This window comes from Dermochelys coriacea, chromosome 6 (assembly GCF_009764565.3).
Source record: "Dermochelys coriacea isolate rDerCor1 chromosome 6, rDerCor1.pri.v4, whole genome shotgun sequence".
Lineage (NCBI taxonomy): Eukaryota > Metazoa > Chordata > Testudines > Dermochelyidae > Dermochelys > Dermochelys coriacea.
In genome coordinates this window covers 9,289,077-9,357,302 of record NC_050073.1, presented here as the reverse complement: position 1 = coordinate 9,357,302, position 68,226 = coordinate 9,289,077, and the positions used below count along the sequence as shown (strand labels likewise).

The following is a 68,226-nucleotide window of genomic DNA, read 5'->3' as shown; positions in this document are numbered from 1 at the left end:
GACCTTGAACAAGCCGTGCCTTGGTTTCCCCATCTGCAACACAGAGATAATGATCCTTTATTTCAGTTGTAAGCACATCAAGGCAGGGGCTGTCTCTCATTTTGTGTCTGTGCAGTGCCCGGCATGATGATGGAGCCCCAACCTCGGTGACTTTACGTCCGTGTGCAGTACCTGATGCGACAGGGTCCCAATCTCGGTTGATGCGCATACGTGCTACCGTCATACAAATAATACATTGACCTAGAAAAGCATTTTGTTTGTTCTGTAAAGAAAATTTGCATTGGACATCAAATTGTAGCCCACCCCTGACTTTAAAGAGCATCCAATTTAGAATTGGAGTTTGAGATGTTCGAAGTCAAGCCAGGAATAAGCCTCGTAAATTCTGAGAGCTTCCCTGGGAGATGGATGGCTAAAGACATTAGTCAGCTTTGGAAACCACAAGCTTGACTTCAAAACAAGCTCTTTTTTTTATCATCACAAACCCTGATGCCAAGGGCTAGGAAGAAATGGCTGTGATTCTATCACCTTTTAGGGTTATAAAGATTTCCCAAATTCCAACAGAGGGGATAATATTTAAACATTATAATTTAAGGCAGTGTTTCTCAGGGACAGGAGCGCACTCTATGGGGGAGCACAGAGAACTAACCAGGAGCACAGGGTGTGGGTGGGGCAGGAGGAGGGTTATGACAGACCTCAATTATTCCCCAGTGTCCCAAAATTCATTTAATAGAGAAGTCTCCAGCTGCTGTGGGTGGGAAGAAAGCCTCTAAAATGTGGCCCAAGGAAAAATGACACCTCAGCAACTGCCTGAGTTTGCACAGAGCCTGAGACAGTAGCTCCGAAAGCTGCGAACTGCCCCCAGTGTGACCGATGCAGCAGTGTTTACCTGAGTCCGCACAGAGCCTGAGACAATAGCCCTAAACTGTGTGACCCACCCCCAGCGTGACTGATGCAGCAGTGTTTGCCTGAATCTGCAGACAGTAACTCTGAGAGGCATGTCATGTCCCATTCATTTCATGAGTTGCTAACTCAGAGGACACTTTCAATGTTGACCCTTTTCTGGCAGCTTCCTGGACCAGGGGTGCTGCTTGCAGCATCTGGGTAACATTGATTTAAGGCGAGGAGAGTAATGACAAAAATGCTGCATGGCTACACTGACTTGTTTTCCACCCAAGGCCTGTCTGCCTACATCTTCCAGCCCCATTCTGGGCTCTCCCAGCGAATCCCTCATTAATACACTCCCTGGTCAGTCGAGGTCACTCTTCATGCCGGGGCTGCCTGGGCGAATCAGAGATGCTTTTACATTTAGCGGCCCAGTGGAGATGGGGGTGACGCAGCAATCCCAGAGCCAACGCACAGGTGTGTGGAGCGGAGAGGTGCCAGGTGATGGTTTGCACGCCCATCCCACAACTGCAATCTCCCCGTCATGGGTAGAGCTCTGAGGCGGAGGAAGAGATCTGCCAGTCCAGAGCTCAGGGCAGAATCGGGGACAGGGCTTGTCCCTAGCCTCTGTCCTACCCAGACATCTTCAGGCAGATGCAATCTGCACCTGTGTGCAGCTCTAGAGCTGTGATTATAGAGAGCCACCTAAAGACGAGCAAGGAACATAGGGACTGGACGCGACAGATCCCTATGGGCACGGGCCGATCCCCACCTAGGGCCAGCGCAAGGATGGTTGAACCCTAGGCGCCCCCCTGCGGCAGCTCCCCGCCGCGCCCCCCCCCCTCAGCCCGGGGAGCCGCGTGCCGCAACGCCCCGCCCCAGCCCACCCCGGCTCCGCCTCCCCCCCCGAGCAGGCCGCCGCTTCTCCCGCCTCCCAGGCTTGCGGCGCCAATCAGCTGTTCGGCGCTCAGGCCCGGAGGGAGGGAAGCGGAGCGGGGCGGTGCTCGGCGGAGGAGGCGGAGCCGAGGCGGGGAGCGGGTCCCCTGTGCGCCGCCCCCGCCCCCCCGTTACTTGCTGCGGGCGGCCCTCCCCACCGCCCCCTGCCCCCGCTCACCTCCGCTCCACCGCCTCCCCAGAGCGGGCTTTCGGCCGCCCCCAACCACTCGGCGCCCTGGGGACCGCCCAGTGGTTGCCCCGGCCCTGTCCCCCCACCTGGTGCCAGTCCGCAAGGCGCCGTTGAAATCCGTGCTGATCTCGGGGCCAACCGTGCAGCTGGCTCAGGGGAGGTGCACGGAGAGAACAGACCCCCCCCCCCCGAAACGGCCCCACCTGTCAGACTGTCCGCTCCAGCTGGGGATCGGCCCCAGGGGCCCCAGCGCAGCTGCGCGCCACATTCTCCACAGGGATCGGTGTGGCGATGCTGCGGGAGGGGCATCCCCCGGGGATGCAGCGGGGGACCTGGGAAGCTGCCGGGCCGCAAGTCCCCGGGCTCCCGGCTCCCGGCCTAGCCCTGCACCTGCTCCCGGCGGGGCCAGCACCGGCATGGCTCAGGAGCCCCGACCGCCGCCGCGGGCTGGCGCTGCCCGACACTGCGCCTGCCCTGCGCCCCTCCAGCCGGCCCCTCTCGCCCCGCGTGCCACAGGCTGGGCTGGGGAGGCGACCCGGGCCGTGCCGAGACCCCAGCCCAGTTCCCCGCTGCCCTCAGCCCCCCCCCCGGCTCCCCTCAGCCCCCAGCCCAGCAGCCGGGGCACCCCGACCCACGGACAAAGCGGCTCCGACCGGTGCCTCTCTCCGGGTGCGGTGCTCGGACACCCCAGGGCCGGGCCGGAGGCTCTGACCTACCCCCGGGCAGCAGCTGCTCCCGATCGGTGGTGTCTGGCTGGCAGCAGGAAAGAGGCGGCTGTGAATGTCCAGGGATTAAGGCAGGCGGGCTTTATATAGAAACCCAGCTGGGGCATGCCCAGTGCGGAGCACCCGGCTGGGGAGCGGGGAGCGAGTGTGCCGGGGGGCCGCGCCGGCTATTGCCACGGAGCGCGGGCTGTGAGTGCGGGGCTGGAGCGTGTGTCCCCAAGGAAGGAATGTGCGAGGGGGCAGAGTGTGAGTCTCCGGGAAGGAGTGTGCAAGGAAGGGGGCAGAGTGCGTTTCAGAGTGTGTGTGCAAGGGAGTGTGAGTCCCAGGGAGCGAGTGTGCAAGGGAGCACAATGTGAGTCTCTGGGTGTGTGCAAGGGGGAAGGAGTTTGAGTCTCTGGGAGTGAGTGTGCGAGGGGGCAGAGTGTGAGTCTCCGGGAAGGAGTGTGCAAGGAAGGGGGCAGAGTGCGTTTCAGAGTGTGTGTGTAAGGGAGTGTCAGACCCAGGGAAGGAGTGGGAAGGGGGGCCGAGTGTGAGTCCCAGGGAGCGAGTATGCAAGGGAGCACAGTGTGAGTCTCTGGGTGTGTGCAAGGGGGAAGGAGTTTGAGTCTTTGGGAGTGAGTGTGCGAGGGGGCAGAGTGTGAGTCTCCGGGAAGGAGTGTGCAAGGAAGGGGGCAGAGTGCGTTTCAGAGTGTGTGTGCAAGGGAGTGTCAGACCCAGGGAAGGAGTGGGAAGGGGGGCCGAGTGTGAGTCCCAGGGAGCGAGTATGCAAGGGAGCACAGTGTGAGTCTCTGGGTGTGTGCAAGGGGGAAGGAGTTTGAGTCTTTGGGAGTGAGTGTGCGAGGGGGCAGAGTGTGAGTCTCCGGGAAGGAGTGTGCAAGGAAGGGGGCAGAGTGCGTTTCAGAGTGTGTGTGCAAGGGAGCGTGAGTCCCAGGGAGCGAGTGTGCAAGGGAGCACAATGTGAGTCTCTGGGAGTGTGCAAGGGGGATGGAGTTTGAGTCTCTGGGAGTGAGTGTGTGAGGGGGCAGAGTGTGAGTCTCTGGGAAGGACTGTGCAAGGAAGGGGGCAGAGTGTGTTTTAGAGTGTGTGTGCAAGGGAGTGTGAGTCCCAGGGAAGGAGTGGGAAGGGGGGCCGAGGGTGAGTCCCAGGGAGCGAGTGTGCAAGGGAGCACAGTGTGAGTCTCTGGGAGTGTGCAAGGGGGATGGAGTTTATGTCTCTGGGAGTGAGTGTGCAAGGGGGCAGAGTGTGAGTCTCCGGGAAGGAGTGTGCAAGGAAGGGGGCAGAGTGCGTTTCAGAGTGTGTGTGCAAGGGAGTGTCAGACCCAGGGAAGGAGTGTGAAGGGGGGCCGAGTGTGAGTCCCAGGGAGCGAGTGTGCAAGGGAGCACAGTGTGAGTCTCTGGGAGTGTGCAAGGGGGATGGAGTTTGAGTCTCTGGGAGTGAGTGTGTGAGAGGGCAGAGTGTGAGTCTCTGGGAAGGACTGTGCAAGGAAGGGGGCAGAGTGTGTTTTAGAGTGTGTGTGCAAGGGAGTGTGAGTCCCAGGGAAGGAGTGGGAAGGGGGGCCGAGTGTGAGTCCCAGGGAGCGAGTATGCAAGGGAGCACAGTGTGAGTCTCTGGGAGTGTGCAAGGGGGAAGGAGTTTGAGTCTATGGGAGTGAGTGTGCGAGGGGGCAGAGTGTGAGTCTCCGGGAAGGAGTGTGCAAGGAAGGGGGCAGAGTGCGTTTCAGACTGTGTGTGCAAGGGAGTGAGTCCCAGGGAGCAAGTGTACAAGGGAGCACAATGTGAGTCTCTGGGAGTGTGCAAGGGGGATGGAGTTTGAGTCTCTAGGAGTGAGTGTGTGAGGGGGCAGAGTGTGAGTCTCTGGGAAGGACTGTGCAAGGAAGGGGGCAGAGTGTGTTTTAGAGTGTGTGTGCAAGGGAGTGTGAGTCCCAGGGAAGGAGTGGGAAGGGGGGCCGAGTGTGAGTCCCAGGGAGCGAGTGTGCAAGGGAGCACAGTGTGAGTCTCTGGGTGTGTGCAAGGGGGAAGGAGTTTGAGTCTCTGGGAGTGAGTGTGCGAGGGGGCAGAGTGTGAGTCTCCGGGAAGGAGTGTGCAAGGAAGGGGGCAGAGTGCGTTTCAGAGTGTGTGTGCAAGGGAGTGTCAGACCCAGGGAAGGAGTGTGAAGGGGGGCCGAGTGTGAGTCCCAGGGAGCGAGTGTGCAAGGGAGCACAGTGTGAGTCTCTGGGAGTGTGCAAGGGGGAAGGAGTTTGAGTCTCTGGGAGTGAGTGTGCAAGGGGGCAGAGTGTGAGTCTCTGGGAAGGAGTGTGCAAGGAAGGGGGCAGAGTGTGTTTCAGAGTGTGTGTGCAAGGGAGTGTGAGTCCCAGGTAGCGAGTGTGCAAGGGAGCACAGTGTGAGTCTCTGGGAGTGTGCAAGGGGGATGGAGTTTGAGTCTCTGGGAGTGAGCGTGCAAGGGGGCAGAGTGTGAGTCTCTGGGAATGCACGAGGGGGCAGAGTGAGTCCCAGGGAATGAGTGTGCAAGAGGGGCACAAGGCCAGCCCGGACCTGCCCATACCCATCATGCCCCCATCCCTGCCACCGCATCCTCGATAAACACAGGGCAGTCACTGCCCGAAAGCTTTACCACCACAGGGCAAGGTTTTGAGCAGTGCACCCCTCCAGAATATCAAATCCACTTCTGCTGAAACCACTGCAGGACTAAGGAATATCCAGTCCTGCTACCTTAACTCGGGGGCGGTGTTAGATACTTGCAACTCATGCAATTGTAGGTGGCCCTGAGGCAGCGAGGGGCCCCTGGAGACAAAGATGCTGCCCACTGGGCATCAGTTGCTCCATCCTGTTCAGTGCCATACAGGGCTCAAAATGTCACCCTCTGCACAGCATGACTTCACATGCACTGTCTGTGCAAGGTCACTGTTAGGCACCCCCCCCCGTTCAGCTTTGGAGGAGCCCCACGGGACAAACACCACCCTTGCCTTAACTCTGCCCTCTGTGAGTGTCCCCCTAACCCATCCCCCACAGACATGGCAAACTCTGCCCTTCAGCTGAGACAGGGTGCTGCCTGGATAGGCCACACGCAGAGAGCAGGAGAAACTGACAGACCATGTCCTCGCTAAGAAAAGAATCCCAGTTAGGCTGGGTTTAATAAGCACCAACTGGCTACCCCAGCTATCCCCAGCCACTGCACTGGCCATCCCAGAGCTGCCAGGTGGTCCCACTCCTTGATCTAAGGATTCCCTCTGGACCATCACCTGCTCTGAACCCTGGCATCTCTGCTTCAGAGCCCCCAGCAAGAAGAGACCATTGTGCTCCTTTCCTCGCACAGCCCCCGGAGCTCAGCCCAGAAATGAGTGGTGGGGCACATCCCTTCTCGAGTATCCAGCTGCTGCCCTTAGCACAGTGCAGGGCAGGTGAGCACAGTGCAGAGCAGCTGTGGTGCATGCAGACCAATGAAAGAATACAGTTCTGTGGGACACAGCACACCACACAGACTGGCACATCTCCTCACACAGTCCTCCTGGCCACACCACACTGACAGTCTATGTCCCCACTACCTCCAGCCACAGTGCTGAGGGGCAGAGTTAAGGATGTGGGGCAGAGCTGGGGTTTACCTTACCTGAATTTCCTGCTGTCAGAGGAATAAATGTAGGTGCAGTGGATGTTCTGCAAGGATAAGAGATGCTCCTTCCATTCCTGCTCTTATCCATCCATCCATCCACGGGGAGGAGGGCACACTCATAAAATGTGCAGCTGATACCAGGCTGGGAGGGGCTGCAAGTATTTTGGAGGGCAGGATTAGAATTCAAAACAACCTGGACAAATCGGAGAATCAACAAGATGAAACTCAAAAAACACAAGTACATCACTTAGGAAGGAAAAATCAGATGTACAGCTACAAAATGGGGAATAACTGGCTAGTCGGTGGTGCTGCTGAAAAGGATCTGAGGGTAACAGTGGATCACAGCTTGAATACGAGTCAAGAGAGTGGTGCAGTGCAAAAAAGGCTAATATTCTGTGGCATATTAAGAGGAATGTTGTATGTAGGAGACGGGAGGTAACTGTCCCCTCTATTCTGCTGTAGGACACTGCTGAGGCTGGAGTGCTATATCCAGTTCTGGGTGCCACACTTTGGAAAAGATGTGGACAAATTGGAGAGATGCCAGGGAGAGCAACAAACATGATAAAAGGTTTAGAAAACCTGACCTATCAGGAAAGGTTAAAAAAACTGGACATGTTTAGTGTTGAGGAAAGAAGACTGAAGGGGGACCTGACAACAGTCTTCAAATCTGTTAAGGATTGTTCTAAAGAGGATGGGGATCAATTGTTCTCCAGGTCCACTGAAGGTAGGACAAGAACTAATGGGCTTAATCTGTAGTAGGGGAGATTTAAGTTAGATATTAGGAAAAACTTTCCAACTATAAAGGTAGTTCAACTCTGGAACAGGTCACCAAAGGAGGCTGTGGAATCCTCATCACTGGAGGTTTTCAAGAACCGATGGCACAAACCCCTGTCAGGGATGGTCTAGGTTTACTTGGTCCTGCCCCAATGCAGGGGGCTGGACTTCATGAATTCTCGAGGTCCCTTCCAGCCCTACATTTCTGATTCAATTATCTCTAAAGCAGTTTGTTCCATCTACCCCTTAAGCAGGTCCTTGATTCCATCCCTCCTGTCCCTACTCTTTCTGCTTCCATGCATCCATCCCTGTACATGCACATCTGTCCAGCAGGGTGCCAGTCACCCTGGTATTAGGCAGGAGGGAGAAGTAGTTTGGAAAGTTGGCAGGTGAGATGCTTTGCTCAGGTTTCTGCTTTTAAGTGGCCTTCGTGCTCTCTGACCAGCAGGTGGTTTAGCTGAGTGACTGTGACGTTATTGACATGAACTGTGACCGTATAGATCATTGTTGCAACCAAGATCCTATAGTTGCACCAAATCTTGTACAAAGGAAGTCAAGAAGGTGTCCATGAAAAGGCTGTAATTTATGGGTTATGATTATGCTGTCTGTATCTGTGTATCATTTTTGTATTTGAATATTTGGCTTATCTAATTGTATCTCAATGTGTTTGATTCCAAGGGCTTGGCTACCCTTGCTGCCCCCACTATCTGCCATTTCTATAAAGAGGTGGACGCAATACTTGGGGGCAACCCCACCTCTACTCTGAAGACCACCACGGACACCTCAGAGGCTGTAGCAGCACAGAGTTCAACAAGGCAGGAGGAGGAAAGTGGGAGCAAGGGTGCTGAGGTGGAGGGGAACAGCCTGGCATCCCTAGATGCATGCAACCAAGAGCTGTTTTCAAACCATGAGGAAGATAGCCAGTTGCAGTGGTGGTGCTTGGGGAAGAACAAACAGCAGAGGAGGTGCCCAGTAAGTGGCTTTTATTTTGGGAAGGAAGTTATTTGGTGCGGGCTCTTGGGGCGAGGAGGGTTAGGGCTGCATGCATGCCTAGATGCGGAATAGGGCATTGATGTGCTCTCTCACATCGCGGTAATTGGCCTCAGTGATCTCTTCAAAGGTCTCATGCAGAAGCTGCTTCCTTGGCAAGCTACTGTGCTCCTTGTCCCAGTAAGGCTAACATGTCTGTGCCACTGTGGCGTGAGGGGCGGAGGGACCATTGCTGCACATAGGCAAGCTACATAAGGACCAGGGTGCAAGCCACATTGTAGTAGACGACCTTCCCTTGCTTCCCAGGTCACCCTCAGCAGCGAGATATCTTCTAGGATGAACTCATCCTGTGGAAAATATGGGGACAAGTGTTCAGTCACAGAACCCCAGAGGACAGTACAGCCATGAAGCAATCAGTCCCCCTTGACCCTGTGTTACGAAGTGTGGGGGAGTCAGGGCCCTGCACCCCCCTCTTCCTGCAATTCACTTTGTCTCTCAGCCAGCCAGTAAAATGGAAGGTTTATTGGGGGACAGGAACACAGAGCTTGTTGGTACAACCAGGACCCCTCAGACAGGTCCTTCTGGGGGACAGGGAGCTTAGACCCCAGCCTTGGGGTTCCCTCCGTTTCCCCAGTCCACTCCCAACTCAAAACCCCCTCCAGCCGACTCACCCAGCCTCCCCCTGGCTCCTTCTCCAGCCTTTGTCCAGCTTCCCAGGCAAAAGCTGACACCTTACGCCAATCTCCCCCCTCACCCCCCGGCTCAGGTTACATGCTCAGGTATCATCCATCCAGTGAAGCCACTCTGTGCTAGCCCATCCCCAATGCAGACAGTCCCAGTAAAACTCCCATGTGACATTCCCAGGTCAATCGGCCCCACTCCCTGCTCCGTCACACCCTGTGCTTACTCACCATTTTGGGACTCCTGTGCTTTATGTGCACTCACTTTGGGATGGGTAAATTCTGCTATTGTGTACACTGTACTTGTCTTTAAGTACAGGTGAATCATTGCTCAGTCTGGTGTGAACAACGCTACCTCTGTTAAGTGTTGCATTTTGGCTTTACAGATGCAACCTTGAGATCCCAGCCATCCTTGTTATCAATGGCCGAAAGACTCCAGGAAGCATCCACGAAGAACCGAATGAAATTAAATGAAATGAAAATCAAGTCGTCCCCCCCCGAGCCCCTGTCCCAAACTCTTTCCCTTGTACCCCCATGTCACCGCCAAGCCACTTTCCACAACATCCGGGTTCTTATCGCCACCAGCTGCCTCCAACACCTGTAGCTTCACCACCCAGCCTATGCTGGGCCCCTCTAATAGCCCTGGTCTCTGGCTGTTCAAATTCAGCCTCCAGGTGTTGAAATTCCGAGGTCCATGCCTGAGTGAAGCTTTCATCCTTCCCTTCACAAATGTTATGGAGGATACAGCACGCAGATATAACCCTGGGGATGCTGTCATTGGTCAGGTCCAGCTTCCCATACAGACACCGCTAGCGGCCCTTTAAATGGCCAAAAGCACATTCAACGCTCCTTGCCGCTCTCCAGGCTCCTGTGTAGGATTTCATGAGCCACAGCATTAAAGGGTTAGCGAGGTCTCCAAGGATCACAATGGGCATTTCGACTTCCTCTACGGTGATCTTCAGGCCTGTGTTCCAAAAAATGCATGTGTCGTGCACCTTTCCGGACCAGCCTGCGTTAATGTCCATGAAATGCCCACAGTGATCCACAAGCACCTGGAGAATCATAGAGAAATAACCCTTCCGATTTATATACTCAGAGGCTAGGTGGTCTGGTGCCAGAATTGGAATATGCGTCCCATCTATCACCCCTCCGCAGTTAGGGAAATCCATTTGTGCAAAGTCGGCCACAATGTCACGCACTTTGCCCAGAGTCAAGGTTCTTCTGAGCAGGATGGAATTAACTTCCATCAACACAATTCCAGTGGTTGACTTTCCCACTCCAAACTGGTTAACAATCGATCGGTAGCTGTCTGGAGTTGCTAGCTTCCAGATTGCAATAGCCAACAACTTCTCCACAGGCAGGGCAGCTCTCAATCTTGTGTCCTTGCACCACAGGTTGGGGGCTAGCTCAGCACACAGTCCCATGCAAGTGGCTTTCCTCATATGAAAGTTCTGCATCCACTGCTCGTCATCCCAGACTTGCATGACGATGTGATCCCACCACTCAGTGCTTGTTTCCCGAGCCCAAAAGCAGTGTTCCACTGTGGTGAGCATGTCCGTGAATGCCACAAGCAATCTCAAGTGAGTCGACATCATCGTTGGACTCCTCACTGTCAGTTTGTAGCTTAAGGAGTAACTCAACTGCAACTCATGACGTGCTGGCAAGACCCATCAGCATATCCCTCACAAGTTCAGGATCCATCTCACAGACTGAAAGGGAAGACAGAGCGCGCAGTACAAAAACCGTTAAAAGATTGTGCCAAATGTGGACGGAAGCAAAGGGATTGCTGGGATGCGAAGCGATGCATCATGGGACATTGGGACAGGACCCAGATTGCCCCACACCCCCTGCCCCCTTCCCACAAGCCACAGCACCAGAATGGGAAGAGGTGCTCTGTGGGGTAGCTGCCCATAATGCACCGCTCCCAATGCCACCGCAAATGGCAGCGCTTTCCCTGCTGGGGTCTCTGAGGGCTGGTTTAACTCACAGCACTCTACATCTGCAAGTGTAGACATGCCCTAAGTAGCACCAGTGAAGCATTTGGCCAGTTTATTGAGAAGGGACTCTTCAGATTAAGTGCCCAATCAAGAATCACTTAACTGACAATGGACTTTGGGAGACTCCAATCCACATATGAGAAGCCTTCCTGGGAACCTTCAAGGTAACATGTGAGCAATGGCTGCTCTACCTGTAAAGAACTGAGTCATGCATGGACATGTGACTTGCCCATGGGACTCCAAACTTCATCTTGCTGTTGTGATTTTCCACAGTTAGAACAAAGGGGTGTCCTTCCACATGGCAGAGAATATAAAAGGCCCTGGAAACCCCTCCATTTTGTCTTCAGTCCTGCTTCTTACCTCTGGAGGATCTTTGCTACAGTGAAGCTCTGAACAAAGGACTGAATGACCCATCCAAGCTGTGGATGTACTCCAGGGACTTGATTTGAGCCTGCTGTTTATTCCATCACTGCTACAAGCCTAAACCAAGAACTTTGCCATTACTGTATGTAATTAATTCCATTTAACCAATTTTAGCTCTCATCTATATTTCTCTTTTTATGAATAAACCTTTAGATTTTAGATTCTAAAGGCTTGGCAACAGTGTGATTTGGGGGTAAGATCTAACTTGTATATTGAAGTGGGTCTGGGACTTTGTCCTTTGGGATCAGGAGAACCTTTTTTCTTTTACTGGGGTATTGGTTTTCATAACCATTCATCCCCATATGGAGTGGTGCTGGTGGTGATACTGGGAAACTGGAGTATCTGAGGGTATTGCTTGTATGATTTCTGGTTAGCCAGTGGGGTAAAATCAAAGTCCTCTCTGTTTGGCTGGTTTGGTGTACCTTAATAGTAAAGGAACTCCAGCTTTGGGCTGTAACTTCCCTGCTCTAAGCAATTTGTCCTGAATTGATACTCTCAGAGTGTCCTGCCAGAGAGGCCATGTCGTTACAGTGACACTCTACCCTAGGCAGCAATTCTGCTGTGGGGCTGTGCTCCAACAGGGCTCGGGCCCCTGGGGCTGCAGGAGAAGTGTTGCTGTTGCATTTCCTGCCTTCTGAGAATGTGTACTGCAAGGAGGAATGCTGTAGCATGTTTAGTAAGTGACAAGGGGCAGGGCGCAGCTGGGAGTGCAGGAAATGGAGATGAGGCAGCAGCTGGAGGTCCCTGCAGTGGAGGGTCAGGTGCTCTGCAGACCCCATCCTCTTAAGTGGGGGCCCAGCTTGGTTTAGCTGAGTCAGGGCAGGCCTCAGGAGGGATTAGTCACCCCAAAAGAACTCATCTCTGCCCTCTCCAGGCACTCAGGCCCTGCCATGTGAGCAGAGCAAGAATCCCCACCAGGATTATAGGGCCTATGACACACAGCAGGGAAGGGGCAGGCCCAGACCCCTGCCTCCTGAGCTTTGGGAACATCCCAAGCTGCAGCTGAACTTCACAGTTGGCCCAGACCCCTGTAATGAATCAAGCCCTGGATCCAGACAGCTGGGATTGCAGGGCCACTGACTCCAGTCCCAGGCGCGGCTGTCAGGGCCCAGCCAGACTCAAGCAGCCAAGGTGTGAATGGCAATGGAACCAAACCTGCCTATGCCAAGGACGTTTGCACCAATGTGTGGAAGGGTGCACTCACCCCCAGCGCCCCCTCAAGGCTGGGCATGGCATAGACACACTTTCCCATCTAGCACCCCCCGCCGCTGATCACTCTAGCCAGCCTGCCTTCTCTCAGCCCTCTGGCCAGGTCACTTGTTGTCCTCCCCAACCTTTCCTAGGCTAACAGAGAGCTCAATGTCCCAGCCCCACCTCTGGGCCCCAAGGTCCTTCCACCCCCTCATCGCAGGACTTTGTCCCCTTCCCAGAGGGGGCTCTGGGACTGCCCCCACTAGCTGGTTGGGCCCACCCTCTACACCAGGTACCAGCCCCTGGGCCACTTCCCCTCCTTAACTATCAGCAGGCCTCTCCACATTCATCCCTCTCTCAGGGCTGGGACTCGCAGGGCTCCCCCCTGAACCCCCAACCCCCCTAGGCCTCTTCTTCAACCCTGCCAAACACAGTAAACCCCCCTTTTGCTCCCCAGTTCCTTTATTCATAGCAACCCCCAGCTGGGCTTCACCTTTAATTGGGCCTGACCCATGCTCCAGGTGCAGCCGGGTGGATTAATTGGCCTCTCAGGCCCCATTGATCCTCTTCCTCCTCAAGCTGTGTCCCTAAATCAGCCTTGTTACATAAAGCCCTTGTGAGTTTCCTTCCTGCACACTGGGGTTTATCCTGCTGCCCACCAGAAGAGAACCAAAGAGAGAAAAAAGCCAACTCCAGCAGTGGTGCCAGCTCATGGGATTTTATCACCATATTTGGGGGTTTCCCACTTTCCCCTGATTGCAGGAGAACCCTCCCCCAGTCAGGTTTAAATGAGCGAGGTTTGCAGGCCACATGGTTGGGGAGATGAGTATGGGGAACATGAACCCCTAGATCCTGCTGTTGATTAGGTTTTAAAATCTCCTGGTTTTTAAGATAATCTTGTAATTTTTCACAGCCCGACTCATAGTGTTCGAGCCATGGGGCTTGGTCAGGGGGCTCCCGGTCAACAGCATGTATCCTTTGTCCATATCCAAACTCCTTGACTTCCAGCCCCCTTGTGCTAACCACTAGACTCCCTCTCCTCCCAGAGCAGGGATAAAATGCAGGCGTCCTGATTCCTAGCCCCCCCCACCCCCCTGCTCTAACCACTAAATCCTACTCCCCTTCTAGGGCAGGTTATTGCTAAATGGGTAGCCAATTGCTTGACTATTGCTGTTCAATATTAAAAACATGCAAAAGTCCAGCAAGCCCAGCTCAGCCAATGGCTTGCTGAAGACAGTGCAGTATGGTACAGGTGTGAGAGAGTTAATAGGTCACCACCCGTTCCAGGAAGCGGGTCTTGCACCCTGCTCCATTCACCTGACCCGGAAAGGTGCTCCCAAAAGAGACTTTCAGATTGGCTCGGGTTGGAGGATGGCTGGGTACAAACTGAAAGTGCTTTCTATGGCACCAAAGAGCCAGTCCAAGAGCTGCTTAACTTGTTGGTTTGCATCTTTCCTTATCTCTTGCTTTCTCTTGGTACCAGAGGCCAGGAAGGCACCTCCCAAGCTTGTACCGGGTAGCACATCCATACGTCTTTCTTCTGACAGGCTCCATGCCTGCCCGTGCCAAGTGCTGAGCTGTGCTGGGTATCGGGGGACGTGTAGCTTGACATGAGTGAACAGATATGCACAACATTGTGGGAAGAGCTAATACAGTTGGTTAATATAAGTGTCCATATGCTGGGTATAATATGCTGTGCATGACATCTGATATATATGTACTGGCTCATATGGGCATAGAACTCAGCTCACAGCCCCCACTGTTCGAAACCACTAGACCCCATTCCCCTCTCAGAGCGGAGAATAGAACCCAGGAGTCCTGGCTCCCAGCAGCCTGCTGCTGTAACCATTAGACCCCACTCTACCCCCACAGCTAGGAATAGAACCCCAAAGTCCTGGGCCTCCCCCACCAACCATTAGACTTCCCTCCCCTCCCAGACCCAGGGATAGAAGCCAGACATCCTGGCCCGCCGTCCTGTGCTGTTCTCCTGGTGAGTTACTCCTGTCCCAGGGCTACCCCTAGACCACCCTGCCCAGTGCCCATATTGCCCATGACTGCCAGGCTTGTGAAGGTAGACATGTTCCTGGGGCTGTCGGGGTTTCTCACTCGGGCGGTGGAGATGACCGTTCAGAACCAGGTCACAGGAGGCCTGCACAATCCTCACAGGTCAGAGAATTGGCATTGCGTCCTCCCACACTGCTGCCCTGGCCCAGGCTCAAGAGCACCAAGGCAGAGCACGCTGTAACTCAGGTGGCCCTGCATGTCAGTGACTAACGGAATCCGAGCAGGGGATCCTGGCATGAGAGGTCCCCAGGATTCCAAAACCATACACAGCACAGCCAAGCTCCAAAGAACCACAGGAAGGGAGTGCGGTCTAATGGCTAGAACAGGGGGCCTGGGAGCCAGGACTCCTGGGCTCTGTTCCCAACTCTGGATTGGGGGGGTATAGTGCTTAGAGCAGAGGAGGGAGGCTGGGAGTCAGGACATCTGAATTCTGAGGTGCAGTGATCCCTCTGTGACCCTGGACAAATCACCTCCTTTGCCTCAGTTTCTCACCTGCACTGTGGGTGGGGCTGTTAGACTCAGTGCTCACATGCCCTGCCCTGACAGAACTTCACCACAGCAGCTGGGAGAGCACCTCAAAGCTCCATTCCCCAACCACTAAGCTAAGGAAGACACTCCATCAGCTCATAGCAGTGCAGGGCCTATGACACACAATCCTGCAGCACAGAGCATGTTCAGTACAACTTCCCTCCCCCCTCCATTTTGTATGCCTTTCTGCATCTGTCTTGTCTATTTTGATGGTGAGCTCTTTGAGGCAAGGACTGTATCTCCCTCAGTGCCTGTGCAGTGCCAAGCACAACGGCACCCTGAACTCTGCTGGTGCTTCTAGATGCTTCTGTCATAGGAATAAGAACAAGAGTGACTAGAACAGAGAAAAGGCTGAGAGCTTAGCAGGGATCGTCAGCACTAGCAGAGCCCGATGCAGAGTCGTGAGTCACAGAGGGGCGACAGACTGGGAGCAACATTCAAATGGAGCAGAGATTCTAGTGATGATGTATGGGGTAACTGGAGTCAATGGGCTGGATCTCCAGCTGATATAAAGGGCCAGAGCTCCATTAGCATCAATGCTGGTGCAAACAAGGCTGGACCTGATGCATCTCTCTGATTTCTCCTCCAAAGGGAATATCAGTCCCCAATACTGGCAAACTGCTTGGGCCCAGGGGCAGCCCCAGCAAGGTTTCCAGCTGGGCCAGGACTAGTTAAACCTCCCCTAGCCACAGCAGCATGAGTGGGTGGAAAGCAGAGCAATCTACCCTGCACGTGATTCTCTGTAGAAAGAGGCCAGGGCCTCAGTCCATATGGATGGGCATTTCACAGTGAAAGTCCCCCTGGGGCCACATAGAGCCTTATATATTCATAGATACTAAGGTCAGAAGGGACCATTATGATCATCTAGTCCAACCTCCTGCACAACGCAGGCCACAGAATCTCATCCACCCACTCCTGCGAAAAACCTCTCAGCTATGTCTGAGCTATTGAAGTCCTCAAATAGTAGTTTAAAGACTTCAAGGAGCAGAGAATCCTCCAGCAAGTGACCCATGCTACAGAGGAAGGGGAAAAACCTCCAGGGCCTCTTCCAATCTGCCCTGGAGAAAAATTCCTTCCCGACCCCAAATATGGCGATCAGCTAAACCCTGAGCATATGGGCAAGATTCACCAGCCAGATACCCAGGAAAGAATTTTCTGTAGTAACTCAGATCCCACCCCATCCACCCAGATCCCACCCCACCCCTTAGACTATGAGCATCAAGACTTAGCTTCTGCAGCAGCTGGGGGATGAACAGTGAGAGAGCAAATGACCAAGACAGAGAGCATCTCCACCTATGGCTGGAGAAACCCTAAGCAGAAATAAAAGAGGATTATTAGGTGTTTTACGATAGTACCAGAGCCCCAGCTAAGACTGGCACTAGTGCTGCCCAGACATTCTGTGCCCCAGGAGAGTAAGGCACCTAAATACCTTTGAGGATCTGGGCCTTAGAGTCTAAATGGGCAAAGGAAAGATTGTTATTCCCCAGGGAACTGAGAGAGAAGTGACTTGCCCAAGGTCCCACAGGACGTCAGCGGCAGAGCCAGGAACCAAAACCAGGCGTTGGGTGGACAAGTGGACCCAAGTTTTGTCCTTAGAATTTCCATAGCTTTTAACACTTTTTTTTCAGAGGGATGGGGGGCACTTGCCCTATTTTGTGCTTTGCAGGTCACCCGTAAGAGGGGTGGTGTGTGGATTGTTCTGTCTGGGTCAGTTTGGCTCTAGCAGCTGGGAGCCAGCCCTGCCCTCATCCCACTATTGCTGGGTGCTAAGGGCTGCTTATTTGTGAATTCACTGTGGCTCTGGGGAGCTGGATTTCTTAAGATAATTAGCACCTTGCATCTTCCAGGCTCTGCACAAACATTAACATCACAAGACCCCAGGGCTACAGGTAACCATCCCTGAATTGTAAATGGGAAAACTGAGGCACAGGATCTTGCTGAGGGCTACACAGCAAGGCAATGACATAGTCAGGAGTAGAACCTGGGAGTCCTGGCTCCTATTTGTCTTCTGCCTCCCCCACCTCTAACCACTAGACCCCACTCCCCTCCTAGAGTTGGCCTAGAACCCAGGAGTCCTGACCCTCCCATCCTACTTGGCCTGTTAGTATTACACTGTTCAGGTGGGTCTCTGAGGGAATACAAAGTTGGTCTTTTGGAGACTTTAAGGTGCTATTTGTCTGCCCCAAAACATGATCCTGGGGTCACTGAATAGACAGGTCTTGGGGGGATGGACAGCTAGATAGCGTATGGCCCAGTCTCTAGGGAAGAACAAACAGCCCCGGGGATTGGCCCATGTCTCACTGAAGCCAAAGGGGCTGTGCTGAAAGACCAGCCCCAGCCAGACATCTGATAGGGCAGGAAGGGCTAAGAGGGCTCTGGAGCCTTTGTCACCTCACTGCTCTGTGAACCCACCCAGGAGCAGCTGCAGCTGAGAGCCTTCATCACTTGATAGCCCCTGAGGGGAAGCAGCTGTCCCTAGCCCTTGCTGAGGCTTGGACAACGGGCTTCTCCCAGCATCTCCCAGGTGACCTTCACCAAGGGAATCAGAGTCACCCTGCACCACAGGTGGAGAAACTGGGCAGAGAGAGGGGAAATGGGAAGGCCCAAGGCCATTCACAGGCAGTGGGCAGAACTGAACCCAGCTCACCAGCATCCTACACTAGGACCATAGCCCAAAGGCCACCTTTGCCTGTGAGGCAGCTGCAGTGCCCTCTGGTAGTAGAGGGGGGCCAGGGGCCAGGCTGGGGCTGCCATATATACTTAGGGACTGAGGCCCCTAAGAGTCTCTCCAGCTGCCAGGCTCCAGCTTCCATCTGGATCAGGGGCTGCCTGCTACCCAGCAGGGGTCCCCACCGGGTCAGGGTTCAGGCAAGCTGGCAGGGGCACGTGGGTGGGGAAGCCATTCAGAGCTGCTCTACAAATAGAGGCCCTAGAGCTCATCAGTCTGCCCCAGGCAGGGGTGCCCAGGCGGGTAGCTCCATACATAGTGGGTGAGGCTAGGGCAGCAGGACCTCCTTGGCACTTCGAAGCTCACTAATCCTGCTACGTGATGCGGCCAAGATGCCAGCAGCTAGCCAAGGGGGCGGGGACGCTCACTCCCTGTCACCAGCCAAAGGGGACTTGCTCAGCTGCTCAGTAACTGGCTCCTCCCCAGCCCTCAAGGGCCAGATGGGAGCTATTCACCCAGCCCTGCAAAGGGGCTGGTGGTCAGGCCACAAGTGAAGGCCCCCCTTTCATTGGCTCTGTTCCACCTCCACTACCAGCCCCCTGCTCTATCCACTAGACACCATGCCCCTCCCAAAGCCCGGAGCAGAACCCAGGAGTCCTGGCTCCCAGCCCCAACCAATAGACCCCACTCCCCTCCCAGAGCTGCAATAGAACTCAGGAGTCCTGACTCCTGGCTCCCCCTGCTCTAACCACTACACCCCCCCCCACCCCTCACAGCTCTCTAGCACTCCAGTGCCCTCTGAATGCCTGGAAGTTTATCAGAAGGTGCAGGGGCCACCGCAGGGAAAACAGGCAGGCAGTGAAAATGCTGGGACAATGCTGCCTCTCAGCAACAGGGCAGGAGGTGGCCCTTTGGCACTGGAACGGGCTGCCCCCTATGTCCCATTTCTCCCACCTCACCCCATGGTGGGATGCAGATCTGGAGAGATGGGTGGAGATCTAGGGGGCCCGGCTGCCACAGGACTGGGCATGGTCCATCCAGCTACAGAGAGGGGCAGAGATGGGGGTGGAAGACAGGACTAGAGGGGCCCCAGGCCTGCTGAATGGGCTGGGGTGGCAGCAGAGCATGAGCCACCCCAGGGGATGGAAATTCCTTTGGGATCCTGCAGGCTTGGAAACAGCGTCATGGCAAACACCATCACCAGGAGCAACAGCATCAGAAGCTGCCAGTGTTATGAGCTCCCCTGGCACTTCAGGGGGTGGAGGCAGCCACCCTCTGGGCTGCTGATGCTCCTAGGTGAAGGAATCCTTGGGAGGCCCCAGGAGGGCCCCCCGTGTCCAAGCCCCCAGGGGATCCTGTCCAGATCCCCCCAGCCACAGGCCGAAAGAGGCATTGCTGGTCTGAATTCACTGGGGAGGATGGCCTGAGCATTAACAGGGAGCAGAGCCCCCACTCCACACAGACTGCCCTGCAGGACAACCTTGGGGTAGTGGGGAGTCGGCCAGTCTGACCCCGGCAGCACTGGGACCCTGCTGAGTATGCCCAACAACCCCCAGCCCCTTCTGTCCCATGCCAGGTGGGACCATCTCTGCCTGACCTCCCTCTGTCCCACCCCACCCCCATCTCACACATCTCCACCCCCAAATCCACTTCCACTCTGGCCCGCCCCACCCCCATCTCACACAGTTCCACCCCCAAATCCACTTCTGCTCTGGCCTGCCCCACCCCACGCTGGCAGGGCTCCCCCCCACACCTGAACCCTCAGCTACCTGGTATCCCGCAAATTCCCTTCTGCCCCCTCCCCCCCAATCCCTCTCGGGCCTGCCCTGGCCGCCAGGACCACTCAGCTCTGTTCTGGGGAAGGGCTGTCTCTGCCCCTCCTTTCATTTCACATAATCCATTTTCCACCCTTTCCCTGGTAATTGTTTTCTCTGCTCAGGAACAAGACAGACAGGAGGGATGGAGCCCGGGAATGAGATTCCCACCCTCCCTGGGATTGAGCTGTGTGTCCCCATTTGTCCCATCGGGGCAGCCGGGGTCACCTCAGTCCCGCACAGGGAACCTCTCATAGCCTGTCTCAGCGCCACGGCCCCAGAGCCCACACATCCTGAATGGGGCCTGCTACAAGTGCTTCTCCCTGCCTCCCAGCAGCTAATGCAGTGGTTCAAAAACTTTTGTACTGGTGACCACTTTCACATAGCAAGCCTCTGAGTGTGACCTCCCCCCCCGCTTATAAATTAAAAACGTTTTACATATTTAACACCATTATAAATGCTGGAGACAAAGTGGTGTTTGGGGTGGAGGCTGACAGCTCGTGACCCCCCGTGTAATAGCCTTGTGACCCCCTGAGGGGTCCCACCCCCCAGTTTGAGAACCCCTGAGCTAATGCCTCCATCTCCCACAACGGTGCCCTGGTATGTTATTGTAGGGTCACTCAGGGGCTGCTCCTGCTGATTTGTGATGGTGGGGATCTCCCATGAGTATCAGGGCTCCATCCTTTGGTGTCAGAGTAGCAGCCATGTTAGTCTGTATTCGCAAAAAGAAAAGGAGTACTTGTGGCACCTTAGAAACGAACAAATTTATTAGAGCATAAGCTTTTGTGAGCTACAGCTCACTTCATCGGATGCATTCCTTTGGTGTATTATTGTAGGGTTTTTCAGGAATGCCAGGGTGGCCTGCTCTGGTTTGTGATGGCCTGGGGGTGATGGCCAGTCTGGGGGGGGGGGGGGTCAGGGCCTGGGATGCCCCAGCAGTCTCACTCCACCCTGGGGGGGCTACATGGGTCCCACTGCCTGGAACCACACCCAAGTTGCAGGCCCCAAAGGCTGCCCACATGAGGCAGGGCCACGAGGCCGCTGAAAGTGCCTCCCTCCTCCCCTCAGGTCTGCGGCTCTGAGATAAATGAAGAGCGGGGGGGGGGGGGGTAGCTCCCTTTTATGGACACCCAGCCAGCCAGTAGCTATAAAATCCCTCTTAGTAGCTGTTCTCTAATTGCTCTACCTGTAAAGGGTTAAAAAGTCTCTCTGCTATGCATAGGTAAAAGGAAGTGAGTGGGCACCTGGGAGTTTAATACAACCCTGGAGTGGCCAGTATTAATTTTTAGAATCCTTGCAGGCCCCCACCTTCTGCACTTGAAGAGCCAGAGTGGGGAATTAGCCTTGACAGGCTCCCTGGCCCTGCTCCCAGCAGACAGTGCGGCATGGGGGCACCTGAGGGCTGGCACACAAAGGCCCCTCTGTCGGCCTCGCTGCCCCACGCTCCCTTTATCCTTTGTTCCCGGGAAACACTTGCAGTTTGTTCCGGCAGGTCCCTCCCGCCACCGGCCTGACCCCCTGGGTGCCAGCGCCTCACCCGCTCCGAGGGTTTGTAAACAACAAAAAGTGGAGAGAAGCCAACCCCCCCATGATACAGAATCCCCCCAGGTCCCAGTGAGCCCTCCTCCAGTATGAAAATCCCCCCAAGTAACAGTGAGCCTCCGCATTATACAGATCCCCTCTGGGCCTCAGTGAGACCCTGCCCCTGCATTATGCAGATCCCCCAGGCTCCTGAGAGATCCCGCTTTCTTCAGATGCCCCAGATCCCAGTCAGCCCGCCATTATATAGATCCTCCCAAGTACCAGTGAGCCCCCCATTACCCAGATCTCCCCCAGGCAGCCCCCCAGTGATACAGACCACTCCCAGGCAGCAGAGGGTGTCTCTTCCCCCACCCAGCCTGGCAGTTCCCCATTGCTCAGCTCAGCAACAACCAAATTGGCCCACTCCATTTTGCCTCCGGAGCCCCTTCCCTCAAATACCACTCCCCGTTTTGCAAGTGGGGCCTCCTAACCCACAGGCCCTGGGCTCATCCCACTCCTCACATGGCCCTAAGCGTGGGGGGGTTTGCTGGGACCCCATCTCCTCTGACTCCTGCCCCTGGGGCCAACACCCAAACCTTAGGCCATATCCCAAGCTAGTGTGAATCAACACAGCTCCACTGGAGTCAATGGGCTAGATCCCAGCTGGTGTGAAGCAACATAACTCCATGGGAGTCAATGGGCCAGATCCCCAGCTGGTGTGAACTGGCCAGTGCTCCAGTGGAGTCTCCAAACCCATTCTGGGGGAATTGTATCAAAGCAGCTGATTCCAAATTAAGCTGAGATTTGGCATGCCTGAAAGGCAGAGTCTGTCCTGAGACATTGACTCCCCCTCTCCCTGCAGTCTGGCAGCACAAAGGGGATCTTGTGCTAGGCTGTACGTTGGGGTGTGCTTACTACAATCATCGCAAAAAGCTAATGGGTTTATCCAGCAGCTAAACCCCCTCCGGCTGTAGTCCTGCCAAGAGCTTTGGCCATAGGGTTGCTAGCCCTCCCAGGATTGTCCTGAAGCCTACAGGAATTAAAGATGAATCTTTAATTAAAGATTATGTTATGTGATGAACCCTCCAGGGATACATCCAACTAAAATTGGCAATCCTATTTGTGCAAGGGGAGTTACCAAAGAAGCCCAGTTTGTAACTGGCCATTTCCCCTTTGGCCATCTCCCTAATCCCGCTGCCAAGGGGAAAGCCAGGGGCTGTGGGAATTTTGAAGCCCTGACCTAAGATGCTGTTGATACTGAGGTTTCTAGCACTGTGCTAGAGGTCTCTGATTAACTGGAAACAGGGGCATTCTTGGCCTCTCTGGTGGATCCCAAGGACTCCAGAATAGTGTTCCCATTTGAAATGAAGCAACCCCAACATGCCTGAGTGACCCTACAATAACATACTAGCATGCACAGCCTCAGTGATCTCAACCGGCCCTACAATAACAAACCAGCACACACAGCCCCAGTGACTATACAACAACAAACAAGAGCAGCCAGCCCCAGAACCTCAGTGATCTGCCAATAACAAATCAATGCCTCAAGTCCAGCCCCTCATTGTACCACTGTCACTGCATCCACACTGGGAAGGGGAGTTGTACCACTGTAACTGGCCCAGGAAGGTTACAGCAGCTGTGTGCAGACAGGACCAGGGCTATGATTTGAAAGTGACATGGCCAAACCCATGCAGAAGGCCATGTGGCTGCTCTCATTTCAGTTGATTCGGGGTTATTACTGGGTCAGTGAGGAGTCAGGCTTCGCAACTCATGCTGCAGTATGGGAACACACAGGGTCCGTACAGTGGTTTACTAAACCAGCTCAAACGTGTGAGCGGCCAGCGCTGCCCTGAGCCAAAGCAGAGCAGGGGGCAAAGGGCCTATGGGATGGTGGCAGGGCCTGGGGGAAGGAGAGCCCCAGGAGCACTAGGAATAGCACAGGCTGTAAAATGCCCTGACTAGCATGTCACTAACCCATAAATCATAGCACAGAGCCCCATCCCTAAAACACACACACACACAGAGTCCACTCTCACACACAGGAGACACCAAACAAATACACTCGAATAATACCCGACAGCCACCCCCACCCCTGCCACTTCTGAAATGGCTTTAACCTTTCCAGTCTCTCTCCCCTTGCCTGCCCCCCAGCTGCCCTGCATCCTGGCAATGGCTAGAGCAGTAGAGGCAATGTGTCACTTTTTCAGGGCTCCCGGTGGCTGATCCCCCCCTGCTACAAGCGCTTCTCCCTGCCTCCCAGCAGCTAATGCAGTGGTTCAAAAACTTTTGTACTGGTGACCCCTTTCACATAGCAAGCCTCTGAGTGTGACCCCCCACCCCCGCTTATAAATTAAAAACAGGTTTATATATATTTAACACCATTATAAATGCTGGAGGCAAAGCAGTGTTTGGGGTGGAGGCTGACAGTTTGTGACCCCCCATGTAATAGCCTCGTGACCCCCAAAGGGGTCCCACCCCCCAGTTTGAGAATCCCTAAGCTAATGACTCCATCTCCCACAACAGTGCCCTGATATGTTATTGTAGGGTCACTCAGGAGCTGCTTTGGCTGATTTGTGAAGGCAGGGGTCTCCCATGAGTATCCCATGTGCTTCTCCATGTGTGGACCAATGATACTGCCAAGAATGACCTTGAGCGGGATCACTGCGGACTACGTGGCTCTGGGAAGAAGGATAAAGGAGTTGGAGGCGCAAGTGGTGTTCTCGTCCATCCTCCCCATGGAAGGAAAAGGCCTGGGTAGAGACAGTCGAATCGTGGAAGTCAACAAATGGCTACGCAGGTGGTGTCGGAGAGAAGGCTTTGGATTATTTGACCATGGGATGGTGTTCCAAGAAGGAGGAGTGCTAGGCAGAGACAGGCTCCACCTAACGAAGAGAGGCAAGAGCATCTTCGCAAGCAGGCTGGCTAACCTAGTGAGGAGGACTTTAAACTAGGTTCACCAGGGGAAGGAGACCAAAGCCCTGAGGTAAGTGGGGATGTGGGATACTGGGAGGAAGCACGAGCAGGAGAGCAGGAGAGGCGAGGGCTCCTGCCTCATACTAAGAAAGCAGGACAAACAGCAAGTTATCTCAAGTGCCTATACACAAATGCAAGAAGCCTGGGAAACAAGCAGGGAGAACTGGAAGTCCTGGCACAGTCAAGGAATTATGATGTGACTGGAATAACAGAGACTTGGTGGGATAACTTACATGACTTAAGTACTGTCATGGATGGATATAAACTGTTCAGGAAGGACAGGCAGGGCAGAAAAGGACGGAGAGTTGCATTGTATGTAAGAGAGCAGTATGACTGCTCAGAGCTCCGGTATGAAACTGCAGAAAAACCTGAGAGTCTCTGGATTAAGTGTAGAAGTGTGAGCAACAAGGGTGATGTTGTGGTGGGAGTCTGCTATAGACCACCGGACCAGGGGGATGAGGTGGACGAGACTTTCTTCCAGCAACTAACAGAAGTTACCAGATTGCTGGCCCTGGTTCTCATGGGAGACTTCAATCACCCTGATCTCTGCTGAGAGAGCAATACAGCGGTGCACAGACAATCCAGGAAGTTTTTAGAAAGTGTAGGGGACAATTTCCTGGTGCAAGTGCTGGAGGAACCAACTAGGGGCAGAGCCCTTCTTGACCTGCTGCTCACAAACCAGGAAGAATTAGTAGTGGAAGCAAAAGTGGATGGGAACCTGGGAGACAGTGACCATGATATGATCGAGTTCAGAATCCTAACACAAGGAAGAAAGGAGAGTAGCAGAGTACGGACCTTGGACTTCAGAAAAGCAGACTTTGACAAACTCAGGGAACTGATGGGAAGGATGCCCTGGGAGAATAATATGAGGGGGAAAGGAGTCCAGGAGAGCTGGCTGTATTTTAAAGAATCCTTATTGAGGTTACAGGGACAAACCATCCCGATGTGTAGAAAGAATAGTAAATATGGCAGGTGACCAGTTTGGCTTAACAGTGAAATCCTTGTTGATCTTAAACACAAAAAAGAAGCTTCCACAAGAAGTGGAAGATTGGACAAATGACCAGGGAGGAGTATAAAAACATTGCTCAGGCATGCAGGAGTGAAATCAGGAAGGCCAAATCTCACCTGGAGTTGCAGCTAGCAAGAAATGTTAAGAGTAACAAGGGTTTCTTCAGGTATGTTAGCAACAAGAAGAAAGTCAAGGAAAGTGTGGGCCCCTTACCGAATGAGGGAGGCAACCTAGTGACAGAGGAATTGGAAAAAGCTAATGTACTCAAAGCTTTTTTTGCCTTTGCCTTCACGAACAAGGTCAGCTCCCGGACTACTGCACTGGGCAGCACAGCATGGGGAGGAGGTGACCAGCCCTCTGTGGAGAAAGAAGTGGTTCGGGACTATTTAGAAAAGCTGGACGAGCACTGCATCTGAGAGTGCTAAAGGAGTTGGCGGATGTGATTGCAGAGCCATTGGCCATTATCTTTGAAAACTCATGGTGATCAGGGGAGGTCCCGGACGACTGGAAAAAGGCTAATGTAGTGCCCATCTTTAAAAAAAGGGAAGAAGGAGGATCCTGGGAACTACAGACCAGTCAGCCTCACCTCAGTCCCTGGAAAAATCATGGAGCAGGTCCTCAAGGAATCAATTCTGAAGCACTTAGAGGAGAGGAAAGTGATCAGGAACAGTCAGCATGGATTCACCAAGGGCAAGTCATGCCTGACTAATCTAATTGCCTTCTATGACGAGATAACTGGCTCTGTGAATGAGGGGAAAGCAGTGGATGTGTTGTTCCTTGACTTTAGCAAAGCTTTTGACACGGTCTCCCACACTATTCTTGCCAGCAAGTTAAAGAAGTATGGGCTAGATGAATGGACTATAAGGTGGATAGAAAGCTGGCTAGATTGTTGGGCTCAACGGGTAGTGATCAATGGCTCCATGTCTAGTTGGCAGCTGGTATCAAGTGGAGTGCCCCAAGGGTCAGTCCTGGGGCCAGTTTTGTTCAATATCTTCATTAATGATCTGGAGGATGGCGTGGATTGCACCCTCAATAAGTTTGCAGATGACACTAAATTGGGAGGAGAGGTAAATACGCTGGAGGGTAGGGATAGGATATAGAGGTACCTAGACAAATTAGAGGATTGGGCCAAAAGAAATCTGATGAGGTTCAACAAGGACAAGTGCAGAGTCCTGCACTTAGGACAGAAGAATCCCATGCACCGCTACAAACTAGGGACCGAATGGCTAGGCAGCAGTTCTGCAGAAACGGACTTAGGGGTTACAGTGAATGAGACGCTGGATATGAGTCAACAGTGTGCCCTTGATGCCAAGAAGGCCAATGACATTTTGGGATGAATAAGTAGGGGCATTGCCAGCAGACCGAGGGACGTGATCGTTCCCCTCTATTCGACATTGGTGAGGCCTCATCTGGAGTACTGAGTCCAGTTTTGGGCCCCACACTTCAAGAAGGATGTGGAAAAATTGGAAAACGTCCAGTGGAGGGCAACAAAAATGATTAGGGGACTGGAACACATGACTTATGAGGAGAGGCTGAGGGAACTGGGATTGTTTAGTCTGCAGAAGAGAAGAATGAGGGGGGATTTGATAGCTGCTTTCAACTACCTGAAAGGGGGTTCCAAAGAGGATGGATCTAGACTGTTCTCCATGATAGCAGATGACAGAATGAGGAGTAATGGTCTCAAGTTGCAGTGGGGGAGATTTAGGTTGGATATTAAGAAAAACTTTTTCACTAGGAGGATGGTAAAACACTGGAATGCATTATGTAGGGAGGTGGTGGAATCTCCTTCCTTAGAAGTTTTTAAGGTCAGGCTTGACAAAGCCCTGGCTGGGATGATTTAGTTGGGGATTGGTCCTGTTTTGAGCAGGAGGTTGGACTAGATGACCTCCTGAGGTCCCTTCCAACCCTGATATTCTATGATCAGGGCTCCACCCTTTGGTGTATTATTGTAGGGTTTTTCAGGAGTGCCAGGGTGGCCTGCTCTGGTTTGTGATGTAGGATCCAGGATGGCTGCTCTCTGGTTGGCTAATGGATCTTCACCTTTCAGGAGTCTAGAGGTCCCTTTGCTATAGCTGACTCAGCCACTTGATGACATGTATTCGCCCCAGAGGCTTCTGGGTATTTATCCTGCCCTGCTGCAGAGTGTGGCATCAGCTCCCTTGAGGGACTCTCTCTCCTCTAGGGGGAGAGCTGGGACCTTTAACCAGTGTGAAAAAGTTCCTACTCTATCTTGGTGGGTCTTGTGCTTATTGGCGGATTTGCTCACCTTGGAGCTTCATGGCAATCCTCGATTTGGCCATTTTCATGAACCCACAGTCCAAGTCAACTCCTCCTGTGTCTGACCAGGAGTTGGGAGGTTTGGGGGGAACCCAGGCCCGCCCTCTACTCCGGGTTCCAGCCCAGGGCCCTGTGGAATGCAGCTGTCTAGAGTGCCTCCTGGAACAGTTGTGCGACAGCTACAACTCCCTGGGCTTCTTCCCCATGGCCTCCTCCCAACACCTTCTTTATCCTCACCATAGGATCTTCCTTCTGGTGTCTGATAATGCTTGTACTCCTTAGTCCTCCAACAGCCCACGTTCTCACTCTAAGCTCCTAGTGCCTCTTGCTCCCAGCTCCTCAAACGCACACCACAAACTGAAGTGAGCTCCTTTTTAAACCCAGGTGCCCTGATTAGCCTGCCTTAATTGATTCTAGCAGCTTCTTGATTGGCTGCAGGTATTCTAATCAGCCTGTCTGTATTAATTGTCTCCAGAAGGTTCCTGATTTTTCTGGAACCTTCCCTGTTACTTACCCAGGGAAAAGGGACCTACTTAATCTGGGGCTAATATTATCTGGGGCCTTCTATTACTCTCCTATAACTCGGTGTCCCCGTCCAGTTCCCTTTGTTTGACCCTTTGACCACACTTCTGTCTCTGTTATTTCATTAGTTGTCCTCTGGATTTATTTGGTGTCCAGGTCCTGTGGATCCCCCTCTTAGGCTGCGGGGGAGGGGATCCTTTAGCAGTGGACGGGCTTTGCCCACCCACTTCCCGGATCCCAATAGGATTACTCTCCTGTAGCCATCTGGCCCGACCCTGTCACACCAGGCACGCAGCTTCCAGGCCTGGAACGACCATGGGCTAGGCCCAAGGAATCGTGGAACATTCCCAGAGGGGAATCCTGAAAGTTTGGCTTCTCCTCCCACAATCCCCGAGGTGTTCTGCTGTTTGGATCTGCAGGACGTGTACTCAGAGGGCATTGCTGGTGGCCTGTGTCAGCCTTGAGATGGGGCAGGACAACTAGCTAGCTCCAGGCTGGCTCAAGTGCCATACCCACGAATGCAGAACAATCAGGGCTGTTTGATGAGCCCAAAGCATGTGGGGGTTGTGGGAACATCTCCTGATTCCCACAGGCATCTTACCCTTGTTCTCTGCCCCTTGTGTCTGACATTGGCTCGTGCCCCGCCCCCACTGCCCACCTGTGCTCCCAGACTCTCACTGGCTGGGTAAACATGAGGTAGAACCCATCACGTCCTCTTCCCCTTTCTTCCTTCCTCAGTCGATGGGAGCCGTCAACATCCACCTTCCTGCTTTCGCAAAAAGAAAAGGAGTACCCGTGGCACCTTAGAGACTAACAAATTTATTAGAGCATAAGCTTTCGTGAGCTACAGCTCACTTCATCGGATGCACGAAAGCTTATGCTCTAATAAATTTGTTAGTCTCTAAGGTGCCACGGGTACTCCTTTTCTTTTTGCGAATACAGACTAACACGGCTGCTACTCTGAAACCTGTCTTCCTGCTTTGGGATCCACCACTGCCATCAGGTCATATCTTCATCCATCACTGTCATTCTGCTCCCTCTTCCCCAGCCTATCTGGCCCAGGCACCTCGGCTTATGGTACAGATAAAAATCAGTGCTGATCTCATGCCAAGAGCTCCCAAAGCAGCAAAGCGCTTGGGACAAAATGAGCCATTAGCACCTTAACAAGTTCACATGGGGCCAAAGAGCCATGTGTCCATGGAAATCAGACCCCAGAGACAATCAGTGGCAAAACAGGACCCAGGGTCCTGGCTCCCAGCAGTAACCACTAGACACCACTCCCTTACCAGAGCAGGGAGTAGTAGGCAGTGGTCCTGGCTCCTAGCCCTCCTTACTCTGCTCACAAGATCCCACTCCCCACTTAGAGCTGGGGTAGAACCCAGGAGTCCTATGCTTATGTTCCCTTCAGCACAGTGAAGGGTGTGTCTCTGGTTACCTGATCTCAGCGAGGGACCAGTCTGCCTGGTTGCCATGGAGACAAGATGGAGCAGGTCTGATGGGACAGGCAGTGTCACTCGCAGTTGTGCCAGGCATGTGTCAGCTGCATCCCTGACACACTGTGTGTTGCCACCTGTAAGCCACTGGGTAGCTTTCCCTAGCACCAGGGTACTGCTCAGCCAATGAGAGCTCATGGGGTGACATCATGGTTGTCTCTGCTGTTCTACTGGGTCACTTTGTTATCACCCCCATATCCTTGTTAGGGTCTTAAGATGGGAGGCGGGGAAATATTCTGAGACCCTCTCTGAACAGGTCTCTAATGTGTGTATTTTACGGCTGTACCCAGAGGTTTCCGTTGAGATCAGGGCCTCATCACACTGGCTGCTGGTCAGAGTCATCGAGATTGAAGGCCCTATCATGCCAGATGCTGCACAGACACAGAGAAGGGGCTGCAGAGGAGCTGCATGAGAGAGGGAAGGACAGAAGAGCCTTGAGTCCAAAGAGAAGCAGGGATGGAGAAAGAGGCAGGACAGTCCAGTGGTTAAAGTGCTGGGAGACTGGGTTCAGTTCCCAGCTCTTCTCATGTAACATTGATTTGCTTAGGGCCTCAGTCCCTCTGCATCCATGGCAGGGCCCCAATTTCCCCCACACTAGGGCTTCTGTATGTCCTCCATTCTCCCCTCATGGCAGGGGCTCTGTGTACACCCTTTCCCCCTCCACCCCATACGAGGTTCTCCTATTCTCCTCCAATGCCAGCAGCTCTGTGTGCCACCTCCCCCCATTTCAGGGCCCCAAGTTTGCCCCATGTCAGGGGCTTTGTCTGCCCCCCTTTCCCCTCTTCTCCCCATGTAGGGACCCTGTGTATCCCCTTCTCCCCTCTCCCATACCAGGGTCCCCCTCCTCCCCAATGCCAGGGCGATATGCACATCCCCATGTCCTCCCCCATACCCTCCTTTTCTCCCAACCCTTATTCTTCTTTCTGGCAGGGAAACATTCAAGGTGTCAACATGGGGGGGGGTGTTATGCTGCCAGGTGTCAACTGGCACCATCAACCAGTTGTTTAACCAACAGAAAATTGCAGAGGTGCCGGAGGCCATGGCTAATTAGGCACCAGGGGCTCTGGGGGTCATCCTCCCGCTCTCCCCCAGCTCAAGAGAGCTCGGCCCCTGGACGTAGCACATTCCCTGGGATGCTGGCAGGGATCGGCTGCCACCTCCACGGTTACTGCCTTGCAGCCAGAGCAGTGCTGAAGCTCTGAGGGTGAGGCCTGATTCTCCCCCTCAATCGTTGGGTGAACCCAGCACGCAACAGCACCAGTGCTTTACGTGCGTCTCCTCATGTGCCCAGTGCCTTTCAGAATCCAACAGGCTCTGAGCTGGGGGCAAGAGCTCCTGGTGCTTGTGCGGGGGCAGAGGGGTTGGAGGGAAGGTGAGGGCTTGCGGGAGGGGAACAGACGGTTCCAGGCTGGAAAGGGCTTCCTGGTAGTTCCTACTCTGCCCTTCTTATGGAAGTTCCTTGGTGGCTGGTGCCCACTGCACTCCTCTCCTCAGTGACTGGGGCCCTGTGTACCCCCTATGCCTCCCTACCCAGATACCAGTGCCCTGTCCCATCCCCCACCCCAGTGGCTGGACGCCATGCCCCCCTACTGAGATGCCAGTGCCCTGTCCCATCCCCCACCCCAGTGACTGGCAGCCTGTATCCCCCTACCCAGGTGCCAGTGCCCTGTCCCATCCCCCACCCCAGTGACTGGCAGCCTGTGCCTCCCTACCCGGGTATCAGTGCCCTCTTCTATCCCCCATCGCACCTCAGTGCCTGGCACCCTGTGCCCTCTAGTCAGGTGTTAGTGTCCTGTCCCATCCCCCATCACACTTCAGTGGCTGGCACACATGCTCTTGCATCTTCCCCAGGCTGGATGTCTCTGCCAGGCCTGCGGTGGCTTGGGGGCTCAGGGCAGGTCCTGCTCTCACCCCTGTGAGATATTGTGGGGGCATGAAAGATAGACCCCAACCCCAGGCCCCTGGTTCTGCCGCTATGATGGAGCGAGACTCCAAGGCAGCTGATGGTGGGACTGCGACACCTGCTCTTCTGCCAAGCCAGGGTAAACAAAACAGTGGCTGGCCAGATGAGGGGCCACCTCACAAAGGTCAGAACAAGTGTGGCAATTAAGCTGAAATCCCAGAAACAGGACCCAGGTGGGTGTTGTTCTAGGAAGGCCAGACCTGCTCGCGCCACCCCCTCTGAGACAAAAGAGGAACAGCCCAGAGCCCGACCCAGCACAGCTCACGCCCACGCACAGCTCAGGATTTATGGGTTGTGGGAACCTGACACCAGGACTGGCTCTCCAGCACTCAAGGGCAGTCAAAGCCAGAGAGAGGGGTCAGGGCTTGGCTACAATTCCAGCGCTGCAGCAGCACGGCAGCGCTTACCGAAGGCGCTAGCTACACCGACAGGAGAGGTTCTCCTGTTGGCATAAGTAATCCACCTCCCTGAGAGGCAGTCGCTAAATTGGCCAGAGAATCCCTCCCGTCCACATAGTGCTGTCTGCACCAGGTGTTTGGTCCGTACAACTGCATTACGTGGGGTGTCGATTTTCCACACCCCGACTGCTGTAGGTATACTGACGTAAGTTTGTAGTGTAGACCAGGGCTCCCTGTATGTCTGTAGTGCTGGGCACAATGGGGCCATGATCTCAGCTGGGGCAGGGCCTGTTTCTCCCTGTGTGTCTCTGCAGCACCTGGCACAACAGGGCCGTGATCTCAGCCGGGGCAGGGCCTGTCTCTCACTGTGTGTCTGTGCAGTGCCTGGCACAAGGGGGCCCTGATCTCAGCTGGGGCAGAGCCTGTCTCTCACTGTGTATCTGTGCAGTGCCTGGCACAAGGGGGCCCTGATCTCAGCCGGGGCAGGGCCTGTCTCTCGTTGTTTGTCTGTGCACAGGTGGGCCTCGACCCTGGCTCGCAGGGCTCCCATTGTGAAGCTACCCACCAGGGAGTTTGCCTTTAGCAGGACTCTCTACTTTTTCTTAATAAAGCTGGATTTATCGAAGATCTCTGGCCTGGGCTTGTACAGGGGAAGATCTCACTTATCCCTCCTTGATTTCTATGGAATTCCATAGGAGATGAAACCAGCCAGACATGGCATAGGGGGCCTATAGAAGGACACCAGACTGGAGAATGAATCTCTTTCTGGAGAGTTCTGGATTCAACCTATGGGATTCTATAGGAGGCAGAGAATTCTATAGGGTTACGCCCTAAGGGAGGGGGAGTGAGCCCTCAGCTTCTGAGCAGCTACCCAAGGGAGATCAGGACTCAGGGCCTTGTTCTAAAAGGCATGGCTGATTCTAGGGCTGGGGGCAAACCCACCAACAGGGATGAGCACAGAGTGGGGCCATGACCCCAGGCAGAAGGCTTTCCCCTCTCTGTGCCTCAGTTTCCCAATCTGAGCCACCTGCTCACCTTGCGAGACCCTGCTGTGGGCTCCCATTCTGGCCTGTTGGCAGCCACGGGGCCCTGGACCAGGCAGTAGCCCTCGCAGGGCTGCTATAACAGCCCCCATGCCTGACTCAGAGCTCCATCCCAGCCCCACGGGCAGCACAGAGATGGAACAATGCGGCCCTACATATCAGTGCCTCCACTATAGATCAACACAGCTAATTCTAATCTTATCACTGGGAAGGGAGGTGGCAGGTTGCACGTTGGGTGTGTGTGTGTGTGTTGAGGGGGAAGTGCCAGGAGTCCTGCGCCAAGAGCCAGGTGCCCGAGGAGAAACCAAAATCCCCATAGCCTGGGCAAAGCACATGGGGAACATGGACCCATAGGGCAACTGGCTGCTCCAGGCCAGCGGGGGTGGGGAATGGGACACAGAGCCTTTCCCTTCCAGGGGGGGCCAACTCCAATCCGGTCCCAGGCTCGAAAACAAGTCAGGGATTTCAGCTGGACTTGCCCAGGGTTTCTGTTCCTTGTCCCCTGGAGTGGGGCGCTTTCTCCCCCTGCCCCAGCACACAGCTCAGGCTCTGCAGGGGGCAGCTGCTTCCAGTTCCGTGAGCCTCCTGCACCTGGCAGGGCCAGGGCCTAATCCTGGTGGAGAGTTAATGCTGTCTGGGGGCGCAGGTGTCAAGGGCCAGCCTGCGGGCCCAGATTAGCATGGGGGAGGGCCCTGCAGGTGTGTGGCTGCCTGTCTATATATGGCAGTGTAATCTGACAAGGGGGCTAAGCTTGTTACTGGCTGCCCTTTGTGGAAAAATTACCGGCCCTGCTATCATTGGATCATGCAGCCTTGGGCTGCTACCTAGCATTGACTCCACAGGGAGGCCAACTCATCTGTGGGGTGGAGGGGGAAGGTCCTTAATCCCACCCCCCTTTGACCACCAACGGGGGTAGGGCACCTTCACTGCTGGCCATCCAGGTTTCTAGCCCAGCTGGCTTCCATGTAGAAAGCCACTGGGGAATCCTCAGGGTACAGATGTGGGGCTCCACATGAAAGACCCCCTAAACTTATTCTTACCATCTTAGGTTAAAAACTTCCCCAAGGTACAAACTTTGCCTTGGCCTTGAACCGTATGCTGCCACCACCAAGTAATTTAAACAAAGAACAGGGAAAGAGCCCACTTGGAGACATCTTCCCCCAAAATATTCCCCCAAACCCTACACCCCCTTTCCTGGGGAAGGCTTGATAATAATCCTCATCAATTTGTACAGGTGAACACAGACCCAAACCCTTGGATCTTAAGAACAATGAAAAATCAATCAGTCTCCTGCCATTCCTGCCCTGGCCCATCCCCAGGAGGCTGCCTTGGGGCATATTTCCTTCCCCCAGTAATTCCTCTCGTTTGTCAAGTAAGAGCTGCCCTGCCCCGCCCGTAGGTGGCTGGGGCTGTTTCCTTCCTCCCACTGTGGTCTACTGAACAAACAGGCTCCTGATTCAACACTTCTGATTGGCTTTTGTCCCCAGGACGAACTTTTAATACCATCTACACAGACAAGCTACGAAGCGGTGGCTCATCAGCCCCACTCCGCAGCTTGGCCACAGCTGGTGGGGAGAGGGACCCCAGAAGGAAGTTTCATTTCCCTTTAAGTTTTCAATCTGACCCTCCTCCCCGCTACAATCATAGGCTGCCATATTCACAGGGTGGCTGCCTCAATATCCAGGGCCTCTCCCGTAAGGAGCTGTGTGCCTCAGTCCGGTCTCCAATGGAGGGGCAGTGCTTGTGAGTGAGCAAGGCCCAGGCAGGGGCCGGTCTGTCCAGGTTGCTGACACCAATGGCCAGATCAGAGTGGGCATGTTCATCACTCAGTGGGCCCCAGTGTGAATGCTGCTGGGGACTGTGGGAAAATCAGGCCTTGCTGATAGGCGCTACAGGATGCAGGGGGGTCTCAACCCTCTGAGCCCAAGACCCCTTCCCTCTTCAAAGTGACACCCCACACTGTCTCCTTTCCATCCATTGAGCAAATAGGGCGTGGAGCCTCTCTTGGATGGAGCAGGCTCTGCCCCTGCCATTCAAAACAGGTCTCCAGTCAGAGGTGGAGTCTCTCTTGCTAGGGCAGGCTCTGCCCTACCCATTCAGAAATAGGTCTCCAGGTAAGGGACAGAGTTTCTCTTGGCGGGGCCAGGCTCCTCCCCTTTCCCGCCCCCTTGCGCTGGGCTGAGCATGGGACGCTGAGCTACATGGAAAGTCTTGCCACGCGTGTCCGGTTTCTTCCTGCCTGGGGGCTTCTTCTTCCGTGCCTGCTTCTCGGCTGCCGCCTCCTCCTGCCGGCGCCGTGCCTCCTCCTGCTGATGCCGCTCCTGCTCCTGTCGGCGCTGCTCCTTCAGCCGCTCCTTCTCCAGCCGGCGCTGCTCCTTCGGGAGGGGTGGGGGGGGGTCCACCACAATCTCGGGGATGAGGAAGGTGGGCGCTGGGTGCTTGCCCTTTTCGGGCTGCTGCGCATCCTCCAGCTGCTGGGCATCGAAGATGGCTTTGGCATTGGGCAGGCGCTTCTCTGGGCGGTACCCAAAATCAGGCCGGACCTTGCACAGTTTGGCTAGCTGGATTCGGCACTCGTGCGCCACGTCGCGGTCTGAGACGGCCACGTCGTAAACCTGCAAGAGATGGGAGTGGGGGGACGTCATTGGGTCTGAGTCTTGGGGGGAGTCCCGTGTGCAAAGGGACCCCAAATACACAGATGTAAGAGGCCTCAGCTGGGTGTATGCAGGGAAGAGAAACAGCAGAGGGCACCATGACCTTAAGTGGGCCTGACTGTTATAAAAAGCCAGTCAGCTGCAAACCAGCTGAGCGGTGAACAGAAGGAGTTTGCCTGGGAGTTCGCCTGGGGAGAGCCCACTTACATCTTGCCGGCTTCTCTGAGTAGTTACTACAACTCCTGAGGAAGCTCGTAGAAGGAAGGTAATATGGATGGGGAGTGTTCAGCTGTTGTGACCTGCACTGGATGTGCCATGTTTGTCTTTCTTCCACAGGACTGAAGCGACTTTGTCTGTACAAAGTGCAAGCTGGTCTCCATATTGGAAGAGAAGGTTCAAGGTCTGAAGAAACAAGTATCGACCCTGCGTTGCATAAGAGAAACTGAAGATTTCCTGGACAGACGTCAGGATATGCTTCTACGGACACAATGTTCTGAAGATTCAGAGCAGGCTGCGCAGCGGGGACAGGAGGACGGTGAAGAAATTTGGCAACATGTGACCTCCAGAAGAAGAAAGGGGAGTGTCCATGTACCAGCAATGCAGATACAGGTAAGCAACTGTTTTCATGTTCTCTCCACAGGTACTAATGCAGAGAGTGGACTAAATGATACATCTGAGGGAAGGGAACAGAAGGAGACTCCGCCAATTGGAAGGCATGAGATGCACTGTCCTAGGGACGGGGGTTCCACGACCACCGCTCCCAAGAGAAGGAGGTGGGTGGTGGTGGTCGGGGACTCTCTCCTCAGGTGGACTGAGTCATCTATCTGCCGCTCCGACCAGGAAAACCAAGAAGTCTGCTGCTTGCCAGGAGCTAGGATTCACGATGTGACAGAGAGACTGCTGAGACTCATCAAGCCCTCGGATTACTACCCCTTCCTGCTTCTCCATGTGGGCACCAATAATACTGCCAAGAATGACCTTGAGCGGATCACTGCAGACTACATGGCTCTGGGAAGAAGGAGTTTGAAGCGCAAGTGGTGTTCTTGTCCATCCTCCCCGTGGAAAGAAAAGGCCTGGGTAGAGACAGTCGAATCATGGAAGTCAACGAATGGCTACGCAGGTGATGTCGGAGAGAAGGCTTTGGATTATTTGACCATGGGATGGTGTTCCAAGAAGGAGGAGTGCTAGGCAGAGACAGGCTCCACCTAACGAAGAGAGGGAAGAGCATTTTCGCAAGCAGGCTGGCTAACCTAGTGAGGAGGGCTTTAAACTAGGTTCACCAGGGGAAGGAGACCAAACCCCTGAGGTAAGTGGGGATGTGGGATACTGGGAGGAAGCACGAGCAGGAGAGCAGGAGAGGTGAGGGCTCCTGCCTCATACTAAGAAAGCAGGACAAACAGCAAGTTATCTCAAGTGCCTATACACAAATGCAAGAAGCCTGGGAAACAAGCAGGGAGAACTGGTAGTCCTGGCACAGTCAAGGAATTATGATGTGACTGGAATAACAGAGACTTGGTGGGATAACTCACATGACTTGAGTACTGTCATGGATTGATATAAACTGTTCAGGAAGGACAGGCAGGACAGAAAAGGACAGGGAGTTGCGTTGTAAGTAAGAGAGCAGTATGACTGCTCAGAGCTCTGGTATGAAACTGTAGAAAAACCTGAGAGTGTCTCGATTAAGTTTAGAAGTGTGAGCAACAAGGGTGATGTTGTGGTGGGAGTCTGCTATAGACCACCGGACCAGGGGGATGAGGTGGACGAGGCTTTCTTCCGGCAACTAACAGAAGGTCAGAGCTGGGGAGGCATGGCCCTTGGGAGCTGAGTTGGGGAGGGGGCAGAAGAAGGGGGCAGGACAGAGCTGGGGAGATGTGGCCCTCAGGAACTGAGTTGGGGAGGGGGCAGAAGAATGGGGGAGGAAGGAGCTGGGGAGGCCTGGCCCTGTGGGGGCTGAATAGAGGAGGGAGGCCTGGCCCCGGCAGGGGCTGTGCTGGAGGTTGGAGAAGGTTCCTATCTCTGCAGCAGAAGTCCAGCCTGGTCCCTGCCTTGCGCCTCACCTCGGCCATGAATGTGTCCTCCTGCAGCAGGCGGACTGGGATGCTGCGCAGCTTTTCCAGTGTCTCCACCACGCCTGTGCAGTCCCGCAGCTTCTCCGAAGAGCCCAGAGCCAGGCGCACCAGCACCAGCCCCACCCGGAACAGCACCTTCACCCCTGCAGGGAGATCGCAGCCATTAGACCCCAAGCCAGCAGTACGTGGCGCTGTTGCATCCCTGAAACAGCCAGGAGATGGGGCGAGCGGGAGGGAGGGGCTGAAACAGCCATGGTGACCTAGGAGGGAGCCATGAAACAGCCAAAGACGCCTGGGAGGGGAAGCCATGAAACTGTCAGGGGAGTTCTGTGTGAGTGAGAGAGAGAGAATGTGAAACAACCAGGAGGACCTACACAGGGAGGCATGAACCAGCCAGGGGAGCTGTATGTGGGGGACACCATGAAACAGCCAGGTGAGCTGGGGGGCGTGGGGGGGAGCCTTGAAACAGTCAAAGGTCTCTGGGAGGGGGAGCCAAGAGATGGCCAGGTGAGCCATGAAACAGCCTGGGGACCTGGGGGGGAGCTATGAAACAGCCAGTCAAGGTGTGTGTGGGAGCCATGAAGCAGCCAGTGGAGCTGGGGAAGGTGGAGCCATGAAACAGGCAGCAGGCTTGTGGGGAGCTGTGAAACCACCAAGACAACATGAACCAGCCCCGCCCCTCCTGAACCAGGGTAGCCTGGATGTCTCAGCTGTGGGGGAACCATAAATCGTGTAGGACCATGCCCCCAGGACAGCCCTGGCTGCAGGCTGGATAGCTGGCAGTTGTCGGAGCTCTGGGCTGAGCCAGTGTATCACACACCCTCGCTGAGGAAGGCATCCCAGATGCGCAGCACAGTGGGGAAGGGCAGGGTGCGGCTGTAGAGGCACAGGAACCACTCGGTGACGTAGAGCAGCGGCCCCACACCATGCTTCCGCAGGTGCTTGTAGGCCTTGGGGCAGACGCGCTGCAGCAGTGCCACGAAGACCTCACCATCTAGCAGAACTGCCTCCTGCGGGGGAAACCAAGAACCCATCAGATCTGCCCGCTGCACAGCCTCACCCTGCTGCCAAGCATGCAGGCTCCAGCTCCACAGCCCTCTCCTGCTCCCCTGCTGGGGAAGGTAGGGCTAGGCAATGCAGGCTCCTCCTCCTCCCTGGTGTCCCAGCACCCCCTGCTGGTGAGGACAGGGCTGGGCAGTCCAGGCTCCTCCCTCTCCCTGGTGTCCCAGCACCTCCTCCTGGGAAGGGTGGGGCTGGGCAGTGCAGGCTCCTCCCCCTCCCTGGTGTCACAGCAGGAATGTTCCCTCTCCCTGGTGTCTGAGCGCCCCCTGCTGGGGAGGGCCGGGCTGGGCAGTCCAGGCTCCTCCCCATCCCTGGTGTCCCAGCCCCCCCCCCCGATGGGGAGGGCGTGGCCAGGCAGCTGCAGGCTCCTCCCCATCCCTTGCTGACTCCATGTTGCACCTCATAAGGGTCCATGACCCTGTGGAATTCCCATCCTGGGGGAGGGGCCCAGGGGGTTTCTCACCATCTCGGGGCTGTAGTAGCCAGGCAGGTAGCGCTCACTGATCTGCACCAGGCACCAGAAGGCTTGCTGCAGAGGAGACATTCGTCATGGGGGATGTCGGGGTCCCCAGAGCACACGGGGGGCGGTGGTGAATAGAGGAGAGGCACAGGGGGCTGTCAGGGGAGCAGTGCAGGATTTATGTGAGGGGAAGAGGGGAACTGGCTACCCCGGCATGCAAAGGGGCCTGAGGGTAGTGGCTAATGAGGGCTGGGAGTAGGGTTGGTGACCCGTGGGGGTGGGAAGGGTGTTTTGTGAGGGGATGGGAGCTGGCTGCTCTATGGGAGAGGGCAGTGCCCATGAGTGGACGGGGTTATATCACAGGGAGGCAGAACAGTGGGAGCGGGTACGCGACAGGGTGGGGCAGGGCAGTGAGGGCAGGTGCCTGGTGTGGGTTCAGGAGCGTGGGGACAGGGGCAGGGCAATGGGGCTGAGCAGTAGGATGAGGTGGGGCAGGGCAATGGGGACAGGGTCAGGACAGTGCAGGCGGGTGACCTGCAGGGAGGGGCAGGGCAGTGGGGGAGGGGCAGGGAGTAGAGAAGGGGCAGGGCAGTGAGGTCAGGTGCCAGGGTGGGGGGGAGCAGTGCAGTTGGGGGAGGGCATGGTTCCCAGTAGCTGCTGAGCATGACTCACCTCAGCAGGCATGTGCATGAGCAGCACTGCAGCCACAGGGCCCTGGGCCTGGCAGTAGCCCTCGCGGGGCCGGTACACAGTGTAGGCCTTCAGGAGCTGCAGGAGCCCTCGCTGCCTGCACGGATGGGGCTGGGTGTTAGAGTTGGGCCTGGACATGGGGTGCCCGGTGCAGAGCTCCCTCCCCATACAGGATCAGCACACTGGGCCCATCTAGCCCAGTATCGTCCCCTGCCCCCACCCATACCCCAACTCATGTCAGAGCAGACCTTTGGGAAGAGAACCCAGGTGTCCTGAGTCCATGAGGCTACATATATACAGAACTCTCTAAATAGATACCTAGAGGGGAGTCTATTGGGTGGATGTGTGGATAGAGGGAGGGAGGGAGGGACAGGTGTGGATAGAGGGAGGGAGGGAGAGAGGGATGGATAGAGGGAGGAAGGAGTGTGAATGGGAAGGGAGGGAGGGATAGATAGAAGGAAGGAGGAGTGTGGATGGGGACTGATAGATGGGTCACACACTCCCCCTCTCCTCAGGGGTTTGGGGGTAACTCTGCTGCCCAGCTGGGCACTCCCCAGGGGACACCGTTTAGTTGCAGGTTGCCTGGGTGTGGGGAGATGACTCTGGCTCATATGCCCGAGTGGTGCCCCAGCCGGCGCAACTCAATGGCATGGACCCCAGCCGCGTTCCCCCTGCCCCTTGGACAATCCCTCCTCTTTAACTGGAGCCGCTGGGAGCTGGTGTCAGTGGGAGGACAGCACCACTCTGTGGCAAGTGCCTGGAATGGGAACCACAGGCTCACTAGAGCAGCGCTGCCCAGGCAGGAGGATCATCCTGGCCTGGGTGGCAGGACACAGCCCCCCACTCCAGCTGCAGGGGCAACTCAGGCATTAGCCCCAGTCGGGTTTTCCCTCTGCTCCCCCAGCACTTGGCTGTGCCCCTGCCACCCCCTTACCCGTGCCCCTCAGGCGACAGGAACATCTCGTGGAAGGGGAACTGGCGGTGGATGTCCTTCTCGATGGTCTCCAACCACTGCGGGTCGCCAGGTGACTGTTCCAGTTCCTACGGTGACACGGCAATGGGTGACTATGGTGATAGGAAGTGGGCCACCCCACCCCATCCCCAGGGCAGGGGCTCAGGGTTAGCGGCGGAAGATCAGGGCCTGGGGCAGTTGTTAGTGGTGGTTGTGTTTGCAGGTAGTGTGGGCCAGAAGGAGCATCAGAGCAACTGGATGTGGGTCCTTCAGCTCTGGCTGAGACCAATCAAGAGCAATGGAAACCCCAATGACTGAACTGCCACCTATCAGCAAGAGCTCCCAGCAGGCTGAACACGTGAAATCAGTTGCAGTCTCTGACCTGGGACTGGAGGACAAAGGGACAGGGACAGAGAAAGGAAACTGCAGTTCTCACAGCAGCAGCATGGCTCAGCGAGCCCTGGTGCTGGTCAGGATGGATGATGTCTTAACCTTTGTCCCTCTGCTCCTCTCCTCAGGACTCTGCGCCATGTGCCAGCGGGGCCCTGGAGAGGGTGAATATCTCTGACCAGGCATCTGGCTCAGCTGGGACTCATGGGGCAGAGCTCATGGCACAAAACAGGAGGGCTGGAGTCCAGCAGCTCCATCTCGGAGGCATTAAGGCCTTGTGACCGGCCCTGAAGGAAGAATGGGACCCCTCGGGAGACTGGTACACCGAAGGGGTACCCACACAGCACTGTTTATAAGCTGGGTCATAGCACAGATCTGGTGGATCTGGGCCTCGAGACGTCATATTCTGACACGGACAATGACTCATCCTGGGGCCAGATCCTGTTCTCCTGCCGGTCACCCCATGGCAGTCAGCAGGATCAGGGAGAACAAGATCAGGCCCTTTCACCCTCTATATTGACCCCCTGCCCTCTGGCCCTGGGGAGCGGAGAGCTCCCCTCCTGCCACTGCAGCAATGCAGGTGCCTGCTGCAAGAGCTAAAGGAGTGCTCCCCTAGCAGCAGTGCTAGCTGGGAGGTTATCCTCTCTGCACGCTAGTCAATACAGGGTAGCTTTGTGCGTAGCCAGCGCCTAGAGCCAGGCATGTGAAAGTGTGGGAGGCAGCTGGCTCAGAGCTTGAGGGCATCGGCATGGATGCTGTTGGGCCAGAGTGGGTGGGTGGGGGACAGAGGATGCCGAGGGAGAGTGGGAGCTGCAAGGGAGGCAGGGAAGAGGGGAGGAGCTGGTTACCTTGTATTTGCCCTGGTTGTGGGTCATGCTGGCCTGCCCTCCGCACAGCAGGGGCCAGCAGCGGGCGCGCATGGACGAGGGGATCCCTTTACGGCACAGGACCTTCACCTGGAGCCAGAGAACTGCATCAACCACAGCACAACCCTCCACAGGGCAGGGCCAGGGAGAGGGGACCCAGTGCACCCCCACATGGGACGAAGCCAGGGAATGGGGGCCCAGCATGCTAGACACTAGACAGAGCCAGGACCCTGGGACACAGGCTTCAGGGGCAGGGAGACCCTAGCTCCAGGGGGCTCAGCTGTGTGGCATGACGCTGTCAGGAGATGTAATGGGGGAAGCCCTGGCAGCAGCCAATCTTCTGGGGGACTGGAGCACACTGGGGTGCCCTACGGGGAGACTGGTTGCTCCCTGGAGGGATTAGCAGGGCCCTTTGGGGTGCTCCATGGGAGGGCTGAGTGCCCCACTGGGCAATCGAGTGCCCCACTGAGTGCCCCACTGGCCCCATAGAGGGGTTGGGATTTCTCTGTGGCTCCTCCTCACCTTCTTGTACCTCCTGGCCATGGTCTTCTCCCAGTGTGATGTCATCTCCAGCCATCTGTTTTCCCGGTGCCGGACGAGCTCTACTGGGGGCTGGGCCGGGCTGGATGAGGGAAAAGAATGGGTGTCAGGCTAAAGGCCATCTCCTCCTCGCCCTGTGCCTCCATTCCTACCATCTCTTTGTCCTTCTGGTGCACCCCTTCTACCTCTCTTTCATTCCCTCTTTCCTCCTCGCTTGTGCCCCCTCTTCTCCCTCATTCAGTAGCCGCACTCGGCTCCCCTCCTGGGGCACTACTCTGGGAAAAGAGCACAGCCTCCTCATTGCCCACCCCCTGTCCACTCCTTCCTCTCTGGGTACAGCTGCCTCAGCTCCCTCTACCCCTGCCCTACCCTGGGGCTGGGCAGGGGGAGGTGGCACCTGGGAATGTGAAAACTAAACACTGGGCAAATCAGGATGTTCCAACATCACCTTAACTCTGACTCTTCTCCTGCCTAACCCCAGCTACAGGCTGGCAGTACCATCACCCAGCCAACTCTACCCCCAGATGAGCCATAGACCTCCCCCCCCAGCGTCACCCCCACAATCTGCATGCTGAGGGAGCATTGTCTTAATGGTCTGTTATTGTTTAGAGACCCAGAGCATTGCTTTTCACCCTCCATGTGCTTCAGAGACACCCCACAACTCCCACCAGAAACACAGATCTCTTGTTTATTGGGTTTGTAAATTCATGGGGCACAGTCTGAGCAACCAGATCTGGTTGCATTCCCTCTGCCATGGAGACCATGAGTTTGAGTAACAACCAAGTAAGCAAGGAGTAATGATTAACAACTAATCAGTGAGTAATGACTGAGTAAATACTTACTAATCCCTGAGTAACAAGTGAGTAAACACTGAGCATTAGCAAGTAATCGCTGAGTAGCATCTGAATAAATATCAAGTAATGCTTGGGTAACGACTACATAAACCTGAGTAACAGCAAAGGAGTGATCAAGTAACAACTGAGTAAACCATGAGTAATGACCAGGTAAAGACCAAATAATGACTCAATAAACACTTAGTAACAATTTAGTAAACCCTGACTACTGAGTAATGACTAAATGAACACCACACAATGCCTTAATAACCACTGAGTAAACCCCGAATAACAACTGAGTAAATACTAACTAAATACTGAGCAATGGCTAAGCTAGTTGAGCCTCAAGGGTTGTTGTAGCCTGTGAGGAGGGCAGAACTGGCACCTGCCACAAATTGCCTGCCTTCCATCTGGGCCTATGCAACATCTGAGTAACGAGTGAGTAAACACTGAGTAACAAGCGAGTAAACACTGAATAACAAGTGAGTAAACACTGAGGCCTGGTCTATATATAAAACTTAGGTCAACCTAGCTACATCACTCAGGACTGTGGAAAATGTCATGCCCTGTGCAACATAGTTAGGTCAACCTAACCCCGACTGCAGACACAGCTAGGTTGATGGAAGAATTCTTCTATTGGCATAGCTACCGCCTCTCGAGGGGGGTGGATTTACTACAGCAATGGAAAAACGCCTTCCCTCACCATAGCACGTGTCTACACTATAGTGGTGCTGCTGTAGTGCTTCTTGTGTAGACATACACTGAGTAATGAGTGAGTAAACATTGAGTAATGAGCAAGTAAACATTGAGGAACAAGTAAATATTGAGTAATGAACATGAAAAAGCAAAATAATGAGTGAGTAAACACTAAGAATGTAAGAGCGGCCATACTGGCTCAGACCAATGATCCCTCTAGTCCAGTATTCTGTCTTCTGAGAGTGGCCAATGCAAGCTATTTCAGAGGGAATGAACAGAACAGGGCAATTATTGAGTGATCCATCCCATATCGTCCACTCCCAGCATCTGGCAGTTAAAGGTTTAGGGACAGCCAGAGCATGGGGTTGTGTCCTTGACCATCTTGGCTAAAAGTAATTGATGGACCTATTCTCCATGAACTTATGTAATTATTTCTTGAACCCAACTATACTTTTGGCCATCACAACATCCCCTGGCAATGAGTTCCGCAGACTGACTGTGTGTTGTGTGAAGAAATACTTCCTTTTGTTTGTGTTAAACCTGCTGCCTGTTAATTTCATCGGGTGACCCTGGGTTCTTGTGTTATGTGAAGGGGTAAATAACACTTCCTTATTCACTTTCTCCACACCAGTCATGATTTTATAGACCACTACCATAGCCCCCCTTAGTCGTTTCTTTTTCAAGCTGAACGGTCCCAGTCTTTTTAATCTCTCCACATGTAAAAACTATTCCATACCCCTAATCATTTTTGTTGTAATGAGCACCTAATCACTGGGTATTCAGTGTGTAAACACTGACTACTGAGTGTGTCAACACCGAGTAATGTCCACATAACGAGTAATGAGTGAGTAAACACTGAGTAATGACCAAGTAAACACTGAATAAAGAGGGAGTAAGACTATCAGTGTTTTAACCCACGGGTGTGGGCAGTGACAGGTCTGTTGGGCAGGGGAATTGGCTTCGGGGGCAGGTTGGCAGCCCCACCACATGCAATCTTCCCAGCAGCACAGAGCGAATCCCCAGGGCAAGGCTGTAGGAAAGGATCCCAGGGAAAACAGGTGTGGGGCTGAACAGGCTGTTCTCTCATCTCTCCTGGGCCCGTTCACACCCTGAGCCGCTCGGCGGGGTGAGGTGGGGGTGGGGGAGGCTGGGGCACTGACGTCCCTGACCGCACGCTGCTGCAAGCACGGTGTGCACATCGCCATGGAGACGGGGACAGGATGTGGCTGAGCCAGGAGCTGCTGAAACAGGAAGTTAGTTCATGTGGGTCGAGGGGTCCAGGGTGCTCCCCTCCCTTGGCCCAGCACTCACAGTGCTCAGAGCCCTTCCCAGAGGGGTGAGGGGCCAGAGCGCTTCTCTGGGGCTGACATGGGCCTCACACCTGTCATTAGCACACGCCCCACCCCCAGAACCCAAAGAAAGACAAGGGCCATGGACAGGTGTGAGCAGTTAGGAAGAAAACCATAGCTTCTGAGCTCATGTCCTCTGCAGGATCACGGCATGGGAATGGAGCAGAGTTCCCCAGCTTCCCCCAGGACCAGGGCATTCTCAAGGCCTCGGTGCCTGGCAGTCCAGAGGGGACATCTCTAAAGACCCACTCGAGCTCATCACAAGTTCTGGGATCAGAGCAAGAGTCACCCCTGGGCTCTGCAGGAGATCAGACTAGACCAGTGGCTTTCAGCCTGTGGTCTGCAGATTATGTCTAAGATTTCCAAAGGGGCCTGCACCTCCATTTGAAATTTTTTGGGGGTCTGCAAATGAAAAAAGGTTGAAAACCACTGGACCAGACGACAAGAACAGCCCCTTCTGGCCTTCCCATGCCTCCATGTGTTGCATTGAAGTCATAAAAAGAAAAGGAGTACTTGTGGCACCTTAGAGACTAACAAATTTGTTTGAGCATAAGCTTTCGTGAGCTACAGCTCACTTCATTGGATGCATTTGGTGGAAAATACAGAGGGGAGATTTATATACACACACAGAGAACATGAAACAATGGATTTTATCATACACACTGAAGTGAGCTGTAGCTCACGAAAGCTTATGCTCAAATAAATTTGTTAGTCTCTAAGGTGCCACAAGTCCTCCTTTTCTTTTTGCGAATACAGACTAACACGGCTGCTACTCTGAAACCTGTCATTGAAGTCATAGTTTGCATTTCATTTCCTACGGTTTTTGTAACGAACAGTAAGGAAGGGGAGGGAAAATCCCCTCCCAAGACAGAGCTTCCATCTCTGGCATTCCTGAGCTCTGCTCCTTTGCAGACGCACCTTGCAGATTTCAGAATTGGGATCTGTTTGGTTAGACCCTACTTAAACATGGCCCCCTCCCCCAAGGGAGGACCTTGGAATCCTGACTGAGCCAGTAGTTAGAAAAGCCCACCCTGTCATCTGCCTTCAGCACACTGTTCATTAAAACAACAACCAAACAGACCTTAGCCTTGCCATGCTGGATAATCACCACTAAACCCCTTGGCACTAGCTAAGCTTAGCCCTCACATTTGTTATCACCATCAGCTACCCAGTGTCCAGGGAAATACCCCAATAATCCAGATCCTAGGGAAGCAGGAGAGGATGTTATAGTAACATAGCATCTTTCATCCTGCAGCACTTTGCAGTCAATGCTGGCTGTGTGACCTGGGGCAGGTCACCTGCCCTGCTTGGTGCCTCAGTTTCCCCATCTGTACAATGGGGAGTAGGACACCACCCCTGCACCCCTCCCATCCAATAGGAGATGGGATGGCAGGTGCTCTGGAAGAGCTAGGTGTTATTGTGATTGTAGACGTAGACAGTTATGGGGCTGGGGCCGGGGCTGCCTCTAGGAAGGAGGGCACACAGGACGCTCTGCTGCAGGAAGCAGGGCGGCAGCATAGCGCACTGGCACCGGGGTGGCATGGGCTCTTCCAAACCCTGCCCAGAAAGCTCCCACAACCTCAGCTGACCCAGCCATGAGGCTGATGGCCTGAGCCGACCCTACCTGGATCCAGCTTTGGGGCTGTACACCACTCGTGATTCCCCAGCTGGGGGAAGGTAGAGAGAGTGAACCAGGGTGCCCAGGGACCATTGTGCCTCCCCAGCAGAGGGCCTGCCCTCACTAGCACCTTGGGTGTGGAGACCCCAGAGGGTACCCCCGACATATTCCCTGGGTCGGGGGCTCCCCTACATCCGGCTGTTAGGGAGGGGGACTGGTGCACAGGGCCCTGATGCAAGAGTCCCAAACCGTCCTTTCTCCCAGTTCCTGAGACCCTTGTTCCCCAAACTCCACCTCTTCCCTGCTTCTGCCCCACCCCCGGGGGGCAGCAGGACTAGGAGAGAGGTCGGGGGCAGGGCCACAACCACAAGCTGCTCCTTTTGGGTGTGGGCTGATTCCCCAGTCCCCAAGCCAGGGGCTCAGCTCCTCTGTGTATGTCCGTTCTATGGGCCTGAGCACCCCATATCCTCAGTTCACAGACTGGGGAGATGTTGGATCCAGGCTCAGAGCTCAGGTGGGTATCAGCCCAGCACCCACAATGGTTCCAGGGAAGAAGAGATCAGGACGAGGAATGGGACCCAGGCATCCGGGTCAGCCATGCAGGGTGCTCACCCCTAGGGGACACAGGAATGCCTTTTGCAGCACCCCTCTGCAATGCCCACTTTGAGCATTCCCATGCCCAGGCCTGTCCCACTCACCCATCCTGGGCGCCACTGGTCCCGAAGAAGCCATAGCGGTCGGTCTGGCGATAGGGGGCGGCCCCGTTCAACTCAGAGTCAGAGCCCAGTGAGCTGGAGTCATCATGGCGCCCAAGGGCTGAGTCGAAGGCGTCCGACAGCTCCTCCAGGGTACTGAGGCTGGAGGAGGCAGCGGAGGACATGGGGCCGGACGCCATGCCCGCGAACCCAGCACCCTGCAGGGGGAGGGAGGGCAGGGAGAGGGGCCTGCAGTGAGCGCCCAGCATGGCCAGCCCAGAACCAAACACCCCAGGAGACAACCCCAGGGTCTGACCTGCCCAGAGCCCTGCACCCCCATCTCCCCCAGGGTCTGCCCCCTGGGCCCCTCATCCCCTCTCCCCCAGAGTCTGCCCTGTGTATTGTGGGAGGAACCCACGGGGGCCTGGTTTCTGGGCAGGGAGCGTAACGCCCTCATACAGAGCCCCCCCCACCCCAATTCTCTTGTGTTTATCCCGGGGGTGACTTTGTGCAGCCCTTGTCTCCAAGTTTGGCTCCATGGCACAGCTCAGGGGGGTTCCTAAGCAATCTCCCCACATTGTCCCCAAGGAGCCCTCCCCATGCTCCGTTCCCACTCACCTTCAGTATGCCCGATCCTCTTAGCTCGTGCTCTGTGCTGGGGCCATTCCCAGTGGAGCAGTGCCCAAGTGGCACGGCCGTGCACCCGTCCCTTGCCAACACCTCAGTCCAGCGCGCTCCCCAGGGGCGCTGCAAACTTATTTCCTCTTTGCTGTCATTTCCTTTTGCACCTGACAGGGCTGAGGCAGCAGGCAGCATGTGGGTGAAGGGGGAGGGGAGCCTGAGGCCACGGGCAGTGTGTTTGTGGGGCAGCGCCCCCACCCCGCTCCCTGCAGCGCCCCCTGCTGGCAGAGGCTGGGGCTGGAGTAGCCGGGAGCTGCCCCCCACCCCAGCCAGCGCCCCCACCCCGCTCCCTGCAGCGCCCCCTGCTGGCAGAGGCTGGGGCTGGAGTAGCCGGGAGCTGCCCCCCGCCCCAGCCAGCGCCCCCACCCCGCTCCCTGCAGCGCCCCCTGCTGGCAGAGGCCGCGCCGCGGAGCCGCGCCCCTCCCCGGGGCTCTAGGCCGGTGTCTGCCCATGATCCCTCCGCTCCTCTAGAGGGCGCGGCGCTCCCGACCCGCCTCCTAGCTGAAAGCGGCCGCCAGTCAGCGCCAGGCTCTCGGCCCGGAGCGCGCGGAGCGGAGCGGAGCGGGCGGGCGGGCGGGCGGGCGGGGGGGGTGAGTGCCGCGAGAGGAACCCAGGCGTCCGGGCCTGGCCCCGCAGAGCCGCCATGTCGGAGGGCGAGAAACTCAACCTGGACTCCATCATCGGGCGGCTGCTGGAAGGTGCGAGGAGCCCGAGCCCGAGCGCGGGCGCGGGCGCGGGGCGGTGCTGGGGATTTGCCCGGTTGGCTCGTGCCCTGCCCTTCCCCCCGCCCCGCGCGGGCAGCCCCGGGCGCTGTGGCTGGAGCGGGCCCGGGCCCTCCGGGACGTTTCCGCGTTGACTTCGTGGGCTCCTTTGTTGGCCTCGGGTCTCCCCGCCGGCAGCGCGCTCCTGGGCCGCGGGGCAGGGCGGGGGCCGGGGCTCCGGTAGCGGCCCGGCCTCTGGCTGCCCGCCCCACGCCGGCCGGGCCCGTGGCTTGGACGTTTCACGGCTGTCCTGGGTGGGGCCCCAGAGAGGAGCTAGGGACTCTCCCATTCCCGGGGACTTGATCGCAGCTGGAGGGGGAGACCCCGGGGGTCGGGGGCGTTTGTGGAGGGAGGGGAGACCGGGAAGGGGGGGGGCGTTTGTGGAAAGAGACAGACCGGTGCGTGGGGGGGGGGGGAAAGGGGACGGTGGTCCCAGTGCGAACTCTGCTCTCCCAGTGCTGCTAACAAAAGGGAGGGAGGGATTAGCTGCTACTTCCCTGCACCCTTGCTGAGCGGCAGATGATCTGATCTCGCATCCCCATGCATCACAAAGGCGAGGCAGGTTTCAGAGGAGCAGCCCTGTTAGTCTGTATCCGCAAAAAGAAAAGGAGGACTTGTGGCACCTTAGCGACTAGCAAATTTATCAGAGCATAAGCTTTCGTGAGCTACAGCTCACTTCCCTAATGCATCCGATGAAGTGAGCTGTAGCTCACGAAAGCTTATGCTCTAATAAATTTGTTAGTCGCTAAGGTGCCACAAGTCCTCCTTTTCTTTTTTAAAAGGCAAAGCAGAAGCATTAGTCCCGTGCGTCATGCGGGGAAACTGAGTGGCCCAAGATTACAGAACAGTTTAGAGCTGGGGAAAGAACCCAGGTGCCTGGCCTCACAATCCAGTATCAGCTACTAGGCCACCCTGCTTCTTAAAACGTGTATTTTGCAGCCTGCAATGTTGAAAGGGGCTTTAGTGTGACCAGGAGCTGAGAGGGTGGGGAATGGGATGCAGGACCTTTCCCTCTAGTGGGCACCGACTCTGATCCTACCCCAGGGTGGGGGGACTTGCTGGCTTAGAGGGGTGTGAGCATGGGACATGGGGCCTTTCCCCACTGGGGGTGCTGGGTCCAATCCTGCCCCAGGGTGGGGGGACTGGCTGGCTCAGAGGGGTGAGGAAATGGGATGCAGGACCTTTCCTCTGTAGGGGGTATGAGCTCTTCTCTAACTGGTAGAGTGTCTGAAGATCCCATTTGGGTTCTGGCTGAAGGTCCTGTGTGAGATGCCCATGGTGGGTCTGGGTCCAGCCTCGCTGCGCCTCTTGAGCCGGCTGCACAGAGCCAGTGAGGACCGAGGCTGGGCCAGGGCTGCTTGGCACTTCCTTCCCTTTTGCTGGTCTTGACTCACTTGTTAACGTGCATGCGTGGGTGGGGGGCGGTATACACGCCTGCCCAGAAAAGCATCAGGCAGTTCAGCCCTGTAGTCCCTTGGACCATTCCAGCAGGAGCTGGGGCCTTGCCCTGAGCTTTGGGTGGGTCTGTGAGCTTTGCAGGGGCTATGACCGCAGCCCTGCAGAGACGCCCGCTGTGCTGTGTTGCAGTGCAAGGCTCCCGGCCCGGCAAGAACGTGCAGTTGACGGAGAGTGAGATCCGGGGCCTCTGCCTCAAGTCGCGGGAGATATTCCTGAGCCAGCCCATCCTGCTGGAGCTGGAGGCACCACTGAAAATCTGCGGTGAGTGAGCAAGGTCGGGGGGTGGGAACCTTCCTCCTAGCGGCCATGGGGTAGAGGCTGGGGGATTTCCCGCACCTCTTGTTCTGACTCTGGGGGGGTTCGCTGGCTCGGGCTCTGCGGGGTGGGAAGCCAGGGGTGGATCCATGGCCCATTACCTGGCCCTTTCCAGAGGTGGGAGGGATCCCATGGTCTGTGGGGGGAGGACCCTGGCTTTGTGGGGGAGGTGGGTTAGGCCTGGCTGTGGTAGCTGCTGTACTCACCTCCCACCCTCCCAGGTGACATCCATGGGCAGTACTACGACCTGCTGCGGCTCTTTGAGTATGGGGGCTTCCCGCCTGAGAGCAACTACCTCTTCCTGGGAGACTATGTGGACCGGGGGAAGCAGTCGCTGGAGACCATCTGCCTTCTGCTGGCCTACAAGATCAAGTACCCTGAGAACTTCTTCTTGCTGCGCGGCAACCATGAGTGCGCCAGCATCAACCGGATCTACGGCTTCTACGATGAGTGTGAGTGTGGATCCCCTCACCACCACCACCTGGCCCCTCGAGTTCCCTCCCAACCCAGCTCCCCTCACCCTTGCCATGAGTGCACCAGCATCAACCGCATCTACGGCTTCTACGATGTGTGTGAGTGTGGGTCCCCTCACCACCATCACCTGGCCCCCCGAGTTCCCCCCCAACCCAGCTCCCCTCACCCTACCATGAGTGCTCCACCGTCAACCGCATCTACAGCTTCTACGATGAGTGTGCCCGCATTACTCTGCTCCCTGTACTCTCCATTTCCTCCACTGCCCCACATCTATACTTTTGTACCCCCTCTGCCCTGACCACCATATCCCCTACACCCCGAACCATGAGTGTGCCAGCGTCCATGGCAGAGGGCAGCCTCTGCTCTATATCCCATGTGCCCCCTAGTTGACCTTGGGGTCTGACTGGCACCCCCTACAGAGGAAGGCCCTATGTGCCGTCACTGTACAGTTCACTTGGCTCCCTGTATGGCCTAGGTCTCTCCCAGCAGGCCAGGGCCCAGCCTTGGAGGGGGGCCCCGCTCCCTTGTCTCCCACAGTAACTGGACTCCCATCCCCCACATTGTCCCCCACAGGCAAGAGGCGCTACAACATCAAGCTGTGGAAGACGTTCACCGACTGCTTCAACTGCCTGCCTATCGCTGCCATTGTGGACGAGAAGATCTTCTGCGGCCATGGAGGTGTGGGAGGGGCCACAGGGTGTGTGGGGCAGTGCCCCGTGACCTTGTCCCTGGGAGGGAGGAAGACAACCTAGTGGGGTGTTTCAGGAATTCCAATATGGGCTTCGTCCAGCAGAGGGCGCTGCTGGGGAAGGTGGAGGGTGCTAAGCACCATGGGGCTGTGGGCACTTGATCAGGGCAGGGTGTTGTCCTGGGGATGGGATGGGAGGGTGTTGGGGTAGGGCTAATGGATGCTGGGAGAGCTGTGTGGGGCACATCTGGAGTGGGATGCTGCAAGGCAGGTATGGGGGGGCAGGGAGTTGCTATAGGGGCTGTGTATGGTGGGATAATAAAAATGTAAGCCCCTTTGTTTTCAGTTTAAACTGATTTTTACCGAAAAATCCCCAGGTTTTACAAAAAGTATTATTCATTTTTTCTGATTTTCACCCTATTTTTCTATCATTCAAATATATATAAAAATATTGTTTGATTAGGAAAATACAAAGCGTTGCATGAGCTATATGTATCACAATAATACATTAGTCTGTGTGTAAATGCAAAGTTGCCTGTTGAACTAAGGCTATGTATTGATCTAGAAGATACACGCAAGAAATAAACAGGCAGCATGCAAGCTCTGAAATGCATGTGCATCTGAACATACTGATGAATCTCATGCTCACCACATACACATTTCAAGCTGTTAGCAGATAACGGTTTAAAGATCTGACACACACAAATGGGAAGAAAATCTGTATCAGAATACATTTCTGAACACAAGGAAGTATTCAAAAGTTTTCAAAATCAAAAACGAAAGAAAAGGATGAAGTTGAGTGTACGTGCTGCAAATGGTGTGGCCCAATTATTAAATGTAAATACTTATATGCTAATAGTTCTAAGTCTACACCAGTAAACTGTTTGTTCAAATAAAAAGCTTTATTTGGGGATTAGAGATCTATTGTTTTCTTAAACTCAGAGGTGGCATTGTGTTTTGAGTTCTGTTTTAGTTCTGCAGCAAACCACATTGATGAATGGAATTCACAGCATTAATTTACTTTATATATTTAATACTTTATATATATAAATAATTTATTAATTATTTATTTAATTAATTAATTTACCCCCTGTCCTTCCGTCCACCAAAATAAAACCAATGTTTACCCAGAAAAATTAAGTTTTTTGCACTGATTTTCACCTGGTTTTGTTGTTGTGGTAATAAATACTGATAAATTCCTGGGGAAAATTAAATAAAATAAAAACTGAAAACGAAGGGCCCTATTAATATGCTACCACAGTGTGTGGGGCAGAATCTAACAGACTAATTTCCCCCCTCAGGGCTCTCGCCAGACCTGCAGTCGATGGAGCAGATCCGCAGGATCATGCGCCCCACGGACGTGCCAGATCAGGGCCTGCTGTGCGACCTCCTCTGGTCCGACCCCGATAAGGATGTCCAGGGCTGGGGCGAGAACGATCGCGGCGTCTCCTTCACCTTCGGCTCTGAGGTGGTTGCTAAGTTCCTGCACAAACACGACCTGGACCTTATCTGTCGGGCACACCAGGTACCAGCTGGGGGGGAGCCCAGCACTAGGGGGATTGAGGGACATCAGAAGGGCTGGGAGGCTGTGGGTCATCATGGGGGGGCAGGGGGCTGTGGGTCTGGATGGAGGGCAGCGTCAGAGCTGTGTGGGGTGCTCTCTGGTGGGGCTTCCCCTGGCTGGGGTACAGGAACCTGCTGGCTGGGGATGGTTTGCATTGTTTGGATCAGTCTGTTCCTGCCCCTGCGTCCCGTGTGGGTGACAGAGAGGGGTTAGTCTGTGGTGCCAGGCTGTGCCAGTTTGGGGGTCAGGCAGAGCTGGGGGCATGGAGTGGGGTGCCTGGGAGTGGGTCAGGCTGGACACTGTCTTCTGTCTCCCTGCCCCAGGTGGTGGAGGATGGTTACGAGTTCTTTGCCAAGCGCCAGCTGGTGACACTCTTCTCAGCCCCCAACTACTGCGGCGAGTTTGACAACGCAGGCGCCATGATGAGTGTGGACGAGACGCTCATGTGCTCCTTCCAGGTGAGCCTGGGGTGGGGCGGGGCGGGGCAGGGCAGGGCAATGCCATGCCCACCCTGCTGGGGCAGGGGGTGTGTGGAGCCAGCACCCTGCAGCAGCCCTGGCCCTGCAGCCTGAGCTCCCTGCCAGGGGGAGCTGGGAGGGGTGCCAGACATCAGCTGGGATAATGGCGAGTGGGGGAGGAAACCTCCTGTAGAGGACAACCCCCCCTTCCAGTAACAGCCCAGATGAGGAAGGGTCTGGGCCTTAGAGGAGCTGTGGGGACCCCAAGTCTGGACTCTGAGGGGGGGGTGTCCCCATGGCAGCCACTTCTTCAGCAAGGGGGCGGGGCTGCAATTTCAAGAGCAGTAGATCCCCTGGGCTGTGGGGGTTGGAATGGGCCCTGGCCCAGTACCTGTGCCAGCTCTTGAGGGACAGGGCCCAGCAGGCTGGGACCCCCTTCTCTGCATCCAACCTCCCTCTTCTCCTGCAGATCCTGAAACCGGCTGACAAGAACAAGGGCAAGTACGGGCAGTTCAGTGGTCTGAACCCCAGCGGGCGCCCTGTCACACCCCCACGTAACTCGGCCAAGGCCAAGAAGTAACCGGCTGCTCCCCCTGCCCTACCCCATGGACTGGGGGTGCCCCTTCACTGCGCTGTCCTTGGCTCTCTGCACAGAGGGGCTCTGCTGTCTAGTGCCCACCCTGCCTGCCTGGGGCAGAGCTGATTTATTATTTTGAAACTTCTGGAGTTTGATACCAAAAATCCTGTTCTGGGGAGAGGGAGCCAGGGAGGGCTCTTGATTCTGGGGGAGTGGGTTTAACCTTTTTGGATCAAGTCTATTTTGCCATTGCCCACAATGCTGAGAATATTTCTTTTTGAATAAATATTTACCAGAAATTCTTACCCTGCTGCCTCCCTGTCCCTCCGTTCCCAGCCCATGGCAGGGGCTCTCTGAGGGGCTATGCAGGGAATATCCTATCCTGCCCCCTGCTGAGGCTCTAATGCCCCTGGGAGTGGACAATGGTATCTCCCCTCAGCCCCTGCCTGTGGCAGCTAATGCCACAGGGGGCTCCTTCCTGACCTGTGAGCAGGGGCCTAGTGCCTTCCAGCCCTCCTCACTCACCCCCTCTTCCCCCCCACAGGGCAGAGTGCTGACGTGCAGCCACTTCTGGGGAGAGCTGTGCTGCACCTATACCATCGGTTGGCGTTGTGTTATGGGGGGGCCATGAACTATCCTGGTATGATGGAGAGCAGGGGGGCCATAGCCCCTGCAGGGACCTTGATGGCTCCAGGAGCTAAGGGGTCCCTGCCAGGAAGGGGGTGTTGAGAATGTCAGTGGCAGCTGAGCCCAGACTGCCCCTTATTAAGTTGGGAGGAGGCAGCATGTGGGGGGGTCACTGTAGCGGAGGATATTGGGGTGAACTCAGCTGCCTGGAAGGGGGTATCAGCCATTACAATGGGAGTCAGGAGTGTGCTGCAGGGGGAAAGTATGGGCCTGCTCTTCCTGCCCCCAGTGTGGCTGGGAAGCAGCAGGGCTAATACCAGCCAGGTGCCCAGGAGCAGGACCCAGCTCTCCACTCTGCCTAGTTTGTGCCCCCTCCCAGCAGAGGGGGACGGTCTGGCAGCTTCCCTCAGCCGAGGTAGACACTGTGCACACTGGCAGCTGCAGAGTTGCTGGCTTCTAACCAGGGAAAGGGTGCGGTGGGGAGACTGCTTACTGGACCCCAGGGCTGGGTGGGATAGTACTCCTGGGCAGTAAGAGGGTTACTCTATGCCCCAGCCACTCAGCCTGTGGCTGTTATTAGCCCAGCAGCTCAGCTCCGTAGCCAGCTCCCTCACAGCCAGCAGCAGGGCTCCAGCAGCTCCCAGGAATTTCCCCTGAGCGAGGACAGACCCTGCAGGCCACGCTGGGGGAGATACAGCCTCAAACCCACCAGCCCTGCAAGAAGGACCGAAGCAAGCAGCAGGGAGCCCAGCTAACTTGGCTACAGTAAGAGGCGCTTGGGGGATGGAACAGCTTGCCCCCCACTCCTGGCCCAGCCTTTGCAAGGTGTGGGAAGGAAAGGATCCTGCCCGCAGCCCCGCCAACTGGCAGGGGGGTGGAGCTGAGCTTCTCCTTCAGCCCCAGCAGCAGCTCTGCAAGCAGCAGCGTGTTTTATTATAAAAGCTTTATTTACAGGGCAATGTCTTCACAGGGGCTTGGAAGCAGCATCCCCAGCCCTGTTCCAGCAGAGGTAATGGGGTTGTAAAGTCCAGCTTCTCCATGCAGGCTCCTGGGGGCTTGGAGCCAGGCTGCAGAAGGTGACTCTCAGGACTCTCCCTCGCTGTCCTCAGCCAGCACATCCTGGCTGGGCCCTTGATAGGTCCCAGCCTGAGACTGGGTCAGCACCGACCCAAAAAACAAGGAGCGGAACTGAAAGAGATGCAGCAGGGTGTGGGTGGGTGGGGGAGGGGACTCCCCAGCTTTCCTCTCCACCCATGTGCCCCCTCCACCCACATGGTCCTATTTCCCCCAGGCTCCCATACACTCCTTCCACCAGCAGCTGGCAATCCACACAGCTCCCCTACACAGAACAGCCCCCGATGCCTCTGCCCACATTAAAGCACCCCCCCCTCAGTCACCACCACATACCTTTTTTTGCGGGGGAGTCCCTGGCACAGCCCCCTCCAGATCGCTCTCCATGGCACTGCTCTCTGACTCCAGGGCAACGCCCGGATGGGGGCATCTCTGGGGAAAGGTGGGGCTGGAGGGCAGCCCTGGCCCCTCCTCACATGTGGTCTCCATAGCAATCATGTAGGAATCAATGTCATCAGCTGTGAAGTCATCAGCAGTAGCCAGGGGAAAGGCACTGAGGGGAGTGGGGCTGGGGTCAAAGTCAAATCCTGCCTCTGGAGATGGGGTCCTTACCCCTCCCACTTGTGGCCCGCCCAGTAACCCAGCTCCCCCACCCTTAGGCTTCCCCACAGAAGCTGCTGCCTGAGTCTGCAGACAGCCTGCAACAGCAGCTCTAAGAGGGAGGTGGCAGCCAACCAGTCCGATGGGGCTGTTCACTCTGAACTCTAATGACAACTGTGAATGCCACTTTCAAACCCGCAGGGCCCTGCTTACCCATTGGCCGGCTGAGCCTGCAAGGTTGTGGAGCGGACCTGTGAGCTGCTGTTGGGGTCTGACAGGGTGGCCAGTACCAGGTGCACTTCCAGCAGGGGGTCCGACAGGGTGAAGATGGCTGGCCTGCAGGGATAGCAAAAGGGAATGAGACAGATTGGGAGGGATGGTCCAGGATTCTACAGGGACATCACAGGGTGTGTACAGAGAGAAAGAGAGCTACAGCAGGAGGCTGAGGAGTCCACATGGGACCCCAACCAATCCAGAGGGGCAGGGAGTGAGTGGCAATGAGTACGTGATCCCATCTGGGGAGAGCCAGCTCAGGGCACTGAGGTAGAGGGAGCATCCCCACCCCACAAACGGCTGGCCTGGACATACCTGCCGGGGGAGTCAAAGTGGATGTTGAGGGGCAGGTTGGAGGACTCGGCGAAGCTCAGGAGACCCTAGGGGCAGACAGACAGGGTCAGTGAGGCAGCCTCACCCTCTGGGGCTAGAGCAGAAGAGCTAGGGGGGCAGGGGCCTGCTTGCTCACCCGGAACTCTTTGAGGCAGAAGGTGACATGGGACTGCTGCTGCACCTGGACATCCTGGAACTCATCCTCGGAGAGGCACAGCTCGGTCACCATTGTCCTGCTGGGCTCTGGGGACAGAGGGGGCTCAGCATCAGCCCCTTGGTGTCCCCACACTGCCAAGCCACCGGCCACTCTCCATAAACTGCTGCCAAAACCTCCCGCCCCAGAGATGCCAGCCAGCCCAGATGCCAGGGCTTGTGGAGTTGGACATGGGGCTCTTCCCCTCTAGGGGGTGCCAGCTCCAATCCAGCCCCATGACGGGGACTGGGTCATGCTGAGTCTCTTTAGGATGGGGCCCATGGTGGGTGGGCTGGCTCACCTGTCTCCTCATCCAGGTAGTTGCGGAAGCTCACCTTCCCGGCAGGGCTGACCCCCAGCGTCACCTCAGCCAGTGTCACCGGAAAATGGACCACAGCATCTACCAGCACCCTGCCACCAGAGGTGAGCAAGCTGTGAGCCCCACCCTACAGACACAGGTGCATCCTCCCACCAACTCCGTGGAGCGCCCCAGAGAGCCAGTTGTACCCCTGATCCTCCCACCCCCTCTGTGCCAAGCTACCGCCCCAGAGAGCCTGCTGTGCCCCTTGATCCTCCCACCTCCCAAGCCAACCTAGCACCCCAGAGAGCCAGCTGTGCTCCCCCAATCCTCCCACCCTCTCCGTGCCAATCTAGCGCCCTAGAGATCCAGCTGTGATGCCATTCCTCCCACCCTCTCCGTGCCAACCTAGCACCCTAGAGAGCCAGCTGTGCCCCCCCAAACCTCCAACCTCTTCCGTGCCGACCTAGCACCCCAGAGAGACAGCTTCTGTCCCCCTGATCTTCCCATCTCAAACTAGCACCCAAGGGAGCCAGCATATGTTCCCAATCTCTCTGCGCTCCCCTCATCTATATCTGTGGTTCTCAACCAAGGGGCCACAGCACCCCAGGGGGGCCGCAAACTGGTTTCAGGGGTCTGTGGACCCCACAGTTGAAGCCCAGAACGCCAAGTCCCTTTCCCCCAGGAGACTGAAGCTGGAAGCGAAGCTGCAGGGCTGAAGCCAGGCATGCTGAGCCCTGGCATCCTGTAAGGCAGAAGCCCCCAGCCCCACAGGGCTAAGGCCCCAAACTCCTCCCCTCACCCAGTGGCTGAAGCCCACAGTCCCAAGGTCCCCCCCCCACACTGCGGCTGAAGCCCCTGAGCCTCAGCCCCACAGGGCTAATGTCGCTCCCACCCAGAAGAAGCCCCTGCTTTGGCAGCTGAAGCCTGGAGGCCTCCCCACTGGGCCCTGGAATTTTTATAGCATGCAGGGTGGCCTCGGAAAGAAAAAGGCTGAGAACTCTTCAGCTATACCTCATGCTTCGCTTCCTCTCCCCTGACTTGGCAGAGGCCACTCACCGGGCGGGGGCGCGCAGCATGTTGGCGCACAGATTTTTGTTGAAAACGGCCTGCAGCAACTCGCACTCTTGGAATGACAGGTTGTGGGTCTTGGTGACTCCTAGCAAGGGCATTAGGACAGCAGCTCAGGGCCAGGGCAGCCTTTGCCCTGGCATCAGGACCATCACCAGCCCAGGACCCGCCCCTGCGGATCCTCCCCAATACATCTCATCAGTCTGGCCCTATGTTCAATAGGGAACCAGGCCAAGGGTCTGACCCTTTGGAAACTACCAACCCCCTCTCCCCCCAAAGCTTCACTCACCCCTCGGCCCCACCCACCTGCATGCCCCCTTCCGCTTCCCAGTACCATTCATTGCAGGGCCCCCTCTGCCCACCTGGCTCCCAGCTCCGCTTGCCCCAGCCCTCCAACCCAACTCACTCCATCCAGGCCCCCTGCTACCGTCACTGGACCCTGAGGTGCCCCTTGTCATTGGAGGACTCCCTCATCTCCCTCCCCCACCCTGCTTCCTGGACACCCCTTCTTGTCCCAGCAGGGCCACCCAGACCCCTGCCTCCCACCCCACTAGGGGGCTCCCCAAAAGCGGTGCACTCACCGTACTTGCAGTGCAGCTGGACAACCAGCCGGCTGGCCTGGGGGTTCAGGGAAATCAGACACTTCTCCACTGTCTTCTCCAGTAAGGGCAGCGAGCGGAACACACCCAGGAAGGACTAAGGGGTCATAGACACCACCCCATCACCACCTGCACCTCCTGCCACACAGCTGGGGAAATGGCTCCCAGCTCCCCTGCTGTAACCACGAGACACCAATTCCCCTCCCAGAGCCAGGGAGAGAACCCAGGAGTCCTGCAGATTCACACCGAGATTCTTTCCCATGGAACAGGATGGTCCCAAGCCCCGATCCCTTCTGATCTCTCCCCCACCACACCCTGTGCCAGCTGCACTCACTGCCCAGGGCAAAGGAAGCCACAAGCTCCTGCTCCCTGCAGGGGAGCCCCTGGGACACAGGGGCTAGGCACACAGGCTGCTAGGAGAAAGCACAGGCCGGGGGTGCAGCCAGGGGCACAGCCCTGAGCCCAGCTCTCCCTGGGCAAATGGACTACTCCCTCACCATAGAGCCAGGACCCTCTGCTGGGCTTCCCATATCCCTATGCCCTGGGGCATCCCTCTGAGGCCCACCCTTGACACCCTGACAGCACCATAGCCTCACCTTCATGAGGACCTTGCAGCGGAAGGTCTCCCCTTCGGGGTACAGGTTCCCTTCCTCGTAAAGCTGGAAGAAGAGTGGGGCGAACAGGAAGCAGGCGTAGGCTGAGCGGGAAGAGTTCACAGCACGCAGGGAGAGCTGTGGAGAGGAGAGCCAGCCCCGTCACCGACCAGCCCACACTGGGGAGAACCAGCCCGGTCACTGACCAGCTCCTCTGCCTCCCCCATGGGAAAGCCAGCCCCGTCACTGACCAACCCCCCCGCAGGAGAGCCAGCCCCATCACCAACCAGAAAGTGACCCAACTTGCTTCTCTTGGAGCTCAGTGATAACTCCCAAACCCTGATTAGACCCCCCTGTCCTCTGCTGACAACCCCCTTCAGTTCTTCCCTCCCCCTCAGATCAGAAGGGTGCCCCCCAACAGTTAGAACCCCCTCCTTACCCCATCCTCCAAGGGCTCTAAATAGAGCTCGTCTCCGATGCGGGACAGAGAGTGCACAGCCTTCCCTATGACTGGGGGGGAAGGAGAGAGACAGTGACTCTGGGCCAGCCCCATCCCAGCCCCACTCCCCTAAACTCCTGCTCTCTGAGGCAGGAAGAACAGCCATTTGGAGCCAGCGCCCCCTAGAGGGGAAAGGCCCCATGTCCCATTCCCCACCCTGCTGAGACCAGTCCCTCTGCCCTGGGGCCAGATGGGAGCCAGTGACCCTTAGGGGGAAAGGCCTCACGTCCTATTCCCCATGCCCAGCTGGTTCCCCTGCACGCACCTTTGACATTGCCCCCGGTAACAAGGCACTTCATGGCCACAGAGTGATGCAGCTGGGCTCTTTGCCACCCTTGGGTGGGGGGAGTATCAAACTCTAAGCCTGGTCACAGTGCCGTGAACCCAGAGATAATCCAGCCCTGTGGTGGAGAGAGTCTGTGCCTCGGGTGCTGCACTAGGGCCTCTTCCAGGGACTAATCAGTACAACATGCTGGGAAGAAATGGGAGAGACACCACACCCTAAATCAACTCAGCACATCTCTAGTTCCTTTCCCCTGAAGGATCCCAAAGCACTTCCCCTGTATGCACAGGGATCCCTCACCCAGGGCCGGTGCAAGGATATCTGCGCCCTAGGCGAAACTTCCACGTTGCACCCCCCTCCCCCTCCTTTCCCTTCCCCTCGTACTGCTTCACTACAGTACAAAGTGGCAATGACAATATCAATATGACAAATTTCAACAACCTACACACGCATAGTCGCACATAAACATAGATTCATAGATACTAAGGTCAGAAGGGACCATTATGATCATCTAGTCCGACCTCCTGCACAGCGCAGGCCACAGAATCTCACCGACCCACTCCTACGAAAAACCTCACCTATGCCTGAACTATTGAAGTCCTCAAATCATGGTTTAAATACTTCAAGGAGCAGAGTATCCTCCCTCAAGTGACCCATGCCCCATGCTACAGAGAAAGGTGAAAAACCTCCAGGGCCTCTTCCAATCTGCCCTGGAGGAAAATTCCTTCCCAACCCCAAATATGGCGATCAACTGAACCCTGAGCATATGGGCAAGATTCACCAGCCAGACACTACAGAAAATTCTTTCCTGGGTAACTCAGATCCCACCCATCTAATATCCCATCTCAGGGGATTAGGCCTATTTACCCTGAATATTTAAAGATCAATTAATTGCCAAAATCACATTATCCCATCATACCATCTCCTCCATAAACTTATCGAGTAGAATCTTAAAGCCAGATAGGTCTTTTGCCCCCACTGCTTCCCTTGGAAGGCTATTCCAAAACTTCACTCCTCTGATGGTTAGAAACCTTCGTCTAATTTCAAGTCTAAAACTTCCTGGTGGCCAGTTTATACCCATTTGTTCTTGTGTCTACATTGGTGCTGAGCTGAAATAATTCCTCTCCGGTATTTATCCCTCTGATATATTTATAGAGACCAATCATATCTCCCCTCAACCTTCTTTTAGTTAGGCTAAACAAGCCAAGCTCCTTGAGTCTCCTTTCATAAGACAAGTTTTCCATTCCTTGGATCATACTAGTAGCCCTTCTCTGTACCTGTTCCAGTTTGAATTCATCCTTTTTAAACATGGGAGACCAGAACCGCACACAGTATTCCAGGTGAGGTCTCACCACGCTTTTTTCACAGCCATATCACATTGGCAGCTCATAGTCATCCTATGCTCAACCAATACTCCAAGGTCCTTCTCCTCTTCCGTTAATTCTAATTGATGCGTCCCCAGCTTATAACTAAAATTCTTGTTATTAATCCCTAAATGCATAACCTTACACTTCTCACTATTAAATTTCATCTTATTACTATTACTCCAGTTTACAAGGTCATCCAGATCCTCCTGTATAATATCCCGATCCTTCTCTGAATTAGCAATACCTCCCAGATTTGTATCATCTGCAAACTTTATTAGCACACTCCCACTTTTTGTGCCGAGGTCAGTAATAAAAAGATTAAATAAGATTGGTCCCAAAACTGATCCCTGAGGAACTCCACTAGTAACCTCCCTCCAGCCTGACAGTTCGCCTTTCAGTATGACCCGTTGTAGTCTCCCCTTTAACCAATTCCTTATCCACCTTTCGATGTTCATATTGATCCCTATCTTTTCCAATTTAACTAATAATTCCCCATGTGGCACGGTATCAAACATATACACTCAAATACTGAACATACACACAATTTGACACAAAGTTAATACTTGATGCAGCAGCACTTGCCAGAGTCTAGATCTGAAACAACTCAACAAAAATAATTAGCCTCAGTCGACATCCTCCGAAAACTAGTCAACTTAGCACTATAACAGCCTGTCAGAACAGATGATGGCCGCGCGCGACGAGGAAAACGACGTCACACACGCACACATACATTCCGGGTACCCAGAGGGGGAGGTTTCCATGTTTGGTAACTATAATGCCTCATGGTGCCTGCTTGTCTCTGCATTGACCAGCTGAGGTGAGCTCCAGGTGAGCACTTCCCATAGAAATCCTGAGATGGCTATACTGCCCCAAGAAATTTAAAAACATCCTGGGCCAAATGTAGAATGAGGGGGGCAGGCAGGGGTCTCTGAGGCTGCTCGCTATGGGGAGCTGAGGCACCAGTGGGAAGACTGCGGGGGGCACATAGGGATGCAGCGGCAGGTACCCAGGTACCATAGAATATCAGGGTTGGAAGGGACCTCAGGAGATCATCTAGTCCAACCCCCTGCTCAAAGCAGGACCAATCCCCAATTTTTACCACAGATCCCTAAATGGCCCCCTCAAGGATTGAACTCACAATCCTGGGTTTAGCAGGCCAATGCTCTAACTACTGAGCTATCCCTTACCCTCAGGCTTTGGGCAAGGAGTCCCGCTCCATCCCCCTAGCGCCCGCCTGCAGCTCCCATCTGGTCTCGCCACGGCCCAGCTCCGCGAAGGGTCTTGCCTTGGGGGGGATGAGCCTGGCCCATCTTGTGGGCCCATGGGGGCTGTGCTCCGCCCCAGAGCAGGCCGGGCCCTGCGCTCCCCATCCCGGCCCGGCTCCCCCCCAGGGCCAGATTAACTTTTTGTGGGCCCCCCTGGGGAATGAAGAGGCCAGGGCAAGAGCACAGTGGGCAGGGTGGATTTGATTTAAATCAGGACTTAAATCACTAGTTAGGAAGACTAGATTTAATCATGGGTTTCTACATAAAAGTGCATTCTTGTTGGTTGTTATAACCTTAATACATATTCTTCACAACTCAGAGATAGATGTAGGTTTCATTTTTAGAAGGTACACACTATACATTTTTAAAAATGATTTATTTTTGAAAACTTTTCAGATGAGTTTTACAGCTATATCAGAAAATGAATGATTGTTTGGTTATTTCATTTATCAAAGATAACTGAAGCAAATATTTATGAAGTCATTGGGAGGTGAACTATCTTCAATTCAAGAGTAAATCATTAATGTTTGGAGGATTTTCTTGCCAGGCTGTATTAGGAGGAGACCACCACCAGACAGACATTTAAATTGTTTTACTTAGCTAAAACAACAACGTTAAGTATTCTCGATTTTTTTTTCCAACAGCAAACATAAAAATTTTAACAAAAAAAAGCATATGTCCCTCACTTCTCACATTCATCTCCAGACTTCTTCTCCTTGTCCAGATCTATTCTGCCCCCAACAATTTTCTATTCATTGAACTTTTTGAAACTTTTCACTTTTAAAGAGAGGTAAGGGGTTGACCCTGTGTACACAAATTTGCAGAGGGACAATAGAGTTGAGGTCTGTTATTTCTCACCTCTATACATTATTTATTTAAAAACATTTTTGCTGTTAACAAGCGTGTTACCTCTGCAGACACAAATCCACAGTTTGAGAACTGTAAAACTAAGCATCTCTGATGGTATCTTCTAGACTGAGCACTGAGTCCCATTGGGTAGATAGAAAAATTAACATAAATAATCTATACAGAACCCCATAAGACTGGGTCCCTAATCCATGAACTATTAGAACTCATTTACAAAACTTTTCTTAAACATTACATGAATATATTGTCTCATACTATAGAATTAGAATTTATAATCCCTATTCCATCATAGTTTTAATTAAGATAAATCCATCTAAAGATAAAATATTTCCCTCAAAAATCTGATTTAAAAAAAAAACCAATTTTTTGATTTTTTTTTAAAGTAATTGATTTTTATCCACCCTGACAACTGGGGGGAGGATTAGTCCCTGCTGGGGGTGGAGATGTGCAGGAGTCAGGGCATGAGGTGGGCGGGCTGGGTATAAGTGGGGGTGCAGGAGTCAGGACTCGGGGCTGGGTGTGTGTGAGGGGGGTTCAGGAGTCAGGGCATGTGGTGTGAGGGAGTTGGGTATTTGTGGGGGGTGCAGGAGTCAGGGCTGGGGTTCTGGGGGGGGTGCAGGGGTCAGGGCTGGGAGGTGTGGGCTAGGGTCGCATATCCCCTCTAGCCCCTGAGCGGCTCATGGCAAGGGGCTGGAGGGGATATGCCCTGATTCCACCCCTTTCCCCAAGGCCCTGCTCCTGCCTCTTCTCCACTTTCTCCCTCTCCCTGATCGGTGGCAGGGAGTGAGAGGGGGAGGTGGGAACCCAGCATGCTGGGGAAAGAGGCCGGGGATGGGAGGAGATAGGCTGCTGGCACAGCCTGCCCTGTTGAAGTAGGACAGAGCCCCAGCAGCAAGCTTCTGTCCCTGCAGAGGAGAGCAGGGGACGGAGAAGAGCGGCCGCCGGGGCCCCTTCGGAGTGTGGGCCTGGCGCCATGGTGAATCTGCTACTGCCCGCGGTGCTGCCCCGCCCGCTGCAGTGAAAGTTGTGCCCAGGGTCCGCCCCCGGTGCTGTGCAGTGGCCAGGCAGCGCCCGTGCTCATCGGAGAGAAGACAAGTTAAAATGTAAAAAAAAAAGATTGGGAGGCACCGCTTTTTGATGTCCCCAAATCTTGACGCCCTAGGCGATCACCTAGTTCGCCTAATGGTTGCACCGGCCCTGCCCTCACCCAGCATTAACATGCAGTCACATCTGGGGTGGGGCGAGGCAGTTGTTGAACAGCCACACAGGAGTGCCTAGCGGGAAGTGAAGGAGAACCCCTGTCAGACTGAAGCTTCAAGAAGAATCAAGGCAGGTAGATTCACTTTCTTAGTCCTCTGTTGGAGTGCCTAATCTTGCCCCTGCATGTTACCCCTCTCCCTCCTGGGGGGCTGATTCCCTTGCCCTTAAGCCGATTGCCCCCCCCTTCCCTGGAATCTCCCCCTCCAGCTCCCTGTATCGTTTTGTAGCTCTTCTCATGCCCTGGGGTTTATCAATCCCTTTCTGGTTCCGAGAGGCCCAGCTCCCAAACATAACATCCCAACTGCCTCAGCTCTGCAAAGAACAGGGCTTGTTCCTGCTGTGGGAGACACACACTAAGCCTCAACCTGCACCAGCCTTTCCCGCAGCCTCATCCCATCACAGACCCAAGTGGTCTCCTTTGCCACCTGTCCTCCCCCCAGCTCCTTCTGGCCACTCTGACTATCCCATCTCCCAGCCAGGTTCTGGCTGGCAGATCATCCCTCTCAGGTGTCCCAGCTGCACTTGCCCATTCAGTGCCTCATTTTGCAAGTCACTGCCCACATTCCTAACCTCTCCTCTTCTTTAATCAGCCCCCTCCTTCCCCAGAGAGCCTTTCTGTCCTGTGCTGATTGCAACTCCTGCCATTTTCACAGCAGCTGCAGGTCTCCTTAGTGAGCTGGGTGCACCCTCTTCCTGGGCTCTGGCCACACCAGGGTAGGAAGATAGATGGCTAAATAATAGTGATTAACCTAAAACCTAGTCAAGAGCAAACAAATTGTACTTTAGATGTTTAGCATAGGCTGAGCCAGTCAATGTAATGCCTGCGTTAGTGAGACTGAGCTAATCTAATGCCATTTAACCCATCCCTCTCCTAAATCCTATACTGGACATGGTCCAGATCACTAACCACACTGGTCACCAAGGCCAGACTGAACTGGGATGTCTGCAGTTGGGATTGGAGACAGGTGATGAGGGTCCCAGCCCATCCCTCCCTACAGCTCACTTTGTTAGCATGGAGCCTGCAGCCCTACTGTCAGTTTCTACTAGTCTCCATCTGCATCCCCATCCAAACCACTCTGAAGGGCCTATTGATCCTATTGATCAAGAGCAGCCCTCCGGCCAAGGAAACAGAACTGAAGGGGAAGATGCTGTTGTCAGTGCAGGTGTGCTGCTGCTGCTGCTGCTGCTGGGGGCATCAACAGACTCTGCAGCGCCCAATCCTTCCCACCACACGCTGCCCCCCACCTCCCCAGTACCTGTCCCCCACACACTGTCCTCCCCAGCAACCTGTCCTACCCCACTCCTCCATACTGCTCCCCTGCCCTGCCCCACCTCCAGCACCCTGTCCTGTCCTGTCCCACCCCCATACCACACACTGACAGACTTCCACACCACCTCTAGCACCCTGCCCTCTCCCACCTCACCTCACCACTGGCACCCTGTCCTACCCCCACACCGTGCCATCTCCCGCACCCCATGCTGCTCCTGTCCTACCCCCACACCGTGCCACCTCCCGCACCCCATGCTGCTCCTGTCCTACCCCCACACCGTGCCACCTCCCGCACCCCATGCTGCTCCTGTCCTACCCCCACACCGTGCCACCTCCCGCACCCCATGCTGCTCCTGTCCTACCCCCACACCGTGCCACCTCCCGCACCCCATGCTGCTCCTGTCCTACCCCCACATGCTGTTGCCCTCCCGCACCCCATACCACACACTACCCATCTGCACCCTATGGTACCCTGCCCCACTCCAACACACCCTACCCCCGCCTTCACCCTGCCCTGCCAAATCCTGCCCCAAGCCACCCCACGCATGGGCAGTCATGCCTGCCTTAAACACCGCTCTGAGCCCCGCCCATCCACGCTAGCCCCGCCCGCCTTAGCTCCGCCCCATCACACCTGTCCCAGGTGAGCGCTCCCCGTCCTTGTGCTCGGTGCTGCCGACCTCCAGCGACCCCAGCGCAGAGCGCGGCGGCCCGGCGCCCACTCGCCGGACAGCCCCCGAACAGGAGGCGCCCGGGCCTCTGGAGAGACAGCGCCTCTTCCGGACGCTCTCGCCCAGCACCCGCGCCACTCACCCGCAATGGCAGCTCCCGGCTCCACTCCTTACGCTGCTTCTGGGGCAACCCACCTCCCGCCCCTCGGCCGTCTTCCCATTGGCCGAGCCCGGCCTCGGCCCCGCCTCTTAGCCTGTCCTATTGGCTCACGGGTCACGTGGAGGGGGGGGAGTTCTTCTCTTCACGTGACAAGTCTCCGGCGAGCCGCTGCGCCGGCCCGGCTAGCGGGCGCGGGCGCTCGCTGGGTGGAGCCTTGTTCTGGCTGTCCTCGCGTCACCCAGGCCACTTCGCCGGGTGGGCTCGTCCCCTCCTGCCACTGCAGGACGCTGATTGGCTGGGACGAGAGAGGGACAGAACTACCAGCCAATGGGGCTTCGAATGTAAGAGGGGGCGTGCCGGGGTCATCCAAGAGCCTCACCCGGGCCTAGGCTCCCTCCCCTGCTCCCCCCTC

At 55.4% G+C, this 68,226-nt stretch overlaps 4 protein-coding genes across 9 annotated transcripts in view; 1 reads left to right on the top strand and 3 right to left on the bottom strand.

Annotated features, from left to right (window-relative positions):
• Window positions 1–2,970, bottom strand: part of CARNS1 (carnosine synthase 1) — a 26,393-nt gene extending 23,423 nt beyond the window's left edge. The window contains exon 1 of one of the 2 annotated variants that reach the window (XM_038407208.2): window positions 2,725–2,970. In XM_038407208.2, coding sequence (XP_038263136.2) covers window positions 2,725–2,840 — 116 coding nt within the window. In that variant the 5' untranslated portion in view covers window positions 2,841–2,970. The remainder of the gene's footprint in view (window positions 1–2,724) is intronic. The other variant, XM_038407210.2, reaches the window with a different exon arrangement.
• Window positions 2,971–34,137: 31,167 nt separating this feature from the next.
• On the bottom strand, window positions 34,138–48,518 carry TBC1D10C (TBC1 domain family member 10C). 2 transcript variants are annotated; one of them, XM_038405833.2, is made up of 10 exons: window positions 48,160–48,518; window positions 47,545–47,759; window positions 42,333–42,432; window positions 41,793–41,900; window positions 40,537–40,643; window positions 39,585–39,699; window positions 38,916–38,981; window positions 38,211–38,400; window positions 37,379–37,533; window positions 34,138–35,282 (listed from the first exon to the last, which is right to left on the bottom strand). In XM_038405833.2, exons 1-10 carry the CDS (start codon window positions 48,355–48,357, stop codon window positions 34,764–34,766), a joined length of 1,773 nt encoding a protein of 590 aa, XP_038261761.1. In that variant the 5' UTR covers window positions 48,358–48,518; the 3' UTR covers window positions 34,138–34,763. The 2 variants fall into 2 exon arrangements, with proteins under 2 accessions (XP_038261761.1, XP_043372808.1); XM_043516873.1 differs by having other exon boundaries at window positions 37,379–37,650; window positions 48,160–48,471.
• A 171-nt stretch (window positions 48,519–48,689) lies between these two features.
• On the top strand, window positions 48,690–54,822 carry PPP1CA (protein phosphatase 1 catalytic subunit alpha). The gene is made up of 7 exons (XM_038406133.2): window positions 48,690–48,920; window positions 50,571–50,702; window positions 50,978–51,208; window positions 51,804–51,908; window positions 53,220–53,443; window positions 53,806–53,940; window positions 54,410–54,822. Exons 1-7 carry the CDS (start codon window positions 48,866–48,868, stop codon window positions 54,518–54,520), a joined length of 993 nt encoding a protein of 330 aa, XP_038262061.1. The 5' UTR covers window positions 48,690–48,865; the 3' UTR covers window positions 54,521–54,822.
• A 1,250-nt stretch (window positions 54,823–56,072) lies between these two features.
• On the bottom strand, window positions 56,073–67,876 carry RAD9A (RAD9 checkpoint clamp component A). Of its 4 annotated transcripts, XM_038406128.2 has the most exons (12): window positions 67,618–67,876; window positions 60,940–61,146; window positions 60,615–60,685; window positions 60,179–60,313; window positions 59,565–59,679; window positions 58,972–59,071; window positions 57,916–58,025; window positions 57,558–57,664; window positions 57,404–57,468; window positions 57,029–57,151; window positions 56,552–56,768; window positions 56,073–56,332 (listed from the first exon to the last, which is right to left on the bottom strand). In XM_038406128.2, exons 2-12 carry the CDS (start codon window positions 60,971–60,973, stop codon window positions 56,228–56,230), a joined length of 1,182 nt encoding a protein of 393 aa, XP_038262056.1. In that variant the 5' UTR covers window positions 60,974–61,146; window positions 67,618–67,876; the 3' UTR covers window positions 56,073–56,227. The 4 variants fall into 4 exon arrangements, with proteins under 4 accessions (XP_038262056.1, XP_043372806.1, XP_038262058.1 ...); XM_043516871.1 differs by lacking the exon at window positions 60,940–61,146 and having other exon boundaries at window positions 67,618–67,792; XM_038406130.2 differs by lacking the exon at window positions 60,615–60,685 and having other exon boundaries at window positions 67,618–67,790.
• Between the last annotated feature and the right edge of the window lie 350 nt (window positions 67,877–68,226).

Coding starts and splice junctions, on each gene's coding strand:
- RAD9A (XM_038406128.2), bottom strand. CDS start 60,973: ATGAAGTGCCTTGTTACCGGGGGCAATGTCAAAG. Junction 60,686..60,939: donor TACCGGGGGCAATGTCAAAG/GTGCGTGCAGGG, acceptor CTTCCCCCCCAG/TCATAGGGAAGGCTGTGCAC. Junction 59,072..59,564: donor CCAGCTGCACTGCAAGTACG/GTGAGTGCACCG, acceptor TGCCCTTGCTAG/GAGTCACCAAGACCCACAAC.
- PPP1CA (XM_038406133.2), top strand. CDS start 48,866: ATGTCGGAGGGCGAGAAACTCAACCTGGACTCCATCATCGGGCGGCTG. Junction 48,921..50,570: donor CATCGGGCGGCTGCTGGAAG/GTGCGAGGAGCC, acceptor GCTGTGTTGCAG/TGCAAGGCTCCCGGCCCGGC. Junction 53,941..54,409: donor CGCTCATGTGCTCCTTCCAG/GTGAGCCTGGGG, acceptor CTTCTCCTGCAG/ATCCTGAAACCGGCTGACAA.
- TBC1D10C (XM_043516873.1), bottom strand. CDS start 48,357: ATGCTGCCTGCTGCCTCAGCCCTGTCAGGTGCAAAAGGAAATGACAGC. Junction 42,433..47,544: donor ACCAGTGGCGCCCAGGATGG/GTGAGTGGGACA, acceptor TCCCTCATCCAG/CCCGGCCCAGCCCCCAGTAG. Junction 41,901..42,332: donor TGGCCAGGAGGTACAAGAAG/GTGAGGAGGAGC, acceptor CTCTGGCTCCAG/GTGAAGGTCCTGTGCCGTAA.